We start from the raw sequence: 72089 nt of genomic DNA on the forward strand, positions 1-72089 counted from the left end.
GCTTTGAGAAATATCATTTAAGGTGTCATATATCCCTGTTCTCTTTACCTGCTAGAAATCCGTGTTTGAACAGAATTTCTGAGGCACATCACAGGAATCCCATCGGGATGAGTGAATCATCAGGACCTGAACAGAATTGCAAAATGAAGTAAGTGTTAATTAGTGTTCCTATTGAACACTATGACCTGAAATAAAAATGTTAATTTTGGATAAATTTACAAAATACAGAAATCCTACTAAGTAACTTCTCAGTGGAAATAAGCTTAGTAGAAACAATACTTTCCATGAAAATCTTGTAGGAAACCTCTTAACTTGTTCTAATTATCACATGTAGTTACCTTACCCACTGATTGTTCTGAAAAAATGTATTTCAAAATAATAAAAAGTCCACGATGACACAATGCATCAAAACCAGTGCTTCAGATAACATTTAATTTAGTAATATTGAGATTTTTCACATAAAGGCAAAAGTGATTTTTTTCTAATAATTTTTTATTTGGAAGCAAAATGCTTCTGTTGCTCTGAAAAGGAAAGAATACAAAAATATTAAAACTTTATGTTTGGACAGGAAGTAGATTATCACGCAAATGTTCCATCATGCTGGAAGTATTAAGGGTTGCATTAATTTCTGCAACATTTTAATTGTCTTAATTGCCTTCACAATATTCATTTTCCTGAAAGTATGATGACTTAATAAGCTCCATCTGCCATTCTTGGCCTTATTATTTCAGAAGGATGGTCTCAGTTCACTTTTCTGGATCTTCTTGTAATTACATTGCACACTGAAATGACAATTTCTATCTGAAACTGTAAAGAAATGTAAATCTATGGGCAGCATGCAAGATCTGACAATGTCACCATTTCATGATTTATGAAGGAGAAAGGCAATTTGGTTTTTTTCATTGAAATGAAAATCCATGGGGTGACTATTCTGTTCACTCTAGCTTCATAACTGGATTGAGCAGTGCTGGACAGGTAGGATGGATCTTTCCTTTCAAGTACTTATTGAGCATTGCAACAAAAAATCAAACCCAAGAGATAGTATAGCTCCACATGTGTCAATAAAGAAGGGAAATTCATCCAGCTGCACATTTTGGCAGTGATCTCAGCACAGCAATATGTTCCTATGTGGTAAATGGAGTGTCAAAAATGTAGGCTGCACTGCCTGCACAATGCTCTTATCTACCCTGCCACAGTCAGTGGGTCAAATCGGTTCCACATGTGAGGAACCTCTGGTTTATGTGGCCCAGATTTTGTTCACACTTTTGGAGGAATCCTTCATCCCTGGGAGCTTCTGAGTGTTTTCATTCTGTAGTTTTGTCATTAAGCTAGGTGGCATAACTGATTTCAATTGCCACTAGAACACCATTGTAATCAAAAGAGAAAATTTTTCTCACTTAGTGGGAGCAGAATAGAACATTAATGCAACTACTGTACTTATTTTGCACTGCTTTAGTATATTTACAGAATTTACTCAATGTATTTAGCTGCCAAGCACAATTTGAGGTGTGAAGGGGTTTTCTCTTTACCACAGATAGAGCAAAAAATAGCCTGCAGCAGTTTCATTACTAGAGCTAGTAACTACTTTATAATAAAATTTTACCTCTTGTACTTAATTTCCTTCAACAATATCTCCCATAGTATTCTCCTGGAGAAACTGGCAGCTCGTGGCTTAGACAGGTGTACACTTCTCTGGGTGAAAAACTGGCTGGATGGCCGAGCCCAGAGAGTCGTAGTGAATGGAGTTAAATCCAGTTGGCGGCCGGTCACAAGTGGAGTCCCCCAGGGCTCAGTTTTGGGGCCGGTCTTGTTTAATATCTTTATCGATGATCTGGATGAGGGGCTCTAGTGCACCCTCAGCAAGTTTGCTGATGACACCAAGTTGGGTGGGAGTGTTGATCTGCTCGAGGGTAGGAAGGCTCTGCAGAGGGATCTGGACAGGCTGGATCGATGGGCCCAGACCAACTGTATGAGGTTCAACAAGGCCAAGTGCCGGGTCCTGCACTTTGATCACAAAAACCCCATGCAACTCTACAGGCTTGGGGATGAGTGACTGGAAAGCTGCCCGGTGGAAAAGGACCTGGGGGTGTTGATTGACAGCCAGCTGAATATGAGCCAGCAGTGTGCCCAGGTGGCCAAGAAGGCCAACGGCATCCTGGCCTGTATCAGAAATAGTGTGGCCAGCGGGAGTAGGGAGGTGATCGTGCCGCTGTACTTGGCATTGGTGAGGCCGCACCTCGAATCCTGTGTTCAGTTTTGGGCCCCTCACTACAAGAAGGACATTGAGGTGCTGGAGCGTGTCCAGAGAAGGGCGACGAAGCTGGTGAGGGGTCTGGAGCACAAGCCTTATGAGGAGCGGCTGAGGGAACTGGGGTTGTTCAACCTGGGGAAGAGGAGGCTGAGGGAAGACCTCATCACTCTCTACAATTCCCTGAAAGGAGGTTGCAGAGAGGTGGGTGTTGGTCTTTTCTCCCAAGTGACTAGCGACAGGAGAAGAGGAAATGGCCTCAAGTTGCGCCAGGGGAGGTTTAGGCTTGATATTACGACAAATTTCTTTACTGAGAGAGTGGTGAAGCATTGGAACAGGCTGCCCAGGCAGGTGGTGGAGTCACCATCACTGGAAGTGTTTAACGAACGTGTGGACATGGCATCGTGGGCCGTGGTTTAGTGGTCATGGTGGTATTGGGTTGATGGTTGGACTTGATGATCTTACAGGTCATTTCCAACCTTAGTGATTCTGTGATTCCTTATCAGGTTTTCAAAATGTCTTAAAACACATTTATTCAGCATTTGGAAGACTTACGTTTCACCTCAGCCCCCTCTATGCTTATTCTTTTTTATTTAATTATTTTGGTTGACAGATTTCTGAGAAGAGACTGTCTGCCTTGCTGTATGGGTTATAAATTTGGTCCGGTCTTAGATAAGGGCTTTTAAATTAGTTCTGAAGCAAAAATATTTGCTGTGCAATTTTTAAATGTCTATTGTTTAGTGTGATGGAATGCATTAGTTTCTAATGTTAAGTCTTAAGACTTGAGCAGGTGAAATTTGCTGATTTTATAGGAATTTGTGAGTTTTGGATGGGCAGATTAGTAATTCGCAGAGTTTTTATTCCCTAGCTGTATGTGTATTCAAGTATACAAAACATAAGCACTGAAATTTGAAAATTTGCAGTTCTTTTTATGATTCTGCTTGCTACTCTGAAATTAATTTCTCTAACTTTTGTAAAAAGTGTCTATTAGCATTAATACTTTCAGAAAGAAAAAGTGATGCAAAGACTTCAAAATAAATTAATTTCAAAATTAAGTGAATATCCATCAGAACTTGTTTCTGGTATTTGCCTAATACTAAAAATTTATATTATTTTAAAAATGCAGCCTTCCAATTTATTTCTTTATTTATTTGTCGCTTGACTGTACAACCACTCAACAGAGGATCCATATGGAAAGAACTCTATCAAAAATATGTATATATTATTTGGTCCACAGTTCACATGCCTGGTAAACAGACTATGCTCAAATAATCATCTTTATGTATTTTCCTTTTTAAACCTATTCCTCTGCAATAGCCAATGTTTGGAACTGCTAGGGGGTAAACACTTCAACAGCTGGTGTGCAGTAGGCATTCAATATACACATCTGAGAGACAAAATTGAAACTTTTTCTGTTTTAGCAAAAGATTGGATGACAATCAGAGCAGGTATTACTGGAGGGCAAAGTGTCAGTAAAGCAATCAGCAGATGAGCAGATAAAATGGTGGTGGATTGGTGTCACATATCAGATGAGGCTGTGAAGTAATGATCAAACAAGGCTGGAGAAAGGTGGAATGGAGGTGGAGAATGCTTCTGTCACTGGCTCCCCCAAATGACTTACAGTACTTGATATAAATCTGCTGGAGAAAAACAATTTGACTGTATTGTACGAAAAATGACACTTGCCACAAACAAAGGTTCAGAACTGTATTGTATGGCATTGCAATATATATTGTCTCATTTGCCAAGATTATCTTCATTAGGTGAACGTTACATTATTTGAACTATTTGTTAGTCTCAGAAGTATGTAATGCATAACGTGACACAGATCATTAGCACAAAGAAAGCATCCTACTCAGAAAAAGCAGTCTTACAATTTTTAAATAAACTGAAAAATAATCTAAAATCACTGGGATTTATTTGAAAATTCACATTGTTTGCTTGGTGAAGTACTTAACAGTATCAGATGATTTTGTGTTACCAAGGGATTGATAAGTAGAAAAGTTTAATGATACCCTGGTAGTTAATGCATTTTTCTAGGAGTCGGCGCTGTGGCTTCAAATTCCGTCAGAGGAGAGCATTCAGCTGGAGACTTTAATATCCTGGCTAGGGATCCTGCCCAGTATTTTTTAGGTGAACAAAAGGAGAAAAGACACTTTCTTCTCACCTGAAAATGTAGGTCATACCCTCCTATTTTTTCACACAAAGCCACATCTCAAGTCGAATCTTGTTCTAGGGAGGAAAGCCTACAGAACATACGAAAAAAATATTCAATACCTAACATATAAACTTAGAAATGTTTATGATTTTAAATTAATATGGCTTTTAAATTATTTTGGTTTGAATTACTGCACACTTGGAAATGCTGCCAGTTATTTATTAACTGATGGTTACTTTTTAGTTGACAGTGGTTTATGCATTTATTAGAAAAAATTGTGAAGTTTCCTGCTGTCCCTCCTTCAACTATAACACAACAGCCTTTTGGAGGAATGACTATCTTGAAAGGATAGGATAGAGAATAATCTGCCTCAGGCTTCACTCGTTTCCTTCATGCTTGGCATATGTCTTGCAGTTCTTTTGTTAAAAAGGGGCCTGAGGAAGTTGACTGGAGTAATCTGAGAAACACCAAATACAGGTTTATCTTAAAAAAAAAATTAGTATTACTACCTACCAAAGCTGGTTTTCTTCAGAAAAATACTATAAGGCAGTAACAATTTATTTTGCTGCTAAAGATGTGCTTGAAGTCTATTATAAATATAAGAGAAAACAAATCAATGTGTCTGGTCATTTATAAAAGCATCTTTGATTTTTGGCTTGCCATTCGTAAGAGTGAGTATTATTAATATGCAGACAGGATGAAGTGTTCTGTAATAACTATACTGGAAATACATTCACCTTCACAGTGTTTTACAGACATTGAGGAATAATCTGTACGATGTAGCTGGAAGAGACAAGAAGGGCATTTTGAATCAGTAAAAACAGTCATGGTAACTTCATATCTGTTACTTACTCTTCACTTCGATGTATGAGTTAGCTAGACGTGCTTTTTACAGGAAAAAAGCTCCTGTCATAATGACGTGGAAATCAGTTTTAGTTTTTCAGTACAACTGGATGTCTTTCTGGACTACTTAAGGATCATGTGTCTCTGTTTTCCATTCAAAAAGATTTACACTAGAAGTACACTTCCTTTAGCAGATGGTCATTCTCTGACTGTATAACTCAGAGCGTACATCTTTTGACTTGGGATCATTTTTGCTTAATAGATAAAGCTCATGAACAGGCAACATTAGAGACTAAATAGTTTGTGCTATGGTGAATGCTGTACTGGTCTGTAGTGAAGATGGACTGAAGCCAGAGATCTTTGTGAATGTTCAGATTTGGAGGGTGACAACAGTGTTCAACTTCAGATTTTTATGAGTCAGAAATGAAAGAACAGGTGCCTTGAACTGTCTGTAGGCAGGAATGTCTTTGTATTTCCAGTACTTCTCCTGTTTTGAGTTTTCTACTAGAGGAAGTATGTGGAGTTCCCATAATGAAGAGACTATTTTGGGGTGTGTGCCAAGACACCAAAAGTAATGCTGGCCTTGAGGAAAGGACAGGATTTTCAGACCTCCTTGATCTCTCATTGAGGTAAATCTGCCACCAGTCTCCAGGTCTACCACCACTCTTTGCTGTTGGACATTCTTTGAGGGAGAACTGGAGATGTCTGTGTGGTTTTTGCCCCGATCCTCTCAGCATTCTGTTGTCTGGGAAAGCAATACCTATGTATTGCAAATTACAGATATTCAAAACTTCAAATATGTACTATTTGGTTATGTCCGCAGCAGCATTTTCAATAAGCTCCTGTTCTATTGTTTCTGAATTTTATTGTAGAAAGCTGGGGCTTTCAGTATAAAGTAAATAAGACTGACAGCACTTCTAGTGTTTGGAAATAAAAATGTGCAAGCTGTTCAAGGATGTGTGAAAATGCAGATTAACATAAATTGCGTCAATATTACAGAAAACATTAATGCAAAGCAAACAGTAATGCCATGATAAACAATAGACTGAATATAGGGAAATGACTATTTTATTGATAGTGACTAACATAATTATTTTCCAGCTGTTTGAATGTTAGTGTATACTCTATTAAACATGGGAATTTTGGACATAATTACAAAACAAAAACACTTCTGTAGAGCAAAACAAAAATTAGTGCCAAACAGTGTCACTTTTAGATTGAACGGCTTGAAGTATGACATAGATAAATTATCCTGATCAGTAGAGGAATAGAAATTGATTTGTAGGGTCCCAGAATGTCTGATGTTTCATTCTGCTTATCAGGTAGAAAGGCGAGATACATGAATTGAGGATAAGGGTAGGAGCTCAAATCACAAAATTTACAGCTGATTGGACCTGAGGTATTTCTCAGGGCTTTCACCTTTTGCTCTATAACTCTCTGCAGTCAGCTAAATGACTTGGTGTTTCTCGGCACTAAATTTCACTGCCAGTTTTATTGCTAAGTGGCTTCCATTGTACCCATTGTAGTGCTGTGCTCACCTTCAGCATCTTAGCAGACCCTTCTGCTTTCTACCTGTCCTCATTAAGACTAATCCATACATTTCACAGTTACCACCAAAATTCTGGAAGGTATGAAAAGGCTTTCTAACTTAAGGATCAAGGAAATTCTTTGAAAAAATGACTTCTCTCTTTAACGTTGTATTTTCCAAAGTTTCAGAAAAGAGATTTAAATAGGCTAGTTTTAAGATGTCTCAGAATGAGTCTGGTATTTGTCTAATTCAGAGAGCTTTACTTGTCAGTATTCTGAAAGGAGTAAGAAATTAATTTTTTTTCTTCCTCTGTATTTTTCATAGTTTGTTACTACCATTGTATTTGATACCTTCCTGAACGGTGCTTGTAGAACCCACTAACTCTTCACAATCAGTTTAGTTTAGGCTGTCATGAATAACCTTTGTAATATCAGCATATTTCATTACTTTCCAGTTCTCTCTTATTTTCCAAATCACTTCTATGTAGAACAGCATGGGCTGCTGACATTTTAGTGACATCAATACTTAACTATATTCTGTTGCAAAACCTGACCACTTTATTCCTACTATTTCGTATCTCTTAGGTGCTCTTTTAAAGAAATTCTCCTCTTTCATTATGTCAGCTTAGCTTCCTATAAATATTCTGTCAAGTATTACATCAAATTTTTTTACTCCACCGCTGACCTCATCTGTAATGAAATAACTGAAATAGTTTCTCATTGGTGGGGTTTTTGTATTCGCTACTGGTAGTTTTTATCTTAAACTCCTTATAAATATCCAGGTTATAAAAGATATTGCTGTGATACTGTTTAGATTTTTAGGGTTAAGCAAGTTAGATTTCTGTAGTTAAAAAGTGAAACTATAGTTACTTAATAAGAATGACTGCACATTTCCGAAGACTTTGTGTATTGTCATCGCATGAAAACTCTTTAATCACATTTGACAGTTGATGAGACATCCATGGTCTTTCACCATTGAGCTGCATCCTACCTAATGTAATCCAATAATTATTTAATACAGATTTTGCATGGGAAAAAAGGACTACAAGGCAATAACAAATGAAACCTGTATGTCTGGTTTGAAATTCCTTGCATCTCAACTTGTATATAATCTCAAATGTCCTTCAAACAAGTTAAATCCTCCCCTGCACCAGATTTCACATCTGTTTATTAAAAATGAGGGAAAATGAGGGAGGGAATGCAGAATATTATTATTCATAGCTTAAAGATGAGAAAACTTATGTATGATGATTGCTCTGTCCAATATCAGTAACTAGACCTATGGTAAATGCAGTACTAGAACCCAGACTTCTAGTTCTCAGAGCCCAGTTTTAGCTGTTATAAAAATACTGCTTATGTCAGTTAGCTCAAAGATGCCATGTTTATATACCACAGCACATTTCAAAAGTGTAATGAGAGTAGAAATGTTTCTCTCACTGATAAAATACTAATGCTGAAAACTGAGGTACTCAGGAAGTCATAAAAAGACAGAGTTCCATTAGAAAACCATCTCAGCCACATTCCACATCCTCTCTCTCTTACTGGTTACATTAATAACACATCATTCAGTGCATTAAGCTTTACATTTAACCAACAGCAATGGAAATATTACTTTCTATACAGAATGGCCAAGGCAGTGGTGTAAGAGAAACATTGTCAGAAAACTTCCTGAATTTCCTGAGTGCTGCCTGTCTCAATTGTAAAATAAAACAAGGTGTGTCTTGTCTTTTGCATCCCAAACTAAATTCCTCTCCAGTGGTGGCGAGAAGGTAAAAGAAATTAAATGCTGAAAAAATCTCAGGCTATATCAATCAGCCTGTTTTTCTTGAGGGCATGTACTGTGTGTGATGAAAGAAGGTGGCTTATCTTTTCCTCCTCCTGGTGCTTCCAAACTCACGCCTGGAGGCCTGACATCCAGGACACCATAGCAAGCTCCTAAAAAGAATTAATAACCAGAGAGAGAGCTCCTCATACATGATTGCTATGGGTGGAAAGGACTGTTCAGTACATCTCAGCCTCAGATTGTGTCTGGTCCTATTGCTAGACCCCCTAGTTTGACATTCCTTGTGTATTTTTGCTGTTGACTGAAGTCATTTAGCATAGTCTCACGGTATAAACTTAAACTGGCCTTTCAAAGGCTATCCAGTAATACACATGACAGGCATCTGTCTTTATAGGCCTTATGAAAAACAAAGCAGGAACTCAGGCATACCAACTCTTTGGGTTTAAATTAGCTACAGCAAGTAAGTCGCATGGAATTGATCTATACACAAATATCAAACCTGCTACGCATGAGCTGCCCAAACCTTCAGCTTGTTACCATTTTTCACCTTTGTACTGAGAATTCCTGCTGCAGCCATGCTTTTCTTTATTCCCTACATCAACCACAAAACCCATGCTTATGTCTGTGTAGCGTAAGTCCCATGACAAGACAACACTGCAGGAAAAAAGCCTGTATATAAAAGGGATATAATTCTTAGCTCTGAAAGGCAGCTGAAGCAATTTTGTGTTTAGGATAAATACCTCTATACTCCAATGTGCACTGTAACTGACATTAAAGTTCAGTGAAGTAACAGTTGTCGGTCTCATTGTACTGGATCGAACCCAAATTATTTTGTTTAATTTCTTAATGTTAATAAACTTCCCAGTGGAAGACAGAAGAGTCTGCTGGCAGTCACAGTGGCTTCTGTAATGCTACAAGGAAAAACAGACTATATGCTTTTCCACTATGCTGTGGCTTGATGCTAGCATATGTACCTTTGGCACTTAACAGAGAATAAAAATAAGACAAAAAGATTTTGCAAAGGCTTATAACGTTCTGGTGTGACTGAATCCCACTGTCCCAAGCAAAAAGCTACCCCAGGGCTGATGGATGGGAGATAATCTGTACTATGTTTTATCTTTCTTCATTTTATTTCACAGCAGTTTTGATAATAATAATTTTTTAGTGTACATCTATGCTCTGGATAGTTTTGCTACCAATGTAAATTCCATTTTTTACATCAAGGCCATTGTACAGCAGTTTCCTAGGGTACTGTGTTGTATTAAAGTATGTAGGAATTTCTTCTTGGGGTGTTATATTGTATGAAATTACATGGGAATGTCCCTGTATTTGCTTTCATGAAATTTCCTGTTATTGGGCCAATTAATGATTATGCAATTTGTGTTTTGACAACAAGAATCATTATAAGAGAAAAAAATGAGGCAACAGAATACTGACTTATCAGAAGATCAAGGCAGAAGCAAATCAGCTTTTCAGATTCCACACTTGCCTTGTGCACTTCTTGTTTCTTCCCTGCACTTCACCCTGTGCACTCTAGCACTGTGCACCCTAGCACTCTTGCCATATCACCAGCCTCTCCCATTACCTATACCTATACTTCACCAGAAGTAACAGTAGAGGACCACCTTCCCTCATTTCCTTCCAGCACCACTTCCATGTAAACTGTCATGTTCTCTACTGCAGTTCAATGATTTGCAAAATGATATTTTAAATCAGATTATTCCAAAATCACTTAACTATGTAAGCTATTAGAGAATTTAATTTCTTGAATATTTGCTGGGGAATGATGCTATGGGTTATTCATACCACTTTTTCAGCAGTTTAGGAGCATCAAAATATGATGTTTGACTGGAGACACATATTTTTTCTCTCCCCTCCCCCTTTTAAACCTTCTTTTGAGGCAAAGGATGCATTTCTTAGTGCTTGTCTGGAATTTTACTTGCTGTCATCCTTCCACTAACTTGTTGCTATCACACATCCTTCTAGCAGCCATTTCAGTTCAAGTATTCTAACACAAAAGCTTCAGATAATAACTTTTAAGGGTAAAAGAAACCTCCTCTTAGGCCAAAACAAAGGACCATCTAAACCAATGTCCTGTCTCAGGTCAATAGCAGTTAGGTGGGGAAAAATAAGGCAAGTGCTTTGTGATATTCTGCCCAGCCTGCAGCTTATTGCAGCACAAGAATAGGTACTGTCTTGGGTATTTTTGTTCTTATGAAGGGAACTGGCACAATATGAAGCTCATTTTTAAAGGTAATTATTTTTCTGAAGATTCAAATTTTTTGAAAAATTTGCCTTATAAAGAAGAATATAAGAAAGCCTTACTTTGTATCAAAATCTAAGTTGTTCAAACCTCAATTTGCACAGGTCGTAAAGCTGTTAACTAAGATATCTCAGTAGTTTTTTTACTAGACATTTTGCAGTGATGATTTGTCTTTACGGATTTGTAAGGATGTTGCTGAAACATTATGAAACTACTGATTAAATTCTACATATATTACTACATATAATGTTTTCTTAAATTACTGAAAAACAATAATATTAATGACTAGGTTGTGTTCTGGCATAGATCATCTTTCCCTTTTTAAAAGTGGATTAAACAGTTAGCAGAAAAGACTGTTTCAATTTTTGGGTTGTTCTGCTTAACTGCAACTAATAATATAAAATAAACTTACTCCATCTCTGTTTCAGGCATTAATTTTGTGGCCAGTGATTCACAAGTTTTGTTTTCCTTAGAATTGCATTAAAAGTTGGGATTATGACCACAAAAAATCTAAAAATGCATAATGTTTGAGTTCTTTCTATGAGTCCAACCCAAAGTTTGTATTTCTAAAAAAAAAAGTGCATTGGGAAAATGGGAATAAAAGATGTTGGCAAACTGAAACTCATGGGCTTCACAAATTGGTTTCTGTGGGTCACTTCTTTCTTTGAGGTATGCCAGAGAGAAGACCTTCGGGAAAAAAATTCTTCTCATCCTTCTGTATAAGAAGAAATACTGATAATGAAATGTCCATGATTATTATCTGTAACAGCTTCTTCCCCACTAATTTTAGACTTCTACAAAAATACTATATGAAACAAAAGTGAGAATGACCAAAAGTTAGGTACTGTTCACTCTCATAAGAGAAACTGTATAAGGTAAACAAAAGTTATGCATTATCAAACTGCAATGTCTACAAATAGTATATTCATGCTCGTGGGAAAAAAGGGAATCCTTTCCTAGATACTGTTTATGCAGCTTTTCAATCTGCAGAGTGACTGTAGTGTGGAAATAGATTTTCTGTTTTATTAAACATGAGGGAATACTTTCCTTTTTTCCTATTAAAAATAAATTGCTGCTATTGTTTATTAATTTAGAAATGTTCATAAACTAATGGCCTAATTATACTCAGAAAAAGCTCATTGTGTTGCCAAAATATTTAAACGACTTGAGAGGAACTAGTAATGGGCATGCACTTTTGTCAATGCTGCAAATAACAGAAATGCACTAAAACAATTTCCATTCTGTGTGTCATAAATATACAGTTCATATAGTTAGATATGCTGTAACTGAGTGCCAAAGAACAAGAATAGTCTTTTAATAAAGGCAGATATAAAATGACTGTTGCAAATAAAATATTCTTTTTTATTTTGCTAAGCTGTGGGTTATTTCTTCATTTGTTGATTGTTGCATGCATTCTTGAAAGTTCAGAGGAAAACAAAACGGCTCTTTCTCCTGATATGTTTCTTTTTTTCATGCTTATTCTTTTCATATTGTAGATATTAAAAAGAGATTTAAGTCACCTCATGGTTGCCTCCTGAATTTGTATTATTCTTGCACATACTACCTTTGACTACTGCCAAAATAGATTTTGTAAAAAAACTCCACCAAAAAAACCAACAAAAATATTCAAGTCTTGGGAAGATGTGACCATAAAAATGTAAATATCTGTCTAATGGAATTTTTTCTGTCATTCTTTGTGGAAGTGTCCAATAGTGCACATATCTGTCAATAAAAGCGTTGGTTCCACCACAGACTTAAGTTGTGGCTGTCTGAATATAATATAAGAATATCAGATAGCCAAGAAAGATCTTAGCAAACCATCCCTTAGTAACTGCTTTTATATGAAAATAAAATAAAATGTTCATCTGTTTTGGGAAATTTTGTGTTTGTGGATTTCTTCCTTTTCACTCAGATTTTCAGTAATTAGTTAACTTTCGATTCCATACAAGTTCTAACTCTCAACAATTTCAATATAATTATTTATGATTGCATTTTTTAAAATAATCATGTATGCTACCCAATACTATATTAAAGGACTGCAGCTCTATGAATAGATACAAAGCAAAAATAATGTGTTAAAAATAGCATTCTTAAGTACTCAGAAGAAAAATAAATCTCCAAATTCTGATGTTCTCTTAAAACTTTACCCTATGTCACTTTGGCTATCTCACACAGTTCAATTTGATGCAAGACCCCTGAATTAGCACTAGTTTTGGAACTATAGACACATGTCATTATGACACACTGGGCCTCTCAACTCTGCTGAGTGCATCAATCTTGGCTTCAGTAACAGCACACTACTTTTTTGTTCCATCAGCTTGCCTGGGTATCCCAAATCATAGAACAGAATCATAGAATAGTTTGGGTTGGAAGGGACCTTTAAAGGACTTCTAGTCCAACCTCCCTGCAATGAGCAGGGACATCTTCAAATAGATCAGGTTGCTCAGAGTCCTGTCCAACCTGATGTTGAATGTTGCCAGGAATGGGGCATCTACCACCTCTCTGGGCAGCCTGTTCCAGTGTTTCACCACACTCATCATAAAAAATTTCTTCCTTATATCTAGTCTGAACCTACCCTCTTTTAGTTTAAAACCATTATGCCTTGTCCTATCACTACAGGCCCTACAAAAAAGTCTGTCCCCATCTTTCTTATAAGCCCCCTTTAAGTATCGAAAGGCCGCAATAAGGTCTCCCTGGACCCTTCTCTTCTCCAGGCTGAACAACCCCAACTCTCTCAGCCTTTCCTCATAGGAGAGGTGTTCCAGCCCTCTGATCATATTTGTGGCCTTCCTCTGGACCTGCTCCAACAGGTCCGTGTCTTTCCTGTGCTGAGGACTCCAGAGCTGGACGCAGTACTCCAGGTGGGGTCTTACCAGAGCAGAGTAGAGGGGCAGAATCAACTCCCTTGACATGCTGGCCATGCTTCTTTTGATGCAGCCCAGGATACAGTTGGCTTTCTGGGCTGTGAGTGCACATTGCTGGCTCATGTCCTGCTCTTCATCCACCAGTATCCCCAAGTCCTTCTTGGCAGGGCTGCTCTCAATCCCTTCATCTCCCAGCATGTATTGATACTGTGGGTTGCCCTGACTGAGGTGCAGAACCTTGCACTTGGCCTTATTGAACCTCATGAAGTTCATGTGGGCTCACTTCTCGAGCTTGTCCAGGTCCCTCCAGATGGGGGTCCTACTCAGCTTGGTGCTGTCTGTAAATTTGCTGAGGGTGCACTCGATCCTACTGTCTATGTCATTGATGAAGATATTAAACAGTACTGGTCCCAATACAGACCCCTGAGGAACACCACTTGTGACTGTTCATCTGGACATTGAGCCGTTGACCACTACCCTCTGGATGTGACCGTCCAATCAATTCCTCATCCACCGAACAGTCCACCCATTGAATCCATCTCTCCAATTTAGAGAGAAGGATGTTGTAGGGGACTGTGTCAAAGGCTTTACAGAAGTCCAGATAGATGACATCCGTAGCTCTTCCCTTGTCCACTGATGTAGTCATTCCATCACTGAAGGCCACTAGGTTGGTCGGGCAAGACTTGCCCTTGGTGAAGCCACACTGGCTGTCTCAAAGCAACTCCCTGTCCTCCATGTGCCTAGCATAGCTTCTAGAAAGATCTGTTCCATGATCTTCGCAGACACAGAGGTGAGGGCTGACAGGTCAATAGTTCCCAGGGTCCTCCTTTCTACCCTTTTTAAAAATGGGTGTAATGGGGACTTCACCTGACTGCCATGACTTTTCAGATATCATGGAGAGTGTCTTGGCAACCACATCAGCCAATTCCCTCAGGACTTGGGGATGTATCTCCTCAGGTCCCATAGACTTATGTATGTTCAGGTTCCTCAAGTGGTCATGAACCTGATCTTGTCTTACAGTGGGAGCAACTTTGCTCCCTCAGTCCCTGTCTTGTGGTCCACCCACTTGAGAGGTGTGGGAAGAGAGGTTGCCAGAGAAGACTGAGGCAAAAAAGTTGTTGAGTACCTCAGCCTTCTCCTTGTCTGATGTTACCAGTTTGCCAGTCTTGCTCATCAGGGGGCTACACTTTCTTTGACCTTCCTTTTCTGGCTGTCATACTTGTAGAAGCCCTTCTTATTACTCTTTGCATCCCTTGCCAAGTTCAGCTCCAGCCATGCCTTGGCCTTCTTGACCCCATCCCTCTACACAACCAGGCAATGTCCCTATACTCTTCCCAGGATACCTGTCCCTGCTTCCACTGCCTGTGCATTTCCTTCTTGCCCTTTACTTTGATCAGCAGGTCTCAGCCATCCCAGTCTCTTTCCTTCCTTTCCTGACTTCTTACACCTGGGGATCAAGAGCTCTTGCATGCTATGGAAAGTGTCCTTAAAGATCTGCCAGCTCTTTTCTGCTTACTTGTCCCTGAGGGCAGTTTCCCAGGAGGTCCTATTGACTAACTCCTTGAACAGCTGGAATTTTGCTTTCGTAAAATTCACGGTCCTGACTTTACTCTTTGCCTGACCCATACCCCTCAGGACTGTGAACTCCCCTCCATTATCACTGCAGCCCAGGCTGCCTCCAATCTTGATGTCACTGATTAGCTCACATGTGTTGCTGACCAACAGGTCCAGTATCACATCCCCTCTGCTAGGGCTGTCTATTACTTGGCTGAAGAAATTATCCTCAATGCACTCCAGGAGTCTCCTGGATTGCCTACAGCTCATCGTGCTGTTTTTCCAGCAGATGTTGGGGTGGTTGAAGTCCTCCAGCAGGCTGAGAGCCTGTGAGCGCCATGCCTCCTGTAGCTGGAGTAGGAAGGCTTCATCAATAGGCTCCCCTTGAGCGGGCAGCCTGTAGTAAACACCAACGACAAGGTTCCCTTTGTTGCCTTGGTCTCTAATTCTTACCCATAAGCTTTCAACCTGCTCGTGACTATTCTTCGGAGACAGTTCTTCACAATCGATCCATTTCTTGACATAGAGGGCAATGCCTCTGCCCCTCCTTCCTCACCTGTCCCTTCTGAACAGCCTGTAGCTATCGATAGCTGCACTCCAGTCATGGGATTCATCCCATCAAGTTTCAGTAATGACAACTAGGTCGTAGCTTTCTAGCAGCATGGTGGCTTCCAACTCCTCCTGTTTGTTGCCCATGCTATGTGCATTGGTATAGAGGCACTTCAGCTGGGCTGTTGGCCATGTCACCTTCTTGGAGGAACACACCTTAATTCCTTTGAGGTTTTTCACCGATGTTTCCCTGTTGGATCCTATTACCTCAGGATCCCCTGGCTCATCTCCATAAGACTTCAAGTGTACTCCAGTATACCCAGCACATCTTAGAGCAACAGGCTGAGGGCTCTTGCCAGCACACCATCCCTCTAACCTTGACATGTCATCCCACAGCTTGTCATGGGCAAGACTGATATTATGCCCCTCCCCCTCCAAGTCTAGTTTAAAGCTCTGTCAATGAGCCCCGCTAGCTTGTGAGCAAAGACCCTCTTCCTCCTTTGAGAAAAGTGAATCCCATCTGATGCCAGCAGGCCTGGTGCCATGAATGCTTCACTGTGTTTACATAGGTTGATCCTGTAATAACCTTCCTCTATTGTATTTGAGAGAACATGTGCAGATTATGTCACCTGGATCTGACAGCCTCAGAAACTCTCAGGTAACTGCCCACTCCTAGTTACTCAGTCATATTAACCCAAGAACAAAATGATAGGCAACTAGTTCACAAACGTGAGATAATTTTGCATAGCTGTATACTGGACCAGAGTGAAGGACGAGAAAAGTATTATGCTGCCAGAGTGTAATTGCTCACTAGTATCCAGCTGCAGGCAGTCCACAAATTCAACACAAGAATGGTAAGTCCCAGATGGGGGGCTCTATTCCTCAATTAGGTGTAAGCCAAGTTATTTTTACATGATCATTTTCCTCCTGTCTTGGAGCATCGCCACTGGTAAATTTGTTTCTAATTTATGTGAGAAAGACTTGGTTTCCTGGTCTAAGTTTTGTTCTGGCCTGATCTTAGCCAGGTGGAGTTCAGGGAGGGGTAGGGGAGAAATGTTTCAGTGATTCAAAAATACATTGGTTCTGTTGCGGTTATATTAAGGGGTGACAGCATGCCATCTTATGAAAGTTCAGTGGCAGTTTTCTGTTGCACTTGAGTTGTAGATAAACTAAAATATGTTTTGTAGATAAACTAAAATCTACTGTTTCTGATAAGCTACATGGGATATCTACTAATTAATCAGACTTAGTTATAAAGCCTAATACATAAAGAAGCAGAGTTTATAGATAAAGGAGCAGAGAGGTTGATGGTTTTGAACTATGGCAGAATGACTTATTTTCATTTCACTACAAGGACTTCACAAGGCTGATGTAACTTGCTGCACTTTAACAGAGCTGAAGCCCTTCAGATCTAGCCCTTACTATGACATTTGTTTTGTGTTTCCCTGATTTCTTTCTGCTACCTGCCCTATCTTAGGGAAAGGTTCCTCCTGCCTTCTCAAAGGGTTCCTTTTGCTCCTAAAACTTCAGACTTCCAGGCTGTTTAGGTGAAGAGGCTTCTAATGGGCTGCCTATTACTAATCAATGTCGCAGGTACATTGCAGCTGTAAAATGAAGCAGCAACTGTTTCTGTTTCTTCAAATTTAACAGCTAAATTACAAAACGTCTGAGAGGAATTGCACCTTGGTGTTGTTGACTGTGTTCTTTCTCTAGCCTGTTTTATTTAATAGATTTTTAATAAAAATCATTATAGACATTATTTAGTTTAGGAATGTCATCTGTTGCATAGCTTTGCATTGATTGCAAGTATACAATTTAGTCAGCTGTATAGCCAAGATGTAGCACCAAGTGAAAGGTGGACCAAGGATACAGATCAAAAACAGGTGTGAGGAGGAAAACAATGAGATAATAGCAAGTTCAGGTCACACTGTGTTGTGTAAAACCAGAAATTTTGTCTGGGTAAGAAACTGAAGGAATGGAACAAGAAGTAGAAGGACTGATAAGTAAAATGGATGGGGAGGGGGAACAGGGAAAAACGGCGACAGAATGGAGACATTGAATGTTGACTGATAGAAACCAAGGGGTACAATAAATAAGAAAAATGAAAGAAAATCAAGATTACTTTTCTGTTTAATCACAGTGTTATGCTTAAAACAATGATTTATCACTCACGACCTTGCAAGTACAGCCCATGTTGATTTAACATTGCACGCAGCTACTCCCTTGCTTTCCTTATGCTCATGTGCAACCAAAGGGAGGTAGATGCAGCAGTGAGGGGCAGGCTCAAATTCTCTTGTTGCTCATGGTGAGCAGCATACAAAAAGGACGAGCGCTGCAGTGACATGTAAAAGATGTAACCTGGGTATAGGACAATCAATTACCTTCCTTTAGGTACCTCCCAGGTGGCTATGTTACATTTGAAGTTCATCAATCAACTTAGTTCAGGACTTCACTCCGCTGTGTAGTATCTGTCCTAGGAATTGCAGCTCCTATGCCCTACAGCCCCTTATGCAGTCATGGATGTGTAAGGAGGAATTTTATTTTTTCCTAGTCATTGTATTCCTGTAAAAGGAAGTGATCTGTGCTCACTGCAAGATCAGAGCAAATACCACTTTCATAATTTCTACTCTGTGTCTTCCTTTTCAGTGCAGTCTTTTAATTGCTCACAAGATAGTTAGGGAGGGGGAAGGAAAAATGCCCATTTCGCATGGATTATTAATATTGGGAAGGTTACTAGCTTTATTTGAAACTGTGCACCCAATTTCAGAGATCATCATTGATGTTTAATAAAAATAAGCTTGAAAAATTATGATCATCTTAATGCTGTGGTTCTCTGTTGTTCTGTGACTTCTGCTCCATGGCACCAAACCAACAGCATCTTAATCAGGAAACTCTATTATACGTTTTACTACAATACTGTGACAGTATAGTGCTTTCTGGGAGAGAATAAAGACTTGACCACAATTTCTTCCCCCTAAAGATATTATTCAGCTTTGAGGAAGGAGTGGAGAAGAACACAAGTATTTTGTTAAAAGTCTGTGACAGGAATTAAAAGGCAAATGGCTATCAGCATACTAAAAATCTCTGAGTTACTCTATCTGTAAGTTATATTTACTGTAACTGATCCCAGTGTAGAGTCTATAATTGCAGGATAAAAACATTACTCATCTTTAGGTTTTTCTGTTTTCGAACTATTTAATTTATATTATTAAATAAAGTGTGTACACTTTAGACAGACAATTCATTTTTTTAAAAAAATCATCTTGGAAGAAAAAAATTTCTTCTGTGCCTCTTCTGCCTGTAATAGTTCTTCTGAAAGTGCCAGTGCAATTTAAAATATTTTTTTAATAATTATAATCCTTGATCAAAGGATTGTGGAGCTTGCAAAACAGGTAAGATTCCTAGATTAAACTCTTCAGTAGTTGCTTGATAAATTTTATTTTAATTGTGCTTCATCTATAAGTGTCTGTTTAGTTTGAATTATTTATAATGATGAGATAATATTCATTATACTGAAGAAATAAAAGCTGGCTTAATATGTCAATTACTAATAAAGAATTTACAGGAAATACTGAAAATACACTAATAACATATAGAGTTTTGACATGATTGTTGAAAGCTCTCCCTGGGAAATAACAGAAAGCTCTTGACTTTTAGACCTTAGTTCATAGGAGCCAGTTGAATTAGGAAATTAATTTTTTATAATAATGTGAATCTGACAAATGCAAAGAAACTGTACATAAAGTATTTCCCCCCTTAAGACATCTCATTCAACAGTTCTTCCGAGTCCCAGTACAACACATGTTGCAGGATGAAGTTCACTTGACTCTTACTCAGGCTGGCAGTTTGACAACAATTAGCAAGCATTGGGTTGTCTATGTGATGTTAAGCTATATTTATTGAGACTCAGTTCCAGGTGGTGCCAGAGTGAATACTTCCTATTGATAGATCTATGCCTATGGGCACATTTCTTAAACAATATTGAATGCTAAAAAAAGTGATATGACAGAAACATATTTCTGCTGTTGCAGTTTCTCAAGAGAGTATCTTTTTTTGGTGTAGTACTTAATGAATTCAAACAGAAAGACTATAAACAATACATTCTAGCATAAATTTTAACTAGCCTGATTAACACAAGATTGATGTTCTTACATTAATCTCCACATTGGAGATATTCATTGTTCATTTAAGCATTTGTTCCAAACTCTTACTATTACCTGAGGAAGAGGGAGAATGAATAAAACTAAATTTTCTAGTTTCTTATTTGTTTCTATACCTTCCTTTAGACAACTTTTCTGTAATAAATACCAGTAAGGCCTAAGATACAGATGTCACTTATTGAGAAAATTCTGACAAAAATCTATCATATATCAAAACTATAAATGAATAAAATGTTATGATTATGACCTCATTTTGAACTAAACTTTACCCATAGTGACTCACATAGATAGTTAAGCATGAAATGGAATTCTTCGTTAATCCATACAAACTTTAATACTTGTTTTCCATGAGGAGTCACAAACAAATTTATGCAGAGAATTAAATTTATTGTTCCAAAAATGAAACAAAGAAATAATCAAACTGCTTTAATACCAAATAACTGTACAGTGTTATTGTCATGATGATTTATTTTTTTCTAGAAACAAGTAGATGCATAATATCCAGGAATAAACATAACTGGGGAAATATATGACTTTCAATGCACAATTAATGAAAAAGGGAGAATTTAGAGCAATTTTTTTATTGCAATGCAAGATGTGTGGTGAAAGACACTATGTAAGCAGAATTATTATATTAAAATGTCTGAATTTCTCTTAATGTATTTACATCTTAACCTGCTTTAAACTTGGCTTGGGGATATCACAGTTAAATTGAATGGATATGTGTGAACCAGGATCTTAAACATATGATCAGCTACTTTCTTTTTTCAAATTTTCATGTGACCGTCATTGTCATTTATAAGTGATTTATTATGACTCCTTTCCCCTCAAAGTAATGTAGAGTTAAGAATCAGTAAGTTAAGGCTAATATCTGTGAATCTTCTAATGTACAGTTAATGACATGAAACTGACATTTTGAACAAAGTCTTCTCAGATCATAAGAAATGCAGATACCCATGAATTCAAAATCTTAGCTATTTATGAGACTGGAGTGTGACATGATGAGACGAGTGCATACCAGATGCATTTCAGGAAGGAGGATAATCTCTGCTTAGTCCACAGTGGCAAATACCAAAGGTGCATCAGAACAGGCTGTGAGGAAACATTACTCATCTATAAGGAATTCTTCAACTGAATCCCAGTCAAATTCCTGAACAGCTTCCTCAAGATATTCTGTGATGGACAAAATTATTAGGACAGTAATAAAAAGTGAGAACATAGTCAACATGATTGTTGAATTCTGTCCTAAAAAGTTATGGGAAAGCAAACAGGGACCTACTCATCACACAGTGCTGGATGACAATATTAGTTCATGCAGACCGCACACAGAAACTAGGATCTTGCCAAACTGAAAAAAACCTCACCCACCACGTTTCACTTATATGACAAAAGATTTAGGGCAACAGCTCAAGATTTGAAGGACTGGGAGCACCAGATCCATGTGACTATGCTTTTATGTCAAGCTGAATAATACCATAGCGAAAGAAAAACTTCAACAGGAATTTACAACATAACAGAACAGAACAGAACAGAAACTGAAAGCAAAAGTACCATGAAAAATTGACCAAAGGAACAAATTTACGGAAAAAGGAAGGTGATGAAACACAAATGACAACTGTAGAAGAATGGGCAGTGAAAAAATATTTTCTGTCCTCTTGAACAGATGGGAATTCCAGGTTGTGAACTATTTCATTGTACACCAGTAAAAATGGATAGTCCTGCTTAGTGACAAAAAGTAGAATTGAACATATTACTTCCCTTTGGACTGTATCAAGAAAACTAAATGCTATGAGGAAAAATTTTATTTAGAATATGCAAAAGCTGAGGAAATCATGCAGTTTGAGCTATATAATGAATATAGTTTAACCTGTAGAAATGAGCCATCAACCTCAGTCAAAATGTACTAATTTTGTTAAAATACATCTCTGTGGGTAACTCAGTCTATGAAGTTGTTTCCTTTTTGAGGTCTATGAGATATACTGAGGAATATGTGACAATCCAGTGGCAGACTCAGAAAGAAAATATGAGGATTAAACCAAAGTTATAGTGGAGGGCACATAATTTTAGCTAGCATTTTACTTCTTGGTAGCCCAGAAATTTGAGCATTGATTAAAAAGAAAAGATTTTTTAAGTACACTATACTTTCTGCTATTGCAATTAACAAGTTATCTAATAGAAAAAGAATTACTCTGACTAGTTTTATCCTGACATTATTCACCGGATCTACTCTTTTCAAGTAGATCCTGATATTAGCAAAGATCTTGCTATTAGCAAGAATTCCTGATATTAGTAAAAATAAGTAAAGACATAATTAGGTATCATGACTAGTTCTGAGGAATTCTGATCTGTTTTTTAATAGTCCCACACCAAATTCAGAATTTAAAAAAGTGAGTTATCACAAAATTTTATGTCTCTAACCTGTGTGAGATTGCATTTTAGGTTTTGCAATCATTTTGTTCCCAAATATCATGCATAAAAAGGCAAAATTAAATATAAATAATTGAACACATTGCCTGCTATTAAGTGGCAATTATATCTCACTAAAGCATGGTAGTTTGGTAGCAGCAGAACCCAAAGCACCAGCAAATGAAACACTTTTGCTGCTCAGTGTTCTTGCCTGCCTCTGATATTGTTCCATTTTCTGTTCTGCTGCTTGAATTTAATTTTTTTACCAATTTCCATAAACAAATAAGTTTTTTAAAGCCACTTTAAAGATATCTAATAATTTAATTTGTAATTTCAAAAACTTTGCTTCAGTGGATCTATTGCATCAATCAGCATTGAAGCAATTATTTAATTTGCAGTTATACATCAGATTACATAATATTTACATTAACTAGCATGCATAAACAAGAAATTATAACTTCATGACAGAAATATTATGATTCTGATGGTGATAAGGAATGCAAATATTTCCTTTTGTAATATATCAAGTAAATGAAAGTAAAATGCTTATAGGCCTGGAGGTGGAATGGCTGCCTGACTCTAACTTATTTACTGTTGATGTGATCAATACTTTAACTGAATAAAATTAGATAACATTGTGTTAATGTATGTCTTGTCTTCCAGCAGTTAAGGATGTCAGGACAAGCTGAAATGTATACTCTGAATACAAAGAAATTAATTTGAATAGTAAAAGTCAGGGCTATGAAGTCTGCTTTAAATTAATCTTTGCTCTGCCAGTGAAGGGTGTTTTTTGAGTTTACTGCAGAAGATTTTAGTACCTAGCAAATGATTTCTAGTGATAGATCCTTAAGCGTGAATATTCAGAACAGCTTCATTTCTGTCGCTGTGTACCTGCAATTTTTCACTCATGGATAGCCTTGAACATGCATATTATGTTGCTGAGCACCTCTTCGAGTACATCTCTCCTGTCATGCTGAAGATCTCTCATTTTCTGTGGTTCACCAACTCACTAATAATCCAGACTATACAAATTTGTACCCAGTTTATTTCCTGGAGCTGTGGGAGCCTGGGCATCAAGCTTGGGTTCCTGCCACATATGTAGTTTGAGTGCAAACTGTAAATTATTTGGTTCCTTAACCCTCCCAAGGCTGCTGTGGGGCTGCATGGTTTGGTAAGGTTGATTACAGAGCATGTCCATTTCTCTTAAGTTTGCGGACAATTTCCAATTACTTGCACAGCATCTTGTGGACAATTTTTCTTCAAGAAATGCCCCATGGCCATGGCCTGCAAAGGAGCCAGTCTAACCTAGGAATCCATATCTAAAGCTGGCCATAAATGCATATGATTCTGGAGTCTTGACTTGGACAGCTGTGTACTATCATGTCATCTTGCACCATGTATGAGACCCTGATCTTTGCTCAGCAGATACTTCAGATGAGAGACATAGGATGAAACTGCTCCAAAGCCTCTGTCAACACCTCAAATACAGTCATTTAACAGCCAGCAGCTCAGCAATGATCTGTGCAGGATATTAGGGAGAGGTTTAGCTTGACTAGCTGGAAGGGCATCACCCACAGGCTGGGATTCAGCAGGAGCAGGTTGAAATGTGATTATTGCAAATGGCTCTGTAGTTCATGTAGGAACAGACTAGAATTAGACTGTAGCTCTGCCTTTGTTTTCTCTGTCGCAGTTCTAACTGCTTCCCCCTTTTCTCTCCTTCTCATACTGTCCGTGACAACAAGGAATGGAACCAGGCAAGAACCAAAGGCAAAACAAAGAGCAAAAATTCAAAGCAGTGGGACTGTATTATGTGGGCCAGCAGTAGCAGGACAGTGTGTAGCAGCACTTGCTTGCACAGGAGAAATAAGTAATTGGAGCAAATTGTAAGGAAATTTTTTTTCACTCTTGGCATTAAAATCTATCTACAAGGCTGTAAGCCTTTCACTTGGGTCTTTGTTAAAATTTTCATACCCCAAGAAGTTCTTTTTGTTGTTTCAGCTAGACCTTTTAGGTTTTTGGGGTTTACTATCATTAAGTATTTACTTACATATTCACTAGAGGCTGGCTGCACTCTTGCTTCTCCCTAGATTTCTGGATGCTTGCTTCCAACAGAAGATATGAACAACTGGAGTAAAACACGAGTATAAAAATTACTGCATCGTTGGCCTGTTTTCTGATGTTTATTTGTCTCTCTTTTACCTGTGCAGGAAGTTCTCCAGGATCTTCTCAAAGGAAGATGCCATTTCCTGGTGCACTTGGAAGCCAGTGACTCTGAATGTGTTAACTTTGCCTGCATGTGCAGATGCAAGTAAGTGCTTCACTGTGATGGTGTGCCCCTGCAACCAGATAGCTATGGCCTGAGTCACTCTTACTGTCACAGCTGTAGTATGCACTGCTTCAGTGTACTTTTAATTCTCCCAAACTTTTTTAATAAACATTTTATGTTTTAATACTGCAGATTCACAGGGATTGAAGGATTCAGTAGGCAGACATCTGGTGCTTTGAAAGATCATTACTAAAACAGGTACATTTTAGAAATAAGAATCTTTATGAATTTTGAAGGCCCTGTCTTATAATTTAAGTTTCAGTAGTAAAACATTAAAAAAATACAATTGCATGGCTTAATACTGAAGAAACTATTAAATATGTTGTAGAAATAGACCATAACCAATATTTGCCTCTGTAGTAAGAAATACCTCATCCAATAAACTATGTCAGTACAATCAAAATGGCAACCCTAAAAAAATCTAACCTTATTTAAGTAGCGGTAACGTTATGGCACTCCATCTATGAAAAATCATTGAAGATGATCTTTAATTGTAAACTCATTTTGCTATATAAGTTCTGGAGAAGTTTTGAGAGTGTGTCTGAATTTGTGGTTTGCTAGCAACAAGTCACAGCAAGCAAGAAAGAGCAGTGCTCTTTTAAAAATTTTTTTCTATTATACAGGATAAGGATACAGATTTTCTGCTGGCTTTGACAAAAAGAATAGTATCCACTGTAGACAGATATGGCAAAAAGATGTATTTTGGCTGGTATTATTTTGCCAAAGTGTGAAGTGTCCTACTTTAAAGCAAATCAAAACTCTGAAGTAAAATGAGACTCTAATTTTGATAGAGTAACTGAAGTGTTCTGCACTAACAGTGAAATCATCATAATAATAAAAAGTGTAGTTCCTTTTTTCTTGCAGAATTTACTTTCTCTGCTTTCTTGCTATGTCTTTTACCTTGAAAAATCAGTTCTTCTTTTGCACATACTGGCTTATTTTTCCTCTTGCTTTAAAATGCACTTTTGACCAGAGATGACCAAACATATATTTCTGAATGCAAACACATGTTCTGAAATGTCAGATGTCTGAACTATCTTCATTTCAGATACTGTCTTCAGTAAACTTACCTAAGACTCATCAAGAACATGCTTTAAGTTCACAAAGAGTTGATCTTTTAAATAATATTTTAAATTAATCTGAAGTCCCTAGTTTATATACTGGGAAAGCAGGTTCAAAGAGTTACATTACTTGTATGGCTGGCAATCAGTGCAAAGAAATGGCATCTTCTGATTTTCTGCTCTATTGTCTTAGCCTTACCATCCTTCCGCTTTAGAATAACTATACAAATATCTCATACATTCATATGTCTCATATTCTTCAAAGTAAAATTTCCAATGTTTTAATAGGAACATCAGTACTTCCGAAGAAGGATGGATAGTGTTTTGTTTTTCCAATATATTGCTGCTGAAAGGCCATGGCCATTATTAAAGAGGTCTGCAAACATGAATAAGTTTATTTGATAGACAGAATGGCTCACAGACTTTAATGATTATTTCACTAAGCATTTGTATAATCCCACTTTTATTGGAATTAAAATGATGATGTGGACCCGAAGTTGTTGGTTTTAATAGACTAAAAGCTGCAGAACAGTTCAGTTAAAGGAAAATTTTGATCACAAGATCAGTAAGGATATTGCAAATCTCCAAGATGTTTCTTGAAATTTGACAAAAAAATGCATTCTTAAGACTGGCCAGCTGGAATAGTCATAGTATCCAGATCAAGGTAGTGCTAATTAAATAGTCTTTGTTTTAAGATTTACTATATGTGTAAGATAGTGTTCAGAATTATGAGCAACTTGGGATTCTTTTTTTAACATTGCTGGTGTTATGAGAATATAGTTATTTTGGCTTTACTGCAGTTTGTGATTGGTGGTTATTTTCAATATTGCTGAGCTTTAAATAGAGATTTTAAGTTTTTAGATAAAATTTAAATGAGATTTAGTTGAGCTTTAAAAAGGAAAGATGGCAACTTATTTGGTCATGTGCACAAGGTAAGACAGTGAATGCAAGTATATGCTACTTAAATGAAATTATTTTAAGCAAATAATGACCTTAATTCAAATTTAAAAAGAGGAAAAATTTATTTAATAAATATTTTTATGTTGCATTTGTACTTCTCTTTGAAAGAGGTCACCAACTCATTATTTGCAACAGTTGTAATTGATATATGCAAAATATATGCCTGACACAATAAATGATACTTCTCAGAAAATGTAGTAGTCCCAAGACTGCTTCTTCTCCGTCGAATTGGTTGGTATTGTTTCAGCAGGGTTCAAAAATTATTAGAGGGAGACACATGCAAGACAGACACATACAAGGAAATGAAATGCATTAACCTAGATAGCCAAATATAAGAACAAGGATTACAATGCATGAAAATTCTGTGTAATTTTATGAAACGGACTGAGTAATCAACTACTTTCTTCCTCATATTGATCAGTGAGATAAAATATGGTTTTTTTTCCTTTAAAGAAGATAAAGAATAAACCAAGATTTGAAATATTTACTAATTCACCCAACAGCTCTAGCAGTTTAACCTTTTCAGAGGTCAATGGGAACAGCCAAATCATTAGTGTATTCTTGTTAACAAATGTTACTGTCTCTTCTATGGCATTTCCCTCACTCTTTAATTAACAGAAACATGTAACTGAGCTCCAACAATTATTGCCACATTAATCTGAGTTAATTTCTAAGCTGAAATAGCTGTCTGGAGCCTTGTATCAGATTGTATGCTGTAGTAGTTATCTGCAATACATTTTCTCATGAAGAAGCAGCCAGCCAGGCTGACTAAAAAAAACAAGCAGAGAAATTTATAGCTTTTGCTGTCGTTTGAATGATAAATTAAATGTATTGTTCCTATCAGACCCTCAGTATTTGTTTCATTTCCTAAATTGAACTACTTTATAATTCTATAGTTAGTGAAAACATTTAAGGAGGATTCAATAAATCTTAAGAAACTGAAAATAGTAGTCAGTGGTCATTTTTAGACAGACAACAATCACAGCAGATTAAAGTAAATTTGTGTGGCCCCTGAAATACAGATTTAAGTTATTGCAAAAGAGATTACAAAATACCTTGTTTAATGTGTCCTAGGGTGGAGCATTCTGTAGAAAAAAATTAAGAATGGTGAAAAAATATTGGAAAAGAAACTTACAGTCTCCACATGGTTTAAGTGCACTAGAAAAAGAAAATTCAGATAACTGAGATTATGGCTACAGTTAAAGGAATAACAACAGTTAAGAGAAATGATGGAAAGGAAAAAATGAAAATGTTCTTAACAAAGAGAACTGTATTCATGCAGTGGTAAAATAACTCAAATATTTGTATACTAATTCAATATATGTTAATCCTATGCATCATAATAGAAAAGCATACAGAATGAGAAAGCAAATATAGACATGACAAAAATATGTTAAAACAAGAATTCTGACCAAAAGAGACATATGGTTGTATATCCATAACCCAGAAAGAATGAAGAGAGAAAGGTGAAGATGATGGGATTGCATTGCATGTGACCAAAGAGATGGAATAGAAAGAAATAAAAGAGAATTTGGGTAAAATGGAGTCTGGTTTGAGCAAACTAATATTGAGAATACATAGCTCTATCTGTATAGTGGTTGGAGTCTCATACAGATCTCCATCACCATATTAGAATATCATCAGAGGTCTCCATGGGAAAGTTAGGCTACCAGCAACTTGAACTGTATAAAGAAAGAAAAAGAATGATCATCATAGAGAAGTTTTTCTTACAAACCAAAAAAATATTACCAGCAAGGAATTAGATCAATAAAAATTATTAAACAAATAGCTGTGCTGGTTTTGGCTGGGGGAAGAAGAAGGAAGGGGTGGACGTTTGGAGTGATGCTGTTTGTCTTCCCAAGTAACCATTTACACATGACAGAGTCCTGCTTTCCTGGAGATGGCTGAACACCTGCCTGCCAATGGGAAGTAGTGAATGAATTCCTTGTTTTGCTTTGCTTGCGTGCATGGCCTTTGCTTTCCTTGTTAAACTCTCTCTGTTTCAACCCACCATTTTTTCTCACTTTTACTCCTCTGATTCTCTTCCCCATCCCACTGTGAGGGGAGTGAGCAAGCAGCTGTGTGGTGCTTAGTTGCCAGCTGGGGTTAAACCATGACAATAGCATATAAATAAAATGAGAACATGGGGAGAAACAAGGCAGAGTAAAGAAAAAACATGCAAGTGTGGCTCTAGCATGAAAATCAAACTTTCCCTCACTTTTTGTTAAAAATGATACAGCATATGAAAGACCGAGCAATATAGTCAATGGGAATGAAACTATGGAAAAAGGAGTACTACAAAAAGACAAAAAATTTGAAAGTCCAGTGGCCTCAGGTAAAGGGAAGGAAAAAGGATGAGACACCAAATAAGCTTTGTCCCAGCGTTCTATCTTATGCCACATAAAACAGGTTTGGTAGCAAGTCTTGGTGGTACCAAATTACTGAAGAATAGTAATAAGAATATCTAAGACAGAGGTAAAATGTCTCATCCTTTCCCCTCACTTAGGAACTGTTTTCCTGCCTAAATTGTGTGCAAGAACTTAGAACAAATTTTGAAGTAATCTAATTACAGAAATGGATTTTGGAAGAAGCATTATATGAAATAGTGTTGTGAATCATGCCAGACTAGCCCACCATTTTTCTTTAAGATGACCAGGTGTTTTTAAAACAAAGAACGACTGTATGAGGGCCTGAGTAAAACATCTGATTTGGTGCTACATGTTAAATAATAAGTTTAAAAATAAAAATGTGGGAAATAGTACCAGAACTGTAAAAATGATCATGTGGGCTGAAATGAAGACAATCTACGTTAAAAGAGAAAATGTTCAAAAGAAAGGAGGTTATTAGTAGAGTTCCTTAAGATTTTATCTTGAAACTGAACTCTAGCATTCTTAACGACATGGGAAACCCCTTCTAACCATAGGCAGTGAAAGCAGAATGAAAAACATCATGAATTCCTGAAATGGCTGGTACTTTTTTTTACTGTTTGTTTTTTGTGAATGCTCACAGTGAAGCAAAAAAAAGAAATTGTGAAATCAGGGATGCTGGAAGCAGTAAAGCAACAGTGCTAGATCTGGATTCTCAACAGGAGAATCCAGTTCAGCAAGAGTCCCGCCATCATATGTTTGGTCATAGTACTGATAGTAGTAGTCATGTTTCTATTCAACCTGAGAGATTAAGTCACACTGGGTTTTTTTTTTGGAAGGCAGAGTGCAACAGTGCCTAGAGTCATGCAGGTGTGTATGATTTGTTACATGTAATTTCTACATACCTTTAACTTCATAGAGCTACTAGCACTAATAGCCAGAACTCCTGGAAGAAGGCTGGTCCTTTTGTTTTTGTGTTGGGAAAGGAAAAATTGTATCCTGGCAGAGCCCATCTTTCTCCATTGGTTTCTGATGCAACTTATGCAACTTGTTTAGATGAGTTGTCTGTTAGAAGCCAGCATATTCTATTCTACTTATTAAGGTCCGTAAAGAACAATTGTGAGCTGCACCTTGTAACAGACCAGTGAAATATGAAAACAGTACCCGAGATATGTACGAAGAGTAAACTATGAGGGTGATGTTAGTGAGTCCCTACTAAAACAAAGATATTCTCTTAGGCTGTGTGCATAAACGCCTGCTTCATTCCTCCTATTTCACCATTAATGGTTTACTATAAACCAGATTATGGCTGATGTTATTTGTGGAGTTCATTTTTCTCACCAGCTTCCCGCTGTAGCCTTTTCACTAAGCATTTGCCTTAGAATAAAAATAATTTTGGGGTCCATATAGGTAATTAGTGGCTCTGCCTTCTTTGCTCATATATGAAGTGAAATGTGAAAAGTATTTCACATTTGCAATGTTGTAGATGTTAACAAAGTCTGATGCTTTAATGTGAACCTATACACCAGCAACTCTTTTACACATAATAAAGAGTATAAGCAATATCCCCAGCTATCTCAGACAATGTGCATGCGCAATCAATTGTAGAACAACTTTTAATCAGGGTAAAAAAATTTCTATAATACAACTCAGAATAGCTTTCTTTGCTTGAAAAGCTTTTGCTGCTATCATCTTACCATAAGTCCAAGAGAACTGAAGAAGTATATTTGCTGTATAAATTTCTAAGCATATTTTCTTACTACTATGTTTTTCTGTAGTTTGGCATCTGTCCACACAAGTCAATGTCTACCATCATACATCTCCTCCATCCACATTCCAGCTTGGAAAACTGTTCACAAGTTGAGTAACTTAAGAAATTGGGCTCAATGCCATTCTAAGACAACTACTCATTCCACACTGTGATATTGGCACTGCTGGTACATAGTTGTCTGCTCTTGTTCATTTTCTGTGCCCTTTAAGAGCTGCAGAGTTGACTTAAAACCTTTGTGGCAGACAAGCGCAGCAAGCAAATTAGTAACTGCCAGGGAGGGATCTATTGAAAAATCTTCCTCTGTGATTCTTCCAACTGTTAAGTGAAGGATTATAATTGCTTACATGATGCTTACTCTCAGAACTCAGACATGCTGTATGGATCAAGTTGACAACTTTCTGCAAGTAGTGAGCATCACTGGCTGAATCATTTTCCTTCTGCACGTCTGTCCTGCCTGTATATTTTCAGGCTCAGCATGAACAAATAGGCCATTGTCATATCACTGGAAGTATTTCATTGCTTGACAAACTATTTTTCATCTGGGCTAATGATCTGTGTGAGCTTGCATTGATGTCCTGGAAGGAGAAATGCAGTGTGCCCAGTGAGGAAAAGAGAAATTAGGCAATGAAAGACAGCTGAATACCAGCCAGGTTGCAAATCTCTTCATTTAACCACTCAGACCTGCTTTGTCATCAGTGACTTACCCAGGGGCTTTTGTGTGCTGCAGATGAGTACATTGCCCCTTTTTTTTATAAATCTGTTGTCTAATTATGCTCCAGAATCAAACAGTTTAAACCATGTGATTATGCAAGCACTTATTTGGCCTAATAATACAGCAAAGAGTAGTTCTTACGTGAGCTTAAATGATTGTGTCCTTGTTCCACAAAATCTCTTTCTAGAGAACATCAAAGCTGTGTGTTCATCTACAGGAAGCTCTGGGAAGACTGACAGGCAGTGAGGCATGATGGACCTAATTGTTCTGTTGTGAACCAAAAAATGAGACGTAGAAATCTGTTCTAACTGATGCCTGACCTTAAAATTGCCCTTACCCGTTACCTAAAAGGAGGCTGAGCAGTTAAAGTACCAAAAATCCCAGAATCTCTTGCTGTATCAAAGTGCAGTTCAAAGCCACTGAAGTGCCAAGTCCTCACCTGTCAAAACTGAAGCTTTCTCTCCACAATTGCTACATTAATTTAAAGAATTACTGGTAAAACTGAAAGCAGGTAGTGGAATAAAACTATTATTTTATCTGTTACACTTATTTTTGTAAGACCAAGTGATATTTAGAACCCATTGTATTTGTCACTGTCCTAACTAAAAGGTAATTGCAACACCAAAATGGACAACCCAGGGTTGTCAGACATTTTAGGGGTTTTTCACGCTCAGCTAAAACATCTTGATTTCTACTGCAACCACAGCTACAAAATGCCTTGATTCTATGCAACATTTATGAAGATTTTCAGGCATGGTCTTGGAGTCTAAATACGTAGTATCATTATCTGAACCCCAGGGGTTTTTTTAAGTCTCAGTAAGAAGTCTTCTGGATCAGAAGGAGTTTTTTGGGAACAATTTTAAAAATTTCTGTTCTTCTGTGTTGTGGAGCAAAAAGGAGTTGAAAATGTGTTTCATTTATTTTCTTTATAGAAGGTTGCCATAAACCTTCAAAATAAAGAATCATTTCACTGTTTCACAAACTCAGGTACACTAAAATATCAAGTGACTTGTCAGATTTAAACAAGAGGTCAGAAAAAGAAGTTCGAGTTCATGTCTTACGACTTTCAGTGTAGTGTTTTTTCTAGTGAATCCTCCTTTCTGCCAGCTTTTGAAATAATTATGCCATAGATATCGGAATGAATGGATTGGGGGCCACCATAAGGTGTACGGAGCTGCAGATTGATGCTATCTCTCAGGAATTTTACATGTTTTTTACTCTAACATGTTCATTGAACAATTGATGACAGCACACAGCCAGTTCATCTGAAGCAATCTACTTGTGTGTAATCTGACTGTGCATTGATTAATAGCAACTTTGTTATGATGTATAGCCCAAAGGAATCAGAGAGAGAGTAATGATGCCCAAATATTCTTAGCAATTAGATATACATATGTAAATAAACCAATTACTGATAGAGTTAAGAAACTATGTACCTATTCTTTCCTGCCATTGTGAAACAAGTTTAAAATATTTCATATATACTGTAGTCAGAAGTGAAATAAAATAGTTGGTCAGCCTATATTGCCTTACACTTATTTCAAAGCAAAGAAAAATCCCACTGGCTTGATGAAAGAGTGTCTTTTTCTTGCCACTTCTTGAAAGAAAACAGTAATTGCATGGATGTGTTAAAAATGTATATGCATGAGTGACACCAGCATGAAGTATATGAAAACTTGTATTTTGAATTGGTTTACCCTGCCATCTGGGAATTTTTTAGAACACTTTGGTTGCATGGGGTAAATATCAGGTTATATATCATGTTTATGGTTTTGTCTCACAAAATACTAGAGAGATGTAAGACAAGAGAGAAATATATTGACTGTCTAATTTCAGAAACTCTGTTGCTGTGTGTTTATGAATTCACAATTTTGGCCTCAGTTAGAAAAATAAACTGCTGTGAAACTATCACAAAGGTAATATATGCAGGCTGGTTTCTTCTATAACTTTTTTTTTCCATATTAGCTTACTAGCATGGGCTTTAGAGTAACTCAATAGAGCTGCAAATCCACTGAGAGTTTGAGTAAATATTCAGTCTGCTTCAAACAGACTGCCAGCAATGTACTAGCAAGTTATAAGGCAAACAGACAGATTTGCATAAGCCACAGTTACTGAACTATCAAAATATTGATTGATTTCTCCAGCACAATGGGCTTTCTTTGTGTCTTCTTTGCATTCTTTTCCCTGAAGAATGTAACCAGAGACCTACAGGCAAGTGGACACTGAAGGCCACTGATCAGGCTTTATTCTTGTGGATCAGAAAATCCCTGGTTTAAGGGCCTGTGATTCTATGCTTCTCTTATTATGGACAAGAAAATGGATGGACCCTGAATAAACATTGATAAAATGAGTCCAAAGAGACAACATTAGTCTGTGTGATAAGAAATAATTATATTGTATTGTCAACCTAACCACTGTTAAGTGTTTTTGTATGCTTTGTGGTAAAAGAGATCTTTAGCTAGTGTCTTGAAGAAGGACGCTGTGGTAACTTTATCAAATTTTTTGAGAAGCTTCTGCCAAATGTCAGCACAGGAGATGTTTCTTGTAAAGTCTGACAAATGAACAGATCATGGTCATCTTCATGAGCTGAAAATATCACAAAGGGAGATAGAGATACTTTTTGAATACAACAGTTTTTCACACCTATGAACATGTAGACTCCACTCAGTAACTGAAGGAAGTAGGGTCCTACAGGGACCCTAACAGCAGAGTGGGACTGTGACAACTGGTCTGCTTCTAAAGAGCTCAGAAAGATCATGAAATGTATATTCAGTTAATTTCTGCTTTGTTTGCCAATTTCTAGACACAAGACCACACAACCCAGTAATTCAAAAGCAATGCTGTAATGCAACAAAGCTATGACTAGACTAGATGAGCAGCCAATACAGTACATGTGTTCAAATAAAAATTGTCAAGTTTAAGAAAGAAGTTGAGTTTAACAAGAAATATTTTCCATGTCTGCATGGACATGGAGTTAAGAGCTCATGCTTGGTCTTGGTCCTGGTAGGGACGATGGATGCCGAATTTGTATCTGAGCATTTCTTTGCATCCATGAATTTGAAATGTGAGTTCTCTCCCTCATAGAGGCAAGAGCTCTCCTGCATTGCAGCCAGAAGCTTTTGAGCAGAACATCACTGTCTGAGGTCAGAAGAAATACAACACTTCACTCCTTTTTACCCCACATTATAATTAAGTAACCTTGCTTTTTGTGATGTCTGTGAGTGAAATTCCTTATGTGCAGGTCCAAATTCAGTATAGGAAAATCTACTGAAAGATATACTTTAATATGCATTAAAGGGATACTGACTTCCTTCCCAGTTTAAGTGAATTATAATTTTTTTCAAGGAATTGCTTTGTAACTGATTACTGCTGTATCCTGAGAGATAGTATATTAATACCATGCAGTTGTTACTCATCTTTCCTGATCAGAGCTTAGTTCAAAAGAAACTCTACCTTATAGAATGATTCATGGTGGGTTTGTTGGGGTTTTTTTTCTGCTTTTCTGGCCTTAAGGACTAGACTCCAATTGTATTTAGCCCAAACTTTCACTCTCTTTCCAAGAGTTAAGCTATATAGGTAACTTACAAAAAAGTAAACCTGAGATGATTTTTCTCCCCTATAAACTGCAGTTCTTCAATCTGATTCTTCTGAGTCACTAATCCCTGAGGACCAGGCCAAGGACAGAATCAAGGACTGCCTCTACAGTGCAATTAGACTGAGTCTGTGGATGAGGTTCAAGGTCTAATTACCTACCCGTCATAATACTACTTGCAGCATTGCCCTTGGCAGCAGTTCAGGGATGCACAGGTGTGATCTACGCGTGAACTGACATAATAACATGAATTTAAGCGTTTTGGAGGGACTGAAAAATTCATGCAGCCTGCAGCTTTTCCCTCTGCCCTTGCCATGATGATGTTGTGCAGAAGAGACAACTTAAGAAACTTACCGCAGGTGCTGTTTTTGACACCGGACGTTGCAGAGGTGTGAGGAAGCAACACACAACAATAATTCAAGTTGCCAGCAAAGGACACTATGGATGCCATGTACAGTGTCTTAGGGACTGGCTGGACCGTGGAGAGCTTCCTGTATGCTGTTTCTGTCTGGCACATTACAGATGCAGATAATGAACCCTGTCAGACAAATCCTTGCAATTTCAGATGTTTCACACTCCCTCTCCAAGATACATCAAGAAATAGAAGAAGGATCTGACTCACTCTTACCTTCCCTTCCACATACATTCTTTTTCAGCAAAATCTGTTAAGTGACCACTTATTTTTCTCCTTTGTGCCATAAATGTTGCTGCAAAGTTTTTTCCAGCAGTTGTACATGAAGAAAACTCCATGGGAGGGGTGGGGTTCTATCCATGCATGTAAGTTATATAATGTATAAAATATTATACCTATTTTTATGAAAAAAATGGATATTTATGCAGGAAATATCCATTGTATGATAGTGATATTTAAATAATAAGATTTAAAAAATAAAACAAATATATTTCTATATAAAATATGCATATGTATAGAAATATCTAAATTAACTAAATAAATACACATAATAACCTCGATTGAAGTAGCTAATCCTGAAAACCATTTCTAGGCACATGAAGGACAATAAAGTCACCAAGAGTAGTCAGCATAGATTCACTGAGGAGAAGTCATGCTTGACCAACTTGGTAAACTTCTATGATGAAATGACTGGCTTGGTAGATGAAGGAAAAGCAGTGGATATTGTCTATCTGGACTTCAATAGGGCATTGGACACTGTCTCCCATAAGACCCTCATAAAGAAGTGTGATGAAGTACGGGCTAGATGACCAGTGAGTGAGGTGCACTGAGAACTGGCTAAGCAGCTGAACTCAGAGGGTGGTGATCAGTGACAAAAAGTCTAGTTGGGAGGTCAATAACTAGCAGTATACCACAGGGGTCAATACTGGGTCCAACCCTGTTCAGTACCTGGACGATGGGGCAGAGTGCAACTTCAGCCAGTTTGCTGATGACACACAACTGGGAGGAGTGGCTGACACACCAGAAGCTCGTGCTGTCATCTAGAAGGAACTGGACAGGCTGGAGAAATGGGCTGACAGGACCAACATGAGGTTCAACAAGGGTAAGGGCAAAGGCCTGCACCTGGGGAGGAACAATCCCATGCTCCAGATTATGCTGGGGGATGCCCAGCTGGAAAGCAGCTCTGCAGAGAAGGACCTGGGATCATGATGGACACTAAGTTGAACATGAACCAACAATGTGCCCTTGCTGCAAAGGCGGCTAATGGTATACTGGGCTGCATTAGGAGGAGTGTTGCCAGTAGGTCGAGGGAGGTGATCCTTCCCCTCTACTCAGCACTGGTGAGGCCACACCTGGAGTACTGTGTCCAATTCTGGGCTCCTCTGTACAGGAGAGACATGGACATACTGGAGAGAGTCCAACAAGGGTCTACTAATATCATGAAGGGACTGGATGAAAGGCTGGGAGAGCTGGGACTGTTCAGCCTGGAGAAGAGAAGGCTCAGATGGGATCTTATCAATGTATATAAATACCCAATGGGAGGCTGTACAGAAGATGGAGCCAGGCTCTTTTCAGTGCCCAGTGACAGGACAAGAGGCCATTCGGCACAAATGGAAACATGGGTGGTTCCCTCTGACCATCAGGAAACACTTTTTTACTGTGAGACTGAACACTGGCCCAGGTTGCCCAGAGAAGTTTTGATGGTATTCAAAAGCCATCTGGACATGGTTCTGGGCAACTGTGTCCAGGTGGCCCTGCTGAGCAGGGGCACTGGACTAGATGACCTCCCGAGGCCCCTTGCAAACTCATCCATTCTGTAATTAAAATACATATACCTTTCTTAATTTAATTTGAAGCTTATAAAGTAGCACAAGAATACAGAATACTTCTGAGTGATATGCAGTGAAGAATGTTGAATTTTAAGGGGTTGTTCAGATTAGATTATAGATAAAATGTAATAACCTGCTTTTGTGTTTGTAGAGTAATATACCATAGAAATAACGATTTATGTCCCTGTAAATATGTTTAAATGAAGCAGTCTTACATTGTGCTCTGCAGCTAGCTCTGTGAAAATCATGACAACTGTAATAGTTCTTCATGTGCATAATGTGACCAGGGCTGTGCTTTACAAATACAGGACTACTCCTGCCCACAGCAGAAACTGTGGGTGTTCATAGCATTTGTGGATCTACAGATATTAGACTCCTTGTATCAATGAATCCGCTTCCAGAAAACATTCCAGCTTTGCCCAAATTCCCTGCTGAATCTGTAGCTATTGGCCATTTCTGACCTCGTTCCAGTATGACCAGTGTTACTGGACACCCTAGGACACTCATCTTCAGAGTTTGTGATGAGCTACAGAAGCCATGTCTGAACCTTTACTAGATTTCCCCTGAATGACTTATAATTTATTTCACAAATGGGGTCTCCTACTTTTAAATATAAAAATATTTAAATATAGGAATAATCAAATGTGTGATCTTATGTTCCCCCAAATGATTGTAGCTTTCTTTTTTCTTACATATTACATATTACAACCACATATTCTTATCTAAGTGTCAGTCAAGATAGGGACAACTCTGATTCACTATACATTAGTAATAATGGATACAAGTTGTTGACCTATTTGCATAAGTAGAAAGCTTTATGACTCACCTTATGTTTAGGATCATGCTGTGTAAATTAAATTTTTAGTGAAAATAATCTTCCTGGTTTTGGTTTTTGATAATCATGTATTTTAGGTCAAAAGATAGCCAGTTATCTGTAAAATCTTATGAGTGGTAAAATAAAAGGAAGCTAAAGTAATTGTAAGTATTCCATCATTGTTATTCACAGGCATCTAGAAAGTAGATTATGTGATTTTTTTTTTTTTAATAAGAGGGGAAAATTTAATTTTATGGTTTCAAAACTGGAATATTGATTAAAGATTTTGCTGAAATAATTTAATCCATATTAAGCAATTATATTTTAGTTTACCTAACTAATTTGCCTTTATTTTTTGATAATTAAAACATTGGCAATTTATTGAAGTTACTATATTCTGATCAAAATAAACTGTTTAAAATCTTTTAATTTTACATGTTTCAGAATCTAGCCTAAGAAATTACTCAGTTGAAATATACTGTTTATACTAATAATCTAATCTACATTTTTCCTCTGATGTTTGTCATGAATAAACTTCTAGTATATTCTTCCCCTCCATCCCAGATGTTTCAGCTATCACTCCTGAAATGTTTGTAATTGTCATTTCCTCACACATCAAAACAAGCCCAATTACTGCCAAAAAGCTAAAAACAACCGTTTTTTTAAAAATCACAATGAGAAAAATTATAACTATTCTGTGTTTTGTGTTAGCTTTGGCTTGGATGTCAACTATCTAAATAATCTGTGTCTCCTGAGGATTCTGAGATTTTGATAGTATTGAAAAAGTGATTCTTGTATCCTAATATTTTTATCAAATTACTGTGCTTATTCCAGAAAGTGAGGACTTCAAATCATTCTGGTTTTTGAAGAAACTTAGTCAGCTTCAGTCAAGAATCTTAATTTAATCTTAATATGACTTCAAGGAATCATATTTCATACTGAATATACGTAGGAAATTGGTAGTACATTCCCAATATACAGTTCTGTTTGTGGCCTAAACTCTCTTGCAAAATACATTCTTTTTAGTAATTTTATAAAAAAAATCTTTCATTTTAACGAGCAACCAGATACAGGAGGGCAAAACCTAACTCAATAGTCAGCAGAAAGTGATATTTCTGGGCCATGGTGGGATCATTTATATTTACTCTTCAGGATCTTAGCATTGGGGCTTGGAGTAGGATCTTCTCAAGTAATGTGTGAATATCCATAAAAATATGCAACAGCTGTACATCACCTCTACATGTGTCTCACAGTCATTCAGACATTTCAGACAGGACACACTGGTTTAGGGTTCAGAGCTGGCTTGTATGTAGTCAGCTGAGAAAGCCTGTGGACAGATCTGTCTGTTCACAAAAGACTATGCAACATTACTTAGAACTTGCTTGGGGATATTTTTGACAAGATGTCACAGCAGCACTATTATATGTTTATTATTTAAACAATTAGCTTAATTTATCTATAAATCTTAAATTACACAAATCTGTCTCAAGGGCTAAATTAAAAATTCTGAATGTTTCTGATGAATAAATATTCTGGATTATCATTTTTGATCTAGAAATCTCCCTGAACAGAAAATCCTTGAGAAAATAAAATGGAGATATTCTGAACTGAGAAAGCATTGTCTTTAATTTACTTTACATAATAGTACTAAATATTACATTTTCTATAAAGAAAATAATTTTGTATAAAAAGAATTTCTACAAAGTTCTATAAGTTCTAAAGTTCTGTAAGTTTTTCTATAAAGAGATTATACAGCATACCTCATTAATGAATTTAATTGCAAAACATAGATTGCTTCGCTAGCCATAAATTGCATTTTTCAAGCAATATGAAAGAAAATCAAATTATCCCTCCAGAAGGATAATTACATGTTTGCAAATACACTTCAAGATACTAAATTAAAAGTTGGCCTTGCTTTAACCAGAGGGTTGAACCAGATGACCTCCACCAGTCCCTTCCAATCCAAATCTTTCTATGATTCCATAATCAGTAACTTAAAGCGCCAACTAAGGAATAATTTTTTGTTTTTCCTGAAGCTTTTCCTGAAACTTGTTGGGTCAGCTTCATTCTTTATGCCTTAAATAATGGTGAAAAAAACTTGGTGTGGAGAACAGATGCTGTAAACATACATTTTATTAACAATGGTAATATTGACTCTGCAGGTCAGAGTGAGGCTGCTGTGAGGCTGGAACTGAAATTCAGAGTATATGACTACTGCTGCTGCTCCTTCCATCAAAGCCTGCCTTCCAGCTAATGCATCCGTTCAATCTCAGATTGCAGCTTTTAGACTAGTTGTGAGGACTGCAATCCTACCCTGTCACTATTTTCCAAATAAATGTATAGTCCTTCATTGGCAGCTTTTCTCTGAGGAAGTCTTCATGGAACAAGAACAGAAGCAGAAAAATATCAATGGATTTCAATGGCTGATGTCTCTTAATAAATCCAAAGCAGGAGAAAGACACAGAACAATACCTTTCTTACAGTTAAAGGTACCATTTTTAGATGAACTCTAGTTATCCTGACAGCTTACTCCTAAGATAGTCAGCTTAATTACCATCTCAGAAAGCCATCAGTGGCAAAGGGGGAACTCATTTAGCTTGGATATGAATCAAGTGCAGTAATAAATTGTCTAGTTTCTGCAAAATAAGGCAATTACTTTTCTAAAAATCCAGTTATTGTATGTTTACAAAGAAAGCTTTGCTAACAGAATGCTCTTTTTTGCTTTCGTGGTATAACTTCAAGAAGGTGATGGTTACTGGGGAAAGGCGGAATAATGTGCCCTGAGCTGCTAGGAGACTTTGAATTATAGGACAGGGTTCTGCATTGCAGCAAAGTGCTTTTTGCATTTAAGATGCTTTGATTTAACAGGTTGTGGTATAGTTGCACATACAAAGAAGAGCTTGCACAGAATCTTTGAATTGTATCACAAGGTTTCAAAACAAAAAAGTCAGTCTTCACTCCTTAGAATAAGTTCCATGAAGACCTAAATTGTTAAAGTTTTATGTAACTTAACATAATATGAAGGAACATTATAGTTTTTCACCAAATATTTACAAAATTGTCAATTAGTGATTTATTTTTATTATTCTAGCATTTTCACTCTGTTCATCTGTGCAGCGATAAAGACTGAAATCCAAATCTAAATATTTGTGAGACATACATATATTCCTTTGTTGGAAGAAGATCTTTTCCAGATTCTGTCTTACTCATTTTCTGCCTTTATAGTGTACTTTCAACTTGTTTAAAAAAAAATTGACTAAAACGACTGTCAGCAGCTTTGGCTGAGAAGAATAATGATTTAAGCAACAAAGCACACTTCATCATGCTACTTGCGGAACTGGAGAGTCAATACTGTTGTTACAAAAAAATCACATTAAAACTTAGAGCCAACATGGAGAATTTCAGTTGTTTTTTATAATTGGATCAGCAATGTTATAGGTTACACATACAGAGAGAAAGAGAGAGTATTTCTGGTCAAAGCATAATTAAGTGCTAATTCACATCATATCATTGTGCCCCCATCTAAAATGCATTTCTTTAAGCATTGTCATACCCAACCATGGAGAAGTAAGAATGTTGTGTTTATTTTTCACTAACATTTTATGTGCCTTTTTTTATCTGTGTAATACTATCCTACCTGGCTGGCTAGTGTTAAATCAAAGGAGTTTGTTTAAGGAAAGCCAACAAAAAAGAAATAATGACAGTGATATCAATCCTTACAGAGACAGCGTAGAGAACTATGAATTGGTGGATGCATCTTCTGCCTTCAGCTAGATGGTCTAGATTTACTTGTTATACGACTGACCCTAGGATCAATCTAAAACCAAGAAGACCCTAGAGCTAGGAAGGCTGTTAGCATCAGTCTAGTTAAGAGGCAACCACACAGCTGTGCAAGGTGTGAAGCTTTATCAGTCAGGATATTCCCAGGGCCAGGAGCAGGATGCCTAGGGCTGACAAAAAAATGAATGTATCTAAGAGCAAGGCATTGTTAGGTTGTTATAAAAAGTTCATACACACACACGCAAAGGAGGCATAATGCCAGATGGGGAAACCCTAATAACCTCGTCAGAGACACGAGTTCCCACCCTGGCCCATCCCAGGGCTGTCACTGGAGGGCCATCAGCCACATGGCCTGGAGGTGACACAGCAGCTCTCCAGAGCACCTTTCAAACTGAGTCAGATTACTGTTTATGGAGATGTAGAGGATGTAGGGGAAGAAGATTTATGGATTGTACAACACCTTGGGATGCTCAGGGGAGGAACCAAAGGAAGCGAAGGAAAGGGTCAAGGTGGATTGGGAAGGAACAAGCATGGGGAAAAAAAGCAATAAGGGGATAAAAGGGGCCAGTCATCTGTAAACAAGTGGCTGATCGGTATGCTTGTCTGGCCATGACCTGCATATGATCAGCACAGTCTGTCCTGTCTTCTTATTAAACATCAATTCTAACTGTGTTCCTGAGTGAGGGGACTCTCTTATCTGTCTGCATATGTGTGTATGGAGGTCTATGTGCCAACAACTGGAATGGGACCATGTGTCACAGGGGACCATGAGCTTGGCGTGCCAGCAACTGGAGAGCCTGGAGTGTGTGTGTATGTATGTCAGTGTGTGATCACTAGCCAACGGTTAACTACTCTAACCAGTGAGCAGAAGAGGCTTGGGAACCAAGCAATGGAGAGGCTGTAAGTCCGGTACAGATTCTAGAGACACAAGAGGGTTTGCAGGTTGGCTACCGGAGGGACCAGGGGGCTCAAGGCAGCTACTGGAGAGACCACTACTGTAGTTCAGTAGGAGTAAGGCCACAGATCCAAACCAGCTACTGGATATACTCATCTGCATATGTGTGACTGGCCATGATGCAATTAGGAGATCAGGAAATGCAGGGGTCAGCAGCTGGATAGCCCTAGTATCTAAAGCTAGTTACTGTATGTATTCATAGTGCATGTGTCTATGTGTGTGAGAGGAGGTCTGAGTATCCGTAGCTCGACTGGGGCTGCGGGCTCTAAAGTCCACACACCCAAATGCCAGCACCTGGGAGATTAGGGGATCCAGTTACTAGACAGACCAGCTACTGGAAGGATCCATATAGTATACGTGTGTATATTTTCCACCAACAGGCTTTCATTCTGATCAGCCCAAGAACAGAACAGGATGAGGTCATTTCTGCTGTTTGTGTTTGCGTGGATGCTCTGTTTCCTGTCTGTGTTGATCACTGTGTGTATATGTACATATAGTATGGGTGGTAGTGGCTGGGGGTGGGTGTGTCTGTGTGCGCACGCCTGCTGGGATCTGGGAACTGGGAGCCTTGCATCTACCGGGCTACTGCATTTCACATCTCCCAGCAGGCATAAAATCCCTTTTAGCTTTATCCTTTGTTGGCTAAAGGCCTCTGAGTAAATAAACAATACTTTTGTAAAAATATACACCTTTGGGCAAAGTTACTTGGGAAGAGATGGGTACTGCCTGGCTAGAGTCCTTTGTGCTCGCTTGCTGAGCAAGCTAGATATTTAAATCACTTTGATTTAGGAGCTACAGATACTCATTTTTGTCATGCTGTGACCAAACATGGGCGCTCTTAAGAGGCTACTCTCCTAATTCAGTCACAAGCTGACTAGAACAAGAGGAAGCTCATGTGAGGCATGTCTGGATCAGAACATCCTGTAGTCTCTCTATACCTATCTCTCTAGACATGCTTATAGAGGTGTTTAAATCTTTTGTAGAAGCCTAGAGAGCAAGATCTTATGGGTACAAAACAGAATGCAAATATTGTTGGTGAACAAATGACTTCAGTTAAGAGAGATGTTCTTTGGTGAAATGGAGGAATTCAGCCTGTAACTTGAAGGGTGCTCTTGAGAAGTACCAAAAAAATTGCCTACATTTGCACATAGCAGTACAGTAAGCTTTTCTCTAATCACATCTTTGAGGATTTTTTTTATATTTTATCATTGGACGTTGCCTATTCATTGCTGAAATAATAACACATCTTCATAACAAACAGCATACCAAGGTATTTCAAATCCCACTAAACTCATCACTCTTCTAGCTTTCAGTCACTGAGATCTGCTATTTCTGCTGCAGATTAATAGCCTTATTTGTCTAAAAGATCTGTTGAAATAGCACATTATCTTTGACTGGAATTTGGATGTAAATTCACCAGATATATTTATGGGTTTGCTGCTTAACCAGTAACACATGAATAATAATCAAAGACAAGGAAGTAATTCATTGATGTATTGCTTATACTTGCCAAATACCTTTACAAACTGGACAAATCTGAAGCTACCAGTCAAATATTTCAGCACTAATATGTATTCTCTGGTCTAGCTATGAAAGTACCCTATTTTCTAACTAACTATTCTGGGCTTTCTTGCAAGAAGGGTCATGTGAGACTTCCATGGATTATGTGTTTGCAGTTACTAGTGACACGTTACATTTCACTGTTGGTTTTGATAATGTCCAGGGCTTCCCCTGGAGGCTGAACTTATTGCAACAGGCATTAGCAGTAAACTGAGAGGGTTGAGAAGTGATTGTCTTGTAACAAAACACTTACAGAGGTCTGTTCTAGTTGTGTCATTATGATGTATTGTCACTTAATTTGACTCAATGTTCAGAGTCAGAAAAGAATGCTTCTGGCTTCATGCTAAAGGTCTGAGTAGCCTTCTTTTCCAGTGTTGACTAGTCATGTATGCAAAATGCGCAAAAGCATGGAAGAGAAATGTCCTTACGAAGTACCCATTATTTTCTGAACTTAAGATGTTCGTTCTACAATATGACCCCAGATCTTTGCTCTCTGTATTTAAGAGATTTTATTGAAGTCTGCAAATTATAAGGTCCTCAAATAGCTACATTTTAATCTACCTTCAGAGTATGATCCTTCTGTTTTGCTTTAGGGCCACATTCAAAATAAGTGTATGGAGTACAGCTCTGAATTTCAGTGTAGGAGCTATGTGTGAGGCAGTTTCTCTGGAATCAGAGGAAGGACACTGATTAATGATCAGGGCAAGAGGGTTCTATGCAAGAGATAATTAAGGGTAGAACTCTTCAGCCTAGAAAAGAAGTAACTGAGAGGGATACTGGAAAGGTCTATAGATATAATGAGAGATGGGGAGAAAAGTGTACAGATTTTCATTGCTCTTTTATTCTTGTAGTAGAAGAATTAGGGAGCATTAAAAGAAGTTAGAAAGTAGCAAGTTCAGAACGAATAAAAAGAGGTGATCTTTTCCAGAGATTTTAAGTCAGCCATAGAAATCCTTGACATAGGATGCTATCAATGTTGAAAGTCTGCATAGAGTTTAAAAGGATCCTGAACAGGTTTATGAACAAAAAATCCATTCAAAGTTACTCAATGCTTAGAAACAATCTCTGTTTTAGGAAGCACCTGGAGAACAAATGGTTGAAGGTTGGAAGAGTATATATAAATACACGTATAAATATGTAGGTATTCTTATACTCCATAGGCTTATGCTGTTAATCACAGTCTTGGCCTGATCCACTGCAGATGCTGTTATGTTCCTGCAGCCTTACTGCCTCAAGGATTAATATACTTTTGCAGGGTGTCCCTGCTTTCTCTCTTAACTATTAGAGGGTAGAGAGAGCAAAAGACGTATTCTCTCTTTGTTTGTGAAACATCAGGTCTTACACATGTCAGTTCCTATGCATCTAATGGATACAGCCTGCAGCATAACCCTAATCAGTAATATATTCTTAACACAAATGATAAGAATTTTGGAAGCATTTGAAGTTAGAATCAGATCATAGAGTTCTCTCCTTTAATGTTGTAGAAAAACATACTCTACAATTCTCTTAATAAACTTAGGAACTTAATAATCTGATCATTGTTCCCTGTTAGAGCTAGACAGCTCTTCTGCCTCTGTTACTCATACAGGCAGACTGCTCCACAACTCTGTTGCTTTGAAACCTGTCTTTAGCTCCACCAGCTCTTTCTATGCCAGTGTTGTCCTTGGATTTGAATAGTTCCTTTCCTTTCCAGTAGCTATCTTCTGCTGTGTTTAGGCAGAGGACTATTCCCTCTTAGCTTTATTGTGTTAGGATGAATAATTTGAATTTTCTTCATTTCATTCCATAAACCGAATCTCTATTCTCTTAATCATGCTGAGAGCTGTTGTCTGTTCCTCACTTCCTGTTTAAATTAATCTTCTTGAACTCGGATTATCAAAATTGCTCAAAGTTCATTTTAGGATCATAGCAATGCCTTGTATTTTTCACATTAATACCACTGTACATGTCCATATACTTCTGGTATACTTCAGGATCAGAATCACATTTACATTTCCAGTACCATGTTGTACTGACGGCTCACATTCACCCATTTTGGTTACTTAACACTCCTGGTCTTTCCCTTCCTTGGGTTGCAGCGGAAAATTCCGGTTTATAACAGAAATACTCGATATCAAGCTCTCAATGCATGGCCTGGCACCTTTCTCTCTAATGTCATGCTGTCATACTACCTTTCTCCCTGTTCCTTGCAATTCTACTCTCTCAGCTGATGATTCCTCCAAGTGTTTTACTCTTTGTCAAATCATAAACATCACAAAATATGCATATAAAGAAAATTCTAATGCTTTATTTAAGTCTTCCTTCCTTCATTCAATTCCTTCCCTACAGCAGTCAATAACTACATTACATAGCTCAACATGAATCAAGCAGGGATACATCCATCATTCACTGCATAGTAGGTAAGTGAAAAGAGTGTGTATATGTGTGTGTGTGTGTATATATATATATGTTCCAGCTGTTGCTGGTTGAGGACAGTCCTCCTATTGATCCCATAAGGTGAATAAAATGGGTGCATCACTTCATCTCAGCAGAGCTGCATATGATGGAGTTACCTACTCCTATTTTTTCTCTTTTAAGTAAAGCCTAAATAAATCTTTGTAAAAGCACTTAACAAAGACCATATTTACAATATAATATTGACATTCCTGAGTTTAACAAAATCTTTCTGTATATAAACAAGATTGAAAGTAGAAACAGACAGCTTATTCTTTGCAAAAATAGAATGTAGTCATGCAGTGAATCAGGAAAATTCCTGTTACTGGAAGTAAATTAATAATATTTACATTGTTCTTTAAGAGCTGTTTAATTTGTTAGAGGTTTTGTGTTGCTTTTCTCACTTGGCATATGAAGTGTTAGAAGAGAATGTTGTTTGAACAAAACTGAGTTTCTGTTTGTATTGAAAAGGGTCTGGATTTGAAATGAACACACGTAATGGAACTAGACAGGAAAATATACATATCTTTCTCTGTAGGGAATACTGTTCAGAATTTTACATAATTGCTTCTGGCTGCTATTCTTTATTTACTTATATCTCTCCCCAGCTAAGAAAAAGATAGTTTTGCAATCTCAACTGATAGAATATCACATCATTTCACATCATGTGAACTCGTAACTCTTTTTGCCTGCTGTAATATAATAAGACAAAGGAAGAAATAAGATTGACATTGCATTGTACATGACTGTTCTCAGTGTAAGTTCCAGTAAGATTCAACCATATTTCCACATCACCAAATACTGTTTGATATATTTAAATAATGTTAAGCTGCAAGATGGATTCCTATACTGAGGCCAACTGAATTAATCTCCAGATGATTTTTTCTTTCTCATGCGTAACTCTGTTGTTCTATGTTTTTAACAATAAGGGTCTGGAATTACAGAAATCATAGAAACTGTTTTACTCTCTTGATTACTCCAGCAAGACTTGACTATTCTCAGATAGTGGTTTGTTAGTGCTTTGAAGATAATAGTGCATCTGTTTGGAACCTTTTTTTTCCTAATCATATGTCAGATTCCACTTTTCTCAACCTTGCAGAAATTTTAAGCTCAAGCTCTTTTCCTTGCCCTTCATCAGTCAAATGTCATCTTTAATCTCTTCTGGAATTTGATCCTTTTGTTTGAACCGGTATGATCGCACAAGAACTATTCCCTTAGTTGTTTTGGACATGATTCACTATGGCTTCAAGCATCTTTTTTGTTCACTTTATAGAGAATAAGCTATATTACTGTGAACTGTTGCAAAATACCTGTTTTAAACTCAAGTGCTCTCAATACTTGCCAAACCAAAGTTCATAATGGAGATTTTATACTTCAGTGTACAAATTGACTTGCACTTTTACTGGACAATTATTACTTAATCATAAGAGAAAAAGAAAGTTGCATGATCCGCAAAGCTAGAAAAATAATTGACTCTTTATGACCCTCATCTTGCATTTTATGTAGGTAGTTGTTCATTATAATGTTAAGTGGACCAGAGGATAAATGTTAATTGAAGCATAACGTTTTTATAAACATAGAAGTTCTACAAATTTTAAATCTTTTCTCCAGAACAACCTGTTTAAAAAAAAATTTACATTAAAAATGTAAATACAAAGTTTAAGCAGGCTTAATTTATCGTATCATCCAATGTCACCTTGAAGATACGTGGCATGCACAATAAAGACAGCCTAACTGGAAAAAAACAAAAACAAACCCAGAGAAATTTCCTTCAAAGCCAGTATAAACATTTTCTGAAGAATGAGAAAGACTGTGCTTGAAAGCCAAAGACTTCCGATAACTTTATATACACACACACACACACATATATATCCATATATGAAGTTACATATACATTTAAATAATGACATATATAAATATGTATAAAAATAATGGCAGCAACAACAAAACACACCACAAAAGGTACACACACTGTTGTGAGGAATCCTAAAGTAAGTCCTTAAGCAAACAGACGCAGGTTTCAAGCCTGGCAGTTCCCAGGTTTTTTTGAGGTTTCTTTACGCATAATCACTAAATGATGTGGTAAGACAATTTCAAAATTTATGTTTTATGGAGTATAAAACCTGCTTAACTTTGTATCTAACCCTCTAGTTTTTCCTTCTTTTGTGAATAACTTAGAATCAGGTTCCTGTTTCTGCCTGTCTGTGTATAATGGCAAAAAACCCCTGCACAAACACAACTACGATGAAAATATTGAGAATTAGATTTGTAGCAGCTGTGCCATTTGATTCAATTTCTTGAAAATCTGATTCTTTGTCCTGCTATTTATCTGCATTTTCCTGCCTAAACTTTACACCAGAACTTGTCCAATTATCTTTTTTGCTAAGTATAGCTCTGACAGTCCAAGTAACGACAGTCCATTACCTCTTAGCTCAAATTCTGACCCTTTGGTTTTGTTAGGAACATAAAAGCATTATTAACAGCTGTTCTCTTATTTATTTTTCTGCTCCTATGGAAAGACAGAATACCAGCCAAAAGTCTGTATTTTCTTGCTACTGCATTTTAAACCCATTCTTTTTTCTCTCTGATTGTTTTGTAAGATCATCTACAAATAAAAGAAAATTATGTTTGCAAGTTAAATGCTCCTGGCCCTTGCTAAATTTTTTGGGGTTTATTTATATTGCTTGGTTTGTATTTTATGTATTTATTCCTTTACATTATGAAATTAGCTCTTCAGTTCTGCCCTTCTTTTGTTTTACAGTGGCTAGCACACTGAGATTAGTAAGACAACCTGGTAGATGGATACTTAAAATGTCTGCATGTACTTCTCTGTTTTATACTCCTGTACTGCTCTTAGTTACTGGTGGAAGCAGTTGCAGCAACAGTATATCCTACGAGTTGTGTTATATGAACAATCTGAACCATCAGCTGTGACCTTGAATTCTTCTTTAGCCTCTGGTACCAAGATTTTTGTTTCCCTCCATCTGCTACTTCCTCTTCTACCTGCAGAAGTCTTTCTGGCTTCTGCTAACATGCTATCTCTTGCCCTAGACTAATGTCCATTTTCTGTTCCCTTTATTGCCTCCCTATTCTTAGTATTTATTTTCACCTTGTCCCTAACTTCCAAACATGGAAAGCACACAGCTAGCAGATGTTAATTGTCACTTTTTAATTCTGGCTCACATGTTCTCACCAGGACTCACATTGCACCAAGTTCATCATTGCAGTATAAATTATTATTAATAGTAATCTTCACTGCAAAACCACGCTACCTGAAAGCAATTACAGCTAGTTCAAAGAAGGAAGCCATGGTGGCTTAAGCTTGGCTAAAAGACAAACTCCTACCTGGTTGCTCAATCCATCCTCTGCCCTCGGCAGGAAGAGGGGATGAAATAGGAAAAATGGGAACAATAAAGTTCCTTGGTCGAGATAAAGACAGGGAGATCGCTAAAATTACCATCACAGGCCAAACAGACTCGACTTGGGGAAAATTAATATACTGCCAATTAAAATAAATATTTTCAGGTACTGGGGAACAAAAAGACAGATACTACACATCTGACAGATATAAAAACATCTTTCTCCACCCCATTCCCAGGCTCAGCTTCACCCCTTCACTCGCGACTCCTCTACTTCGTCCCCCCCCAAGCGGCGCAGTAGGATGGGGAATGGGGGGGGCTGCAGCCAGTCCGTAACAGCTCCTCTCTGCTGCTCCTTCCTCCTCACACTTTTCCCGGCTCCGCCGGGGTCCTCCCAAGGGCCGCAGGGGCACCTCTGCCGGGGCGCCTGGAGCTGCTCCTCCCCTCCTCCCGCCCTCCCCTCGGGGCTCGCAGGGCTGTTTCTCACCCCGCTTCCCTCAGCCCTGGCTGCCGGGCAGCCTTTCGCCCTTTCTCACAGGGGCTTTCCCGCCGCGGCTGAGGGGCTCAGCTGTGCCCTGCGCTGGGGCCGCTGGAGCCGGCGGGAACTGGCTGTGTCCGGCAGGGGGCAGCCCCGGCCGCCCCTCACAGGGGCCGCCCCTGCAGCCCCCCCTCGGCCGACACCTGGGCGTGTGCACCCCATACAGAAGGTAATAGGGGGAGGAGGTCAACAGCTGACCATATCAACACTTCTCTTTGCCAGTAAAAATGTCCCTTGGCTGCAAATATTAGTACTTTTAAGAAGAGTACTGTGAATGTTATCATGCCTGCAGAGGAGAGTCCTGTACTTCCCAATAAACCTTGAAATTTGTTCAATGAGTGCACATTTTCAAGCAAAAAATAAATTGTTGAAGCTTTTTTCTTTTCATTTGCTACACCTCTCAAGGTGTTGTTATTGCCCTGTTACAAGGGCTGAACAGCCCCAACAAATGTTGATCAGATGAGCTGTGTTTCTGCTACTTGCTCCAGGAAATTCATTGTAAGATCAGAAGAATGAAGAATTCCCGCGTGGATTTGTCTTCTCGCAGGGAGTCTGAGCTGTTTGCATCTTTCAAGGCCAAACTGATACCAAAGACTTAAACAATTTAGTTAGCATACAAAGAACAGACCCCTTTGCACAACCTTTGTACAGATGAGTTAAGAAGATACTGCCTCACACAAACTGAAATATGCATTAGTTTTCCTGGACACGGGCTGGCTGTGGTGACTGGCTGTATTGGGTTGTGTTGATGTTGTTTACCTGGAGATAAACAGTATACTGAGATATAGCACCTTGGAGGAGCTTCTGGGTCTCCTGATGTCACTGAAAATCGTAACCAAGAAAACTCTCCAAACCAAATGATAGTTTAGAAAGCCGACATTGGTTTATTGCAGCACTGGGTGCATGGGGGATTTCTCCTCCTAGCATGCACGCCCAGTTGAAATCATGGCAAGTATTTAAACAGGTAACAAAGTTAGTTATGCCTACTGGTTCCACCCCTTAGCTAACTATTGGTTAGTACCTTTCTTACTTCATCTTAAACATACAGTTCTCTTTTAATTCACTACGCCTGCCCAGAGAGTAGGGGGCTTATTTGGGTTGGGGGCTTTTCTAGCTAGGAGGTGTGGTTTTTAACATTATAATGAAGTAGGTCAGCCTTAGGACACCCATTTGGGGCTTTTAAATGACTTTGTTGTTTGGTACATAGACAATACCAAGTCTCAAGGTTGCATATCAGCCATTATCAGGAGACCCAGAGGCTCCACCAGGTGCTAGATCTCAGTACATTGTTTATCTCCAGGTAAACAACATCGACACAACCCAATACAGCCAGTCACCACAGCCAGCCTGTTTCCAGGAAAACTAATGCATATTTCAGTTTGTGTGAGGCAGTATCTTCTTAACTCATCTGTACAAAGTTTGCACAAGGGGATCTGTTCTTTGTATGCTAACTAAATTGTTTAAGTCTTTGGTATCACTGATAATGACCGATATACAATCTTGAGACTTGGTATTGTCTACCAAACAACAAAGTAATTTAAAAGCCCCAAATGGGTGTCCTAAGGCTGACCTACCTCATTATAATGTTAAAAACCACACCTCGTAGCTAGAAAAGCCCCCAACCCAAATAAGCCCCCTACTCTCTGGACATGCGTAGTGAATTAAAAGAGAACTGTATCTTTAAGATGAAGTACGAAAGATACTAACCAATAGTCAGCTAATCCCCCATGCACCCAGCGCTGCAATAAACCAAAGTTGGCTTTCTAAACTATCATTTGGTTTGGAGAGTTTTCTTGGTTACGATTTTCAGTAACAAAACCCCTTGAAGCCTTGTGAGTCCCCCAAAGTTCTTGCCAAACCCAAGGTTTAAATTAGACTGCACACTTCTGTCGGGGGAAACCAGAAAACAAGCTGCTCTGGCAGCTGCTCTTTCTTGATCCAAATATATAAAAAAACATATCAATTTAATATGTATATTTAACATTAGTATAACTAAAATAAAACCCCAACCCCTCTGGAAAGTATCATAAATGAAGGCAAAACTATCCATTCTGTTAGATACACCAAAACAAAATGAAAAGGAACATTGGCATTTAGTTCACTATGGTATTGAACTAAACTGTACCTTTTTCTTTTCAAAACATGAAATCTAACAGGCATGCACAGCTTCCTGAATACAGTTTTGTAAGCATTTCACTAGCTGACAGACCATGATAAGTTCAAGCAAATATTCAGATGGAGAACTGCCTACATATGTGAAAAATACTGCACATTTTTTTCTACTGGATAGCTAATAAAAATGACTACATCATGTCAGTATTGTATTACAGAAGAAGAGATCTCTGTACTTTAAACGGTAACGTTGATCAAAAAAAAGAAAGTTTGAAAAGTATGAAAAAGACAGGAGCAGGTGATTGACAAAAAGCTATTTTATGACCTACCTGGTTACATAATCGTCTTTGGATGAAACACCTTTCAGGATTAATAGCGCACAAGAAAAATCCTTCCAAGTAAGAATCAAAGTTTTTTGAGGAATGTGTGACAAAAAAGAGGACATTTTATCTCAGAAAAATAAACAAGAAGAAAAAAGTTTGTATTAAAAAGAAGTTCTGATAGCTCTTTAGTGAGAAAATTTGTCTTTATGATGTGTAAACATAGAAGAATTAATGTTCTATTTTTGTTACATCATAAACATTTTAAGAGCAACAGTATAAACAGAAACTTTAATATTCCCATGCTTCTTTTTTTCAGCCTCCTATTTAATTTGAATAACTGACTCCTAATACTACCGTTTGCTCCTAAAAGGTTTTGTATTTAGTTTCAGCCTTTAAAGTAATTTGTTTTGAACTGCGTGTGTTTCCCTTTAAATCCATTTACTGTTGCGTTTCCAAGGTGTTCAAAACAGATCATTTATCCACCTTTCTTATTCTAAAAATTATTTTCTGAGGTCCTTTCTATGTTGGAATAATTTGAAAAGTGACTTTGCATAAATTATATGAAAATCATCTAGTCTTTTCCAAACTCAGAGACATTTGAAACATTGGCTTTGAAAATTGGCACTGTATGATAATTATGGTATGAAACTGTGCATTGTGTATAACTTGGCCACATTTATCAATATAAACTGGGAATTATTTATACCTAGCACTAGTAGCAGCTGGGAATTACCTCCATTTACATTTGGAGGCAATTCCCAGTTGGTGCTAGTGCTAGAATTGGTTCGGATAGAGTAGGAGCTGTTAAATTGAGTGGATTATATTTAAATAATCAGATTTCAAGGTAGGAAGTTATCATGAATTGCATAGAGGTAGATATTGAGCCAGGTTAAATTCTAGTATGTCTGACAGGATCAGCTGTGAATCAATTTTTCTTCTAATGAATTAACAAGAGTATAACTGAGCCTGATTAATACAGACTAACTGGATTTCTGAAAGTCTTTTAGTGAGATCCATCATAAAAGATTTTTAAAGATGTTATGGAATAACTTTGCATAAATAAATAACATGTTAAAAGACAATAAGTAGAGGGTAGAAGTCTATAGTTATTTTTTACAGTGGAAGGAGATCACCGGGAAAATCCTGAAGTGATCTGTGCTGGGACTAATGCTGTTTAAGAATGAAATCTGGGGGTTATAAACAGATAACTTCATGAAAATGTCAGCTCAGTGCTCATTAGCGGTCAGAAAAAAACAACTCATATGTTTAGACTTACTAGTCTAGAACAGAAATCTGAGAACAACATTGTGCTCTTATGCCATTATATAAATCCATGTTGTTGCCATATTGTGAATTCAGCATACTGTTCTGTCCCCCACCATTCTAAAAATAATATAATAGGACTAGAAAAAGTCAGTAAGGACAATCAAATGTTTTAATAGCTTTTGCACAAGGAATGACTAAGTAGACAAGTATCACTTACCCTGGAAACGAGATGCCTTATGGAAACTATGACAGAGGTCTTTAAAAAGTATAAATGGCATGCAGAAGGCAGATTGGGTTTTATTATTCATTACATGAACTGCAGGCATCAAATCAAGCTGGCTGGAAGCAGCTTCATAACAATCCAAAAGACTATGGTCCTTCTGGCAAAAGGTGTTGGAGCAGTGGAGCTTGCCAGCAGGATTCTGTGAATGACCTGAGAGGCTCAGGCAGCTTCACAGAAAAGAAGCCTGCAGGGGACTACGACATACAGAAATTCTCCCTCTTGCCCAGAAAGTTCCTCAGGTAAGAATTGCCAGAGGACAGGAAAGTTCCCAAAGACTTTCGCATTCTTATGTACTAATCCGCTTTGGAACACTGTGAGTAGCAAGTTAGTACGTGAATATATTTATTTCTTAGGTCTTAACAGTCTCAGAGGACTGTATCTATTGACTTTTAGCCTTTGCAAGACTACTGCTTTTCCAAACATACAGGAAAAAGCCTGGTTATAGTAAGTGTTTGGAGCAGGATGAAACTGGGAATTTTTTCCTCTTAAGAGTGAGTAAGCTATTTTGAATTAAATTTCTGAACCTAAAGAAAGTGGTTCTTGTTTTGAAGTTGTCATAGTTTAACCCTAGTAGGTAGCTCAGCGCCGCATAGCCACTTGCTTACTCCTCCCCAGTGGGATGGGGGGGAGAGAATTGGAAGGGTAAAAGTGAGAAAACTTGTCAGCAAAATAAGGAATTAATTCACTACTTCCCATCAGCAGGCAGGTGGTTAGCCATTTCCAGGAAAACAGGGCTCCATCATGTGTAATGGTTACTTGGGAAGACAAACACCATAACTCTGAACATTCCCCCCCTTCCTCCTTCTTTTCCCAGCTTTTTATCATTGGTCAGTTGGGGTCAGCTGTCCCAGCTGTGTCCCCTCCCTATTTCTTGTGCCCCCCCAGCCTACTGTCTGGCAGGGCAGCATGAGAGGCAGAAAAGGTCTTCATGCTGTGCAAGCACTGCTCAACAATAGCTAAAACAGTGGTGTATAACCAACACTGTTTTGATCAGAAATCCATAACATAGTACCATATGAGCTACTGTGAAGAAAACTAACTCTATCCCAGCCAAGACCAGTATGGAAGTTTAATTTCTTTTTAACATGTGAATGTTGCCATGACTCTAAAATATTTATTTTTAATCAAAGTAATAAATTGTGAGAGACTGTACAGAAAGAGCATAAGAAGACATGACCTATGGTGAGAATATATCCATAGAAATGGACTCCAGTTAAACAAAGAGTCTTAAGACTTGTGTAGATTCCTTTCTGTGTTGGATTAATTGACTATGGGAGCTGTCCTTTGGGGCAGTTAAAAACTAAGCTGAAAACACTTTTTATTATGCAAATGTATTAATGCATTCATCCTTGCATTTACTTCCACTAGATTTACTCAGGCATTATTTGCCTGCTAATACAATTTAGTAGGAAAAAAACACGTAAGAGCTTCAAAAACTTGTTTAGTTAGTTCCTGTATGGAAGACTGCATGGTCAAAGTAAGTTTGTGAAAGTTTGTGGCTACTGCAAGAAGGCTTCATTTTGTCTTTTTGTGTTGCGGTGCCTGTTCAACAGACTAAATGATTTTAAGGAATTCTTAGGCTAGAGAATCAGTAATCCTGTCAGATAAAGGTGTTGTTTCTTCTTAATTGTTAATGACTCTTTCAGAATAAATTTGTGGGTTTGGGAAGTATTCAGTGAATTACTCTTCTGAATTAATTCAAAGGTAACCCATTACCCTTAAGCTGATTTAATTCCAAGCTGAACACCAGACTGCTGGCATCATGAAGTGCCTGCAAAATTACAAGTATATTTATTGTTATGCACTATGGTACCCTGACATATAATATATGCTGAGAACATTTTACACTGTGAACACCAATAATTCAGCACCAAGAAAAAAACATTTTCATAAGGGAGCAAAAATTCAGTTTTGTGTAGTGGTACCCACATAATAAAGTCTACAGCTGTTGACCTACATCCAGTCAAACAGGGATTAAAAGGCACCTGAACAAAAAAAGAGAGGGTAGCTCCACATTGAAAAGGCTATCAAATTTTCATGCCTGACTGCAATGTTTGTTACTTTATTCTAGACACTGTGGATGCAGTGTTGATGGAGAAAGTGCTTTTGAAAACTTTTACTGAAGGATACTTCTACAGGACATAAATTGATGAAGCGAGGTTGGGCTGCCAAAAAACAAAGCTAAAATGCAATTAAGTCATAATCACTAACTTTGTGTATAATACACCATATAACTGATGAATGTTGGGGAATTTTCACACAGATACAAATTTTGCTGCTCCGCTTAGAGAAAGAAACAAGAGGAGATAACATTTTAAGTGGAAAATACTTAATGTGCTACAGGGGGAAGAAGATTGATTTTATTAGATAGTTCAGTAATATATAATTTGAATATCTGTAGCCAGTGTGAACAAAAAAAAAAGTCTAAATTTTTTTCCATTTTGGTTTGGGGTTTTTTTTAAAAAATGTGCTCACTCTTTCACATCTGATGCATCTTCAGATATGAAGATATAAACTAGGCAAATCAGATTATGAGCAAAATTTAAAATCTTTTAAAACAATTTTAAAATTAATAAAATTGGTAGGTTTTTAGACCAAAATCCATCTGTACTTTAAATAAATTTGCCTAAGAGAAACTGATTACAAAAATATTTTTCCTTAATCATTTTTGTGAAACACTATTAAGATCTGATCTCTGCTAGAAGTAGAATTAGTATTTGTAACAAACAGAGGCAAATAGTTTTGTCAGTAGGTTTGGTTTTATAGTTTTATATTAATAAATTCTAAAATAACTTTTTCAGATAACCATTTTTACCTCCGTATGGCTGTTCCATATAATGTCCCAGCAATGTGGCGAACACAGGCAGGAAAAAAGGTAAAACAAATTCTGGAGTGCCATTATGATCAATGATAGTTCCTACTTCTGCTTAAATAATCTTCTGTGCGCATACGTGACATAGTTCCCTTCAAAAACCGAGCTTTGTGCCACAGAGCATAGATAAATGCATAACTCCACTTTTACTGTTCCTCCCAGTTTGTCAGTCCCATCTTTAACTTTCCCTGCTAACAATTTTTATGTCTATTTCAAAGTAAAAATATTTTTTTCACTGGAGATGGTGACTTTGCCCAGCAGAAAACGTGCTGAGGTTAGTGATATATTTAGAACAAGATAAACTTAAAGAGAAGGTCAGATAAACTGAAGCTAGATACATAGCTGAATTATATGTTTCTTTTTTCTGTTTAGCTTTTATTGGCCATTAATAAAATGTCAAGATGTGTCCATCTGTTTCTGACCTCTGACTCACATATTGGATTAACTGAGATAGGGGGCCAGAGCCAAACAGAGGAGTTACTGTTGGACATGAGCAGAAATGTTCAGAAGTTCCAGCCTTGACATAAACAGACATAAGTATTGTTTTCCTAATCTGTTTTACACTGGGTACTGGAATTTGTAAATTCAGATTATAGACTACCTGATCACAAGTAAATCTGCTCAGAGGGACTCCTCCATCCTGATGTCCCTTGTGAAATCTTACTTCGCATTAACTGAAGCTCAGTCTTGCTATGCTGTCAAAATCCAACTACCAAAAATATGTTTGTGTCAAGCAGTAAGTATTCACCTCATACAGATAGATGCAGATATAAAATTTAAGAATTCACACAAATATTTTTATTGTGTGCATCCATTTTTCTATTCACACCTGTTTTGCGTTGGTACCTTATGTACTGTGTATCTTGTGCCCCTTACTCATGAAAGTAGAGATGAGAAATGGGACTATCTGAACCAAATCCATCCCTAGGGGCCTTTGCTGTCAAAACTATTAAAAAGTGACTGCTGTAGCACCAGGGAGGAGGGATTAAGGAAGTCTGAGCTGTAAAATTGTCTCTTTCCTATCATTCTCACCACAGGTTAGTACAGAGGAAATGAATTTAAAATCCGTTTCAAAGAAAAGTAAAAAACCCAAACATATTTAAATAAAATCTGGACTTTGAAGTACTATGTTCTATTTCTTAAAAAAAATGGTAATTGAACTAAAACATTCTATATCCTGAAAGTGTATTCTTCTGACTAGGCTTAAAATGTCTTTCCTCAAACTATAATTAATTTCCATGTCAATGTACTGTCTCAATCAAATCTCTTTTCCCTTTTTAATCCCCTTTCTATTACAATTGTATTTTATCTTTATCTGATACTTATGGTATGACAAAATATATGAGAGTTAATTCCTATGTTTCTGTGAATATGGTACTCCTTGGAAAGAAAAAAAAAACAGGCAATAAGCTAATTCATGTAGAGAAAGCAGATGAGGATCAGAGAAAGCATGAGAAAGATGGGTTTGACCATATGCTACAATTTCCATTTAAATTGCTATATTTTCTGAAAGCCATAGAAGATAAGATGACAATAAATCTTATATATGTTTTAGGCAACAGCTCATTTCCTAAGATAAGATAGGATGCCAAAAACGTAAGGTAACACCAGTAAGACTTCTCCTTGTCTAGGGAAAGGCATGATCCCATTATTTTCCCTGATGACATGTACTCAAAGAGCACAAGTTTGGATAAGTTTGAGAATCAAAGTTTTCTAACCACAATTGAAGCAAGCATACAGCACTGAAGTAAAAATAGTTCTAGCTGACACTGCTCAGACCAGTGCAGCTTAGTTTACTAGCATTACATGTTTTCTTTTAATTTGAGTTTACTATCACTATGAAACTCTAGTGACTTTCATTTTAATGATATTCAATTTCATAAAGACCCCTTCCTCTTGAATCTTCATCTCTGAGTGAGATGCCTGTATATTAATTTTTCTTTCTGTGTTGGTAATACATAATGAAATTAGGAGGATAGAAATTGAGTAATTTTTTTCATAATTAAATATTTGTTCCCATTTTTCTTCCTCTGATAGCACTTTTAAAAATATGAATCCAGTTATTCTGATTCCAGGTGATCAGGTATTTAGTATCTAGCTGAGGGCTGAGATCATAGTCAACCCTTTTTTTTCCTAGATAGGTCAAGGAAACTACGGTTACCTCACCAGAGGAGGAAACTCCTATATCTTGTAAATGAGCTGTGAGAATTAATATCCAGGTCACTGTATATGAATCACCTATTCAGCTTCCTAGGTTTAAGACTTATCTGAAAGAATTACTATGGTCATCCTGTCAGTAGAAGGTGGTGCATCTTTCTCTCTCTCTCTCTCTCCTCAGGTTTCTGTTTGTACCTGATTCATCTGACACAGTGTTTTAATGGGGTCACAGATATAATTTTGTGGTTCACTGACATTTATTCCTGGATACAAGATTGATGGAAAGCCAACTTCATTCCCTTCTTCCTTCCCATTTTTCTAAACCAAACAAAATATTTTCCTCTGTGTTTTTTCCTGAGTATTAATGATTAGTTTGCTATGTTGATGGTGGGTCACCTATCAGGGAAGACATCTGGTTTGGTTGGATTACACCCTTATTGATCAAATGTTTGTCACCATTTTAGATCAGTGTGTAGACTAAATGGACTCAGGCACCAAAACACTTCAATGAGTGATATATGCAGTTTTACAAATCATACAACATCCATCTTCCTTGAGGGAGATGGCGTGAGCCAGGAGGAAGGTCAGGGAGGCTGGCAGAGTGGGTCCTGCCACACAGTATGCTGGGTTGGGACCAAGATGCTGGGTATGCAGAGGTCTCTCTGACCCTCTCACCATGCTCTGTCCTGTTTTTTTTTCTCTCTTTGATAGTCTGGAGCCTCCTTCTACTGACTGATGTGATTGATTATTGGGTAGGAAATACCCAACTCCTGACTGGGACGTGCATGTTCCCAAGGAATGTGACACTGACCAGACTCTAGCCTCTCAAAGGCTCTCCACACCTTTGCAGCTGTCCCAGAAACTGATGGGTTGTGTATGCTGCAGGAGCTCCTCTCTTCTTGTAACTAATTGACTTCCCTGTGCTATAGAATCACAGAATCACAGAATCACTAAGGTTGGAAAAGACCTGTAAGATCATCAAGTCCAACCATCAACCAACACCACCATGCCCATCAAGCCACGTCCCACAATGCCACGTCCACACGCTCCTTGAATACCTCCAGGGAGGGTGACTCCACCACCTCCCTGGCCAGCCTGTTCCAGTGTGTTACCACACGCTCAGTAAAGAAATTTTTCCTACTATCCAGTCTGAATCTCCCCTGGTGCAACTTGAGGCCATTTCCTCTTGTCCTGTCACTAGTCACTTGGGAGTAGAGGCCAACACCCACCTCTCTGCAACCCCCTTTCAGGTAGTTGTAGAGAGCAATGAGGTCTCCCCTCAGCCTCCTCTCCTCCAGACTGAACAACCCCAGCTCCCTCAGCCGCTCCTCATAAGACTTGTGCTCCAGACCCCTCACCAGTTTGATGGCATTGCCACTACCTTAAGTATTTCTGCAATTTGTGTTGTGGACATACTTACTATTCAGTTTACGAAGCTTAGTGGTGAGGTCTTGAGAGAAAATATCCTTCTCCTCTTCCAGTTTTCTGTGTTCACCTTTTCCTTTGATCTTTGAGACACTTCGTCTCTCTTTCTTTTTGATGTCACATGAAGAAGGAGGCAGATCAAAGAAACGTCAAAACAAAAGAGTTGGAAAACTGTCAAAGTAGTAGAAGAGCTTTGACAAGAAAATAATACTAGCTTTAATCAATTAATAATGGATATCAGAATCTTTCTGCTGCAGATACAATGATTTAAATGAAGGGGATGTGAAGGACTGGGCTTGTGGTTAAATAGGAGTGATCTAGTTGTTAGTCACTGCACGTAAACACTGCCCACAAAGATTTACTGGAAGTATCAGTCACTTTACAGTATGGACCTGTCTTGTGCAGATGATGGGTTGGAGTTTAAGGGTAATTTTGAACTCTATTGTAGGGGGTTTAAGCAATTTTTATGGGTAGGAGGAGCACAAAACCATTCAACATTAAAACTACCTGAATTAGTGGATAGGATGTACTGAATGAGAAATAGGTGTGTATATATGTTTAGTCACCATTTAGGAATAATCTAACACAGGTGGTGTATTGTGTTGGCATATTTCCAATTGATATCGTATGTTTAACAGCTATAAAGCAGAAAGGAATACATTATAAATTCTTTACTGGCATTGTATTTTGGGGTGCAGGTATCTTAAATCTGGATTTACACAGCTTTGCTTTCAAAAAGTTTTCAAATAGAAGTTGAAGACTATAACAAAACTGCCACTTTGCATTTAAATTAATTCACAGATGATACTACATACATTTGCATTGAAAATTTCTGAGTCATTTTAATGTTGAATTCACTTCAGTTGAAACAATAAAATAATTTTAGAACTTCTTTTACACTGCATTCATATTCACATAGGAATTTAACCTTTACAAATATCACCATTTGAAGGGGGAGAAAGGTACTTAAACTGTAGAAAGAAAATCAGGAAGTCACAAAAAGACAGTCATCCTGCAGCACTGTTTCATAATTCTTAATATTTGCCTGACAGTCAAACTTGGGATTCATAATTGGCTTTTGTTGCTAAGACTCTGCTATGCAGAGAAAAACAAGACAAGGGTAATTAAACAGGTGAGAGCAGCTGCTTTATTCGGTTGTCCAGAGTTTCAAGAAGTGAAATGCACACAAAGGAGAAAAACATCTTTAATCCGCATGCTTCTCTCTGAAATAAAAACTAAATAAAAAATACACAGAAAGCCAAGGTAGAGGGATTATTTGTCTGCACAAAGTACCTGACAAATAAAATATGGTTTCCAGAAAAAAAAGGCTATTTTTTAAGACCGTAAATAGGTCATGAATTTACATCACCACATTTAGGAGATTATACTAAACAAATACCTAAGTGTGTGAAAGAATTAGTAGTCAAAGATAATGTAAAATATATGTTTTAAAGATGAGAGGGACAAAGCACAAATGATCATCTTCTGCGGAGGTGATGAAGTTTGAAATTTTGTTGTCTGTAGATAAACTACAATGTGCAGATTTGGAATTTGATTCAAAGAAATTTCAAATTAAAAAGGATTACAACTCCTCATCAGCTGCAGTCTTGCAAGAAACAGTAGTAGTGCAGTGTAGATCCATTTTACATAGAGTGGGTACACATTCATAGAAAAGGGCAAATATTCTTGCCTCGTTCCATATTACCAAGGGTACATATGGTTGTAACATTATACATTGTATTCAGTAAACTTGCTAAGTTTTATGTATTCTACCATCACAGTTTTAGTGGAGGAGCTCTACTTGTGCCTTCAGAAGAATTTTGCTGCCCAGTAAAATAGTATTTCTAACTGTATAAATGTCATACCTCAAATTTTCTTCCATTTTCTAAAGATATGGAGATACAATAATTTATTCATTGTTCAAGTTCACAAATTCAGTGTCGTTAAATTCCAAGATCATTCTGCTAACATTCTACTTTCCAGCTTTTTTAAACTATCAAATGTTAACTGGAGAAGACCTTGAGCAATGGCATCTATTTTGCTTTGCTTTCAATGAGAAGTTTGTCTAGATGACCTTCAGAGGTGTCTTCCAACCTAAATTATCCTATGACTCTGTGATTCTTTCTCCCATCATCTAAGACACTGTTTTAAATAAAAATATATGCTAAAAAGGTTGTAAACTAGAATATTCACATGTAAATATGTTATTCATATTATATTTTTAAAAAATTTCTAAATATCTGTATGGCCCTTTCATATCAAATACCTCAAAGACACTGGTAAGTATCCTTTAAGTGACAGAAGCATTACTACTTCATCTGGCAGATACAATTTTAGGTGAAGAAGGAATGATTATTCTTCATTCCCCACAATACTAGAATTAGGCAGTACCACTAAAAGGTCAGGAAAAGAAAGGAAAACCTAAAGTACTTTAGGTTAAAAAAAAAAAAGAAGGGAAGGGGAATTAGGCACTTTCCGGGTATAGCTAGCTCAATAGCTGTTAGCTACAGTAACACCACTGTTGTCTTTGGCTCAGGAGTTCATAAATTTATGATTGCTGGAAGCTGAGTGGTGTAAACCAGGAGAACAGGTATAAAGAACAAAGCTACTCTCTGCTTGCTCCATTTCTCATTCCGTTTGTTCCATTCTGTCAGTGATGGACTTCTGATCTGGCACAGCATGGATGTTTTGCTTTTATACCATCAAAATGGCATCATGGAAAAAAACCTAAGAAACATAAAAAGTAATTTAGGTTCTTAATGTAAGCTTTAGGCAAAATGAGTACTTCTATCTCAAAAGTTTTAAGCATCTTTACATCAAGCTTGAGCCTGAGGCCTACCAAGATCTGGGAGCTAGGAATTTTTCTTTCTAATTCCCTGTGGATAAATGAATGCAGTCCAACAAACAGCCTGGAAGTGGTGGTTGCTGTTTTCTTTTAGAAAAATAGGAGAAGGTGCCTCCATTATGTTCTTTTCCTTTGGTATAAAGAAATTCAGGTACACAGTATTCAGGTGTGCCCTGTCAGAAGTCTGTTGGCTCTTTATGGACAAGACACATGTCACCCAGTGAAAACTGCTTTACAATGCCAAAAAGAACTAAAGGGTTAGTTGGGAAAAAAAACCTGTGAGGCAGAGCACAACTGCATAGCTTATCATTTACAGCATGATAAATCCAAGGTTATGAGTCCACAGTGAGCATTACTTACGCATTTTGCAATGTGCATAAGCATCTTTGAACAGGGACTAGAATTTCGATCTCTTTGCCTGTGGGTAAAAAAAGAAGAAAAGATTCAATATAAATGCCCTCAGTATATTTCCTATTAAAAAGCTCATGCTGGCTTCCCACTGGGTATATGCTTCCAGCTGGCTGTGGGAGTGTCCAAAGTGTGTTGACTGTTGTGACAACATTTTATAGGTGCCTAGCACTGTCTATTATCCTCTGGGAAACCTGGACACCTTAATCTACAGTTCTGGGAACTCCTTTTCTTGGAATTATGTTAGATTTACTTTGGGTGTCTGCTAGATTCAGCAGTTAGGATAGAGTAGCTTTAAGAACCAAACACACAGTTACCAGGTTCAACTGCCATGTCTTAATCAAATAACCATTCTTCTTCTACAATAATCCAAAAATATATGAAGGTAGGAAAATTATATTGTCCCTCTTCATATTTAAAAAAAGGCAAAGGAACTTGCTAGAACCTTCTTAAATTTTAGGAACAAACTGTGGCATAGCTGCCTACTTCATGTGTATGATTTAGAAACAGGAATGGCTTGTTTTAGGATAGCAGTAGTGTTTCCTAACTCGTTGCTTCATCTGCCTTCAGAGGCTCGCACCTCTGCTCTTCTGCAGAGCCATCACAATTTTATAGTCCAGAATAATAAATAAAATGGTATTGTTTGGGTTACCAGTGCCCAAACTGGTAGCAGAACACAATTGTAAACTGTAGCAATTCAGCAACCACCGGAGGGGCAGGAACCACAGCAGTCAAGCCAAGCTGCCTGGAATCACAGCTTTCCTTCTTTCTGAATCAGTGTCCTTAGTTAATCTGTTAGACTGCAACAAGTTAGCTGACTTACCTGGGACTTAGTCTTCCAAAGTCTTTGCCCGAACCTGCAAAAGGTTCAGGCAAAAGAGTAACATGTTGTGGTTTTTTTTGTTTTTGCAAATTCAGATTTAAAATTTTAATACCTAGCTGGCATTAACTAGAAGTTTCTGGTCAGACTTGTTAATTTATTTTTCCCTTCCATTTCTAAAAGTATTCTTATCTTACAAATTCTATCTAATAATTTTTCTTTCCATCTCTTCTGTATTCCTGCATCTAGTGGTTCTAAACCCCACAATTTTCCAATTAATTTCCAGTTCACAATTGCTACCTTTTCAGTGCTACTATTCATGTGACTATTTGGGGAAAAGGACAGATTTTGCTTCTGTTCGTCAGGCTTTTCAGGTGAACTGTGCCAAAACCACAAGAAAGTGTACAAGTCCCCAGATTAATTGTATGTGATATTAAACAATTAACAGAAACCAACCATTTGCATTTTAATAACATTGTAACCATCTGGTAAATGAATCCATTAATCTTGATTAGCTGGGTATCAGACAGTGGATTGTAGAGTTCACTGTTGTGTGTATGGTTAAAAAGCAGATTTTTAAGTCATGTTTGGAATAATTTTTTCCAGCAAAAGACTACAAAGAGTAAGTCAAGCTTGACTAATATGATGTAAGATACTGATCTATACTCACACTAAGAAAAAAAGCAAAAGCTGATAGGTTTAAATAATATGGCGGCTGTGACACAAAACAAGTGTCTGGGTCATCAAAATGAAACCAAGACTTTCCATCTACCTTATGACATTAAGATTAAAAAAACCCAAACACTCTGTATATTAAAGTGGAAAATCAGAGGTGGATTTGAACATCTTAGTGTTATCAGGATTGAATCCAGTTAAAATTAGTCACTGACTGAGAAGCTCGGGAAGGTTATGGAATTAGAATGTGGCTCTCCTCAGGAAAAAGGTCAGGCTGTTACTGATATCCCATACAGAATAAATCAAAGCTACACAGATGAACAGCATGAAGTGAATTTATGAGTGTGAGGAGATATATGACTATTTTTTTTTCCCACAGGCCTTGTTGCTGGATTTCCAGTCTTTTTTATACATTGTCACAATTGCACAACCAGAAGTTACTTTTTATATATCCTATTTTAAGCTAAAGCCTTTGTTGCTGCAGAAGGTACGTCTTCATGGTGCAACTTTTAATGCTGCAATTTGACTGTATTTGTCATTGCAGTATTTGCATCCATGCTTATTATTCTTTCATTGCTGCTTACTTATCAATTAGTTAATCCTCAGAGGAATTACAGGAGCCTCAGATTGTTTTCAGCACCTCTGTACTACCCAAGGAGAGCAACTTTAGTCCCCATTTCTTCACTGATACTGAGGTGTAAACTGAATAAATGGAAAACAACATATCCACAGCTTTTTCCCTGAAAAGGTGTCGAGTCTGCTTTGCCCATGACAATATATGGTAAGTGATCTCCCTCTCTTTATTTTGACTCACAAGCTTTTCTGTCTGATTTCCCCCACCTCTCCCATCCTGTTGAGAGAGCAGCTGAGAGAGCAGCTCGGTGGGCAGCCAGCCAAGGTCACCCACTACAAAAGTCTGACATCTAATTTGCTTTATGAATTGCTATTGAGTATCAAACTGCCATTTTCATGGAACCAACTGTTAAACCCCCCAAGTATCCTAACTGGTAGTGGCTAGCTGACAGCACATTACTTTATATGTGCATTGTGCAACTATTTTGAACTTCATCTGCTTCTGTGCTGTTCAGTCATATACCTTGTAAGGTCTTCCTGCTGTTTTTCACACTTGTTTCTTATTCTTGCTACCCCAAATAACTCATTCACTGTCTTGTTCATATTTTATTTCTTCTAGAACTAAGTATCATAATGATGTCAGGGGATTTAATATTGGGTATCATTTCAGTTTTGTAATTCAGTAGAAAACCACAAATAGTTGGAAGAGGAAGCAAGAAAGAAAGTGAAAAGTGTCATTTCTCTGTTATCAGATGATAATATCATGTAACATACACACTGTACCCTGGGAAAAGTAATTTGAATACATTATTTTAAAAGAAAACATCATGAAAACTATCATGAATCTAGAGTGGAATTGAAAATACTTGCAGGTAGCTCATTTCAAATTTTTACAGTTTATGCACAATGCAATATTCTGAAGAATGTCTGTGCAGGTGGAAATTTAATTTTATTCAGTGCAGGCCATTCTCCACTGTCTTTTCTGACAGAATATTTCAGAATTTGGTATTGTGTTTATGGAACTCATTATACAATATCTTTCTTGGGTAACTTTATATCACTATTAGTGAAAGATCAGCAAGAATGATTCTGATGTTGTCTTTTTAGACTACCAGAATGGATGTCATGACGATTCATACCAGCTGCTGGTCTTGCCACTGGCCTGTGACGGAATCACAGTTAGGTTGTTTTTATTGTTTTTATTGTTTATTATTCCTGTTGCACTTTTTCTCCATTTTGCTTCTTTCTTCTAGCTTCCTGTACCTAGTCTCAGTAATGCTTAGTTTCTTGCCATGTTCCTCAGCAGGTTACAGATTTCTCCATCCATCAGTCTTGAATATGTCCAAAAGATGAGATGTTAACATAAGCGAGAAACTATGATGAAAGCACAATTTCCAGAAAGGCTGACCTTTCCATGTATAGTTATGGTTATTCAGAAAATGCTTCAGCAGATATGGCTGTCCTCTAAGATGTTTCTTTCCTTTCCAAAGCATTTTTTACTTGTAATTACTTCAAAGGTACTTAAAATTCAACGAGACAATGAGATGGGATTCTGCCTCTCTCCAGTTCTGCACTGCATGTAAAAGAACCTTCCCTCAACAAGAGACAGTTTAATACATTATGTATGAGAAAAAGTAGCAAACTGGAAATTAGAGTATATAGTAGGAACATCTGAAAATTAAAACACCTGGCCATTTTAATGAATAGGATTTTACATAGCTGAACTGGGAAAGGACCTATTAAACAGAGTATTTTTTTAATACAGAAAGTACAAATGCATTTGATACAGTGGGAATATAGGATGACATGCTTGTAACTATTTTCTTGGTGGAATACCATGTGATCACATGGCTCTGTAGACAATCCAGTGCCCAGTCAAGAGTCAAGAACTATTTTTTGAAGAGAAAAAGTAGTTCCATGTTTAATAGTGAGAGATAGGTTTCACAGGTAGAGGTTTTCTTATGGGCATTTGAAACTTTTGAGAATTTTGATACTGAAACAAGTCAGTATTTCAATATGCAATAGAGATAATGGAAGTTTTTAGTAAGTCAGAAAGAGAAAATATATTTAATTTCTCATGCTTCTAAAGTTCATCCCATGAATAATTTATCAAGTTTTGTAATAAAATAGCCTGTACCTTTTTAAAGCCAAAAATAAATGTAAAAGTATAAAAGTATGTTTTCCACACATTTTTACAAGCCTTTTAATGCACCTTGCCAAAAAGCAAGGAGAAGGTAAATTTTCAAGAATCATATAGGAACGTTTCCTTTAAGAACAGCTGCAAATTAAGACTAGTTCCAAAACAAGGCACCTTATAATTATTGGTTAAGAAGCCTCCATGGCTATACTCCCCCTGTAGAATTTCTATGGTTACATTGCCAATAGTGTGTGAAGGGCTGCTCTGCCTCACAGGTTTTTTTTCCCAACTAATCCTTCAGTTCTTTTTGGCATTGTAAAGCAGCTTTCACTGGGTGACATGTGTCTTGTCCAACTGTTATGCTGATTTTTTTCAAATTTTTTTTACTTTTCATCTGAATTTCTGTGGTGGGTTGACCCTGGCTGGACGCCAGGTGCCCACCAAAGCCACTCTATCACTCCCCTTCCTCAGCTGGACAGGGGAAAGAAAATACAACAAAAGGCTCATGAGTTGAGATAAGGACAGGGAGATCACTCACCATTATTGTCATGGCCAAAACAGACTTGACTTGGGGAAATTAGTTTAATTTATTACGAATCAAAATCAGAGTAGGATAATGAGAAATAAAACCAGATCTTAAAACACCTTCCCCCCACCCCTACCTTCTTCCCGGGCTTAATGTCACTCCCGATTTTCTCTACCTCCTCCCCCCGAGCTGCACAGGGGGATGGAGAATGGGGGTTGTGGTCAGTTCATCACACGTTGTTTCTGCCACTCCTTCCTCCTCACACTCTTCCCCTGCTCCAGCATGGGGTCCTTCCCACAGGAGACAGCTTTCGATGAACTTCTCCAACGTGGGTTCTTCCCACGGGCTACAGTTCTTCATGAACTGCTCCGTCATGGGTCCTTTCTACGGGGTGCATTCCTTCAGGAACAGACTGCTCCAGTGTGGGTCCCCCGCGAGGTCACAAGTCCTGCCAGCAAACCTGCTCCAGTGCGCGCTCCTCTCTCTACGGTTCCACAGGTCCCGCCAGAAGCCTGCTTCAGCATGGGCTTCCCACAGGGTAACAGCCTCCTTCAGGGCACATCCACCTGCTCCGGCGTGGGGTCCTCCACGGGCTGCAGGTGGGTATCTGCTCCACCTCCATGGACCTCCATGGGCTGCAGGGGGACAACCTGCTTCACCATGGTCTTCACCACGGGCTGCAGGGGAATCTCTGCTCTGGTGCCTGGAGCACCTCCTGCCCCTCCTTTTTCACTGACCTTGGTGTCTGCAAAGTTGTTTCTCTCACATATTCTCACTCCTCTCTTCTCCAGCTGCCATTGCACAGTTGTTTTTATCCCCTTTCTTAAATATGTTATCCCAGAGGCTCTACCACCGTCGCTGATTGGCTCGGCCTTGGCCAGCGGCAGGTCCATCTTGGAGCCGGCTGGCATTGGCTCTATCGGACATAGGGGAAGCTTCTAGCAGCTTCTCACAAAAGCCACCCCTGTACCCCCCCGCTACGAAAATCTTGCCACACAAACCCAATACAATCTCCTAGTTTTCTGAGCCTGTATTCAGTAACAAAAGCATTGTAGTAAGGTGTGTAAAACCAAAATCATTGCTGAATATTTTTAGTTTTGATTACAAATAAAGGGATACTTGGTTTAGGGAGTTTACCAACTTTCTGAAAAAGCATTAGGAAATACCTATAACATTATAAAAGGAAAATACAGTTAAAATTATCACTCCATTTCAGGTTTCATAAGCATATACAGAAGAGATTTCATTGCCTTTTGTTAGAGTAGGTTGTGTAAAACTTACTGAAACAAAAGTTGTTGAAGTCTTGAGCATGTAGCTTTGCTTTATAAAATCATTTGTAGCTTAGTATTTCTCAATTATTTCTTTCCCCAGTTACTTCTGTATGATGCACCATTTGACACAGTCCTGCAAAATTCCTTGGGCAAGTAGTCCAGGCATTGCCTATTAATAAAGTAAAAATCATAGTTTAACTGGATGGCAAAACAAGATGGCAAAGTGCACAGATATGCACTGCATAGTTGTTCACCTGTGAGAAGAAGCTGGCCTGATTCTTTCCTATGTTTCCTTGGGAAGGTTTGGAGTTAGAAACAGATCCATGTACCTAACTGTTCCTCATTAGGCTTATGAGTAGAGGAAAATGTTATAGTATTTTGGTAACAATTTGATAGTATCAGTCAAAAATATTTGTTGGAAAAAAACATTTTCTCCATTTCTTCCATGCACACAAAACTCTCATAAACAGTTGCACTGATACCAATTGCACTTTTAAATGTTTTTGGACTGAGATCAAATATGGGAAATATCACCTGGAAGAATTTTGCATGATAATACAGCAGTAGCTGAAAGAGTTTGATTAGAATTAAAGTTGAAGTTCATCCGTATTACATCCTTATTATAACAGACACTACTGATATCTGCCTTAGAATATTCTTCAGAACTCAAGTGTACCTGCTAAATGTTACATTCATTACAAACTGCCTACTACTAATTTAACTTGAAGGAGGACTGACTCCAGTTATGATACTAACAACTGCAAATATAAAAGTACAGACATTACTACCTGCATTATCATTAAAATTCCTAGGAGATGGGTTAAGCAGTTCATATTTTCATTACATTGTTTTCCTATAGCAGTCATTATTGTTAGACTTGATGAAAATGTTGTATAGTAAAGGGCCTTAAACTACCCTAGAATTTCTCATTTTAAGGTGCTCACTGAAATATTACAAAATTACTTATTTTATTTTTATTTCTTATGCTTTTTGAGATAGTAAATCCACTGCAGGTCCAAAGTTTCTTTAAATTTCTCATCCTGTGGGTGACATCAGTCATCCTACTAGTCATTGGTGGAGAGAGAGAGAGATATATATATATGTATTGTTCTCATGCACTGACCCTACAAATTTCAGATGACTATCAGGGTGATTTATTCTATCTGCGTTGGTGGCTCTTTTATCCATTTTGATGTGGAATAACATTTATTTCAACACTGGTTATCTGCTGTTTATTAACAGACTGATTCATTAAGGTGGAGTATGTTAAGAGAAGGTGACAGCATCTGCGTGCACTAGAGAAAGATTGCTATTTCTTTCTGAAAGAAAAAAGATTCCTGTTATGGCAAAGCTTGTGATTCCTTTCACACAAGGCAAAACCATTTTGAGTCAGTTTCATCTGCACCAGCTGCAGTATTTTGCTTTTAGCCATTCCAGTAACATTGCTCTCCTCCTTTCCCCTATTCATCCACTGTGTTAAACTGTGTATAAATGGCTAGGACTCAAATCACTATCTCCATGTCTATAATGCTAAACTGACCATGCTCAGGATTGTTATCCAGTGCTGGTGCCA

This window comes from Gavia stellata, chromosome 3, assembly GCF_030936135.1.
Source record: "Gavia stellata isolate bGavSte3 chromosome 3, bGavSte3.hap2, whole genome shotgun sequence".
NCBI lineage: Eukaryota > Metazoa > Chordata > Aves > Gaviiformes > Gaviidae > Gavia > Gavia stellata.